Source organism: Tympanuchus pallidicinctus, unplaced genomic scaffold, assembly GCF_026119805.1.
Source record: "Tympanuchus pallidicinctus isolate F22 unplaced genomic scaffold, pur_lepc_1.0 scaffold10, whole genome shotgun sequence".
Taxonomy (NCBI): domain Eukaryota; kingdom Metazoa; phylum Chordata; class Aves; order Galliformes; family Phasianidae; genus Tympanuchus; species Tympanuchus pallidicinctus.
In genome coordinates, this window is record NW_026294619.1 from 18,932,554 (window position 1) to 18,985,939 (window position 53,386).

A 53,386-nucleotide genomic window follows, 5' to 3' on the forward strand; every position below is an offset into this window, starting at 1 on the left:
CTCACAGACCAGAAAGTCAACTGCTTCCTGAGCTGCACCAAAAAAAGCATAGCCAGAAGGTTGAAGGTAATGATCCTGCCCCTCTGCTCTGCTCTGGTGGGGTGCCACCTGGAGTACTATGGACAGATGTGGAGTCCTGAGAACAGGAGAGACATGCATCTATCTGTTGGAGGGTGTCTGGAGAACGACCACAAAACAGGATGGTTCTGAGGGATGAAATACCTCTCCTGTGAGGACAGGCTGAGAGAACTGGGGCTGTTCAGCCCAGAAAAGAGAAGGCTCTAGGGAGACCTGAGAGAGGCATTTCTGTATCTAAAGGCGGGGCTGTAAGAAAAAATGGGACAATCTCTTTGGCAGGAATAAGATATGATAAGACATGGGGAAATGGTTTCAAACTGAAACAAGGAATATTTAGACTGGAGTAAGGAAGAAGTTTTTTACAATACGGGTGGTAAGACGCTGGAGCAGATTGCCCTGACAGGTGGTGGTCTCCCATCTGTGGAGATGTCCAAGGTCAGGCTGGAAGCGCTCTGAACAACCTGATCCAGCTGTGGGTGTCCCTGCTCATTGCAGGGGAGTTGGACTAGATGACCTTTAAAGGTCCCTTCCAACTCGGATGATTCTGTGATTCTAGGTGACAGTGGGTCAGTGCAAGCCTGACAGTAAAACTGTCAGAGCGCTTTATCGTGTTGAGGACGAGATACTTGAGGGCTTCAAAGAGTTTCGGAGCATTTGCCCCTCAGTCCCAACGCAGCATTGCAGTACCCACCGACCCCACAAGAGGTCAGGAGGAGCATTTTAGCTCTATTTCTGCAGGGCGCTGATCCCGTTGCCTAGCGACGAGCTGCCGTGCAGCCCTTTACGGCAGCGGGGCCCTTTCTCCCGTTCCGCCCTAGGCGGCGCCCGGCGGCGGCAGTGGCGGCAGCAGCAGTGCCATGTCGGGGCCGGGGCGGGCGGGGGAGGCGGACCGGACGCTGTTCGTGGGGAACCTGGAGAGCCGCGTGCGGGAGGAGATCCTCTACGAACTCTTCCTGCAGGTGGCGGGCGGGCTGGCGGGGCGGGGCGGGGCAGTGGCTTGGAGGCGCCGCAGGGCAGCGGTCTCGGGCTGGGGAGCGGGCAGGGCAGGGCAGCGCCGGCTGGCATCAGCACTGCTGCCCACGGCCTGACAGCACCCAGCCTCGGTGAGAGCCGGCCGTGCCGTGGTACGGCGTACCCTGCAGTCCCTGAAAACCGAGAGTTAGGTTAGCTGTTAGGGGGAATTTTTTCACTCAGAGGGCGGTGAGGCGCTGGCCCAGCTGCCCAGAGAAGCAGTGGTGCCCCATTCCTTGAGGCCAGCTTGGATGGGGCCCTGAGCAGCTGAGCTGGTAGGGGCAGCGCTGCCCATGGCAAGGGTTGGGGCTGGGTGAGCTTTAAGGGCCCTTCCAACCCAAACCAAATGCAGTTCTGTGGCATCTTGTGCTCGTGATGTTCATGGCAGCTTCTGTTTGGCTTTGAAGGCTCGGTGTACTGCTAGGCTGAGTCATCTGCAAGAAGATTGCAAGTGTTAAGAGAGTAGGACAGGTGATAGGAATGTTTTTCAGATGGGATGTGGGACTTCCACTGCTATAACCTTTACAACAAAATGTCTTCTAATGCTTGAGACGATATTCTGCTGGTGGGATCCAAACTGTTCTCTCTGTTCTCTCCCAAAACCTGAAAGGCTTGCCTTAGCGGTGGCCTATTTTAAGACACCGACTTGGCTAAAGTTGTGATTTTCTATTAACAAAATGTTTGGTTAAGCCAGGCTTACTAATCTGAAAGTGGTAAGGAAAAGCAGGTGTGTGTGGAATGGAGAGCTGTGTCAAACTGTGGGATGGATTAACAGCAATGGATGATGATAAATTTCTGCTAGCCTGAAACAGTCTGTATCTAGCTTACACTAGGCAGCTCTGCCAGCAGTGTGATGATACGCTTGCTTCTGATAATACTGATTATTCCCAGTTGCAAAAAGAACTTTGCTGCCTTCTGGTGTATTTGAAAAATAAAGAGCATTAAAAAAGAAGGCGTCAGACTAATCTGCTCCATTGCTATTGCATTTAATAACCAGAACTATTTTTACCATTTTTATTCCATTAATTAATGTGATATTCATCATCTTAAGTAGGTGAGGTATCAGCAGACTACTCTATTTGCACTGGAAAGCCTTTTTTCTCGGTGTATTCCAGCCCTGTAGCCTTTTAGCTTCTTCAGTTTCTTAGTAACTCTAAGTTTGTAACTTTTCCCCAAAATTATGTAAGAGGTAGTCGTGGATGCTCCATCCCTGGAGGCATTCAAGGCCACGCTGGATGTGGCTCTGGGCAGTCTGGTCTAGTGGTTGGCAACTCTACACCCAGCAGGGGTTTGAAATTCAAATGATCATTGTGGTCTTTTTCAACCCTGGTCATTCTGTGATTCTGTGATTTTTGTGTGCAGTATCCCTGTTTCCAACAGTGAGCAGTATTCTGTCGTTTAGCTGTAAAAGCTAAGTTAAAAATGCTCAACTTACCAGGAGACATGAGTAATTTACCATACAAATCCTGTCACAAAAGCAATGAAAATAAACAGATGTCCTCAGAATGCAGTTTTACGCAAATCTTTGTGTAATCTGCTTCACTCAATGAAATGTTAATTTTTATCTGGGTCTTTAGATCGTGCCAATAACACCTACTTAACTTTTTTCTTCTCTTCATATTCTCACTCAAGTTTCTCTGCTTTTGCTGCAATAGCACATGCTTCTCCTTGAAGTATTGTCCTTTCTTGGAAAGTACACAGGTTATATTCTTGATGTAGTTCAGCCCTTAAAATGTACTCCTGAGCTGTAGCGTTCCCCTCATGAAATTAGGATTAAATATCTATTATTAATACTTCTAAACGATTAATATTTTTTCTATTATTAGTACTATTATTAGTACTTCTAAACTATTAATATTTTTTGTTTATGAACAGGAAGACTACATATTTAAGACTGATCTTCAAAGTGTTTGAGCCTGTTACTTCTAGAGCTGTTACTTCTAGTTCTTGAAGATCCAGACCTCCTCATTAGGCAAATAATGTGAAGACTGGATATATGCCATTTTTAGAAAAACTGCAGTGTAGTGCAGAACAACAGAAAAATGCTTTAGAACCAAATCAAGTAAAACCAAGCGTGTTCAGAATATCACTGAAATGCCCTCTTAAAAAACAAAGCAAAAAAAACTAACACATCAAATTTGAAGATACTTGGAAAGGTGAAATCGACGTATTGAAGACTCTCTGCGCAAGTCAACCTAGGTAGTATCCGTTGCTATATAACCTCATCCTCATTCCAATAATAAAAATGATACTTTATTTTTGATCCTTTGTCTGTATGGCTCTCTTGCTTTCATCAAGGTTGAGGTGAGAGGAGGAAGTGTTTTTCACGTTTCAGGAAGAACATTATATTTAAGTGATGAGTTGTTTATACTCAGATAGCAAAAGCATACAGCAATCAAACGTTATCACTGATGACAGTCCTTCATATCCTCAATCTAACATTACAGTGGCTAGAGTCAAGGAAGATGGCTCCAAATCATTGCCACTTAATTAATGTGTGTTTGCCTAAAGTTGTAGTTTACTTTTGAGTTCACTTAGGACTTACAGAATTTTGAGTTCTATAGAGTTCACTACCACTGCTGTTGCCAATGCTGAGTGCTAGTTTTTGATTCAGGACAATGAATTCTCCATCTATGATGGTAATTTAGACATTCAGAAATTTTGTTACTGTATCTGAAGGATGTTGGTATTTGCTATGAAAATAACAATTTATTTGAAAATGGAGCCAGTATTTAATTCTTTAATTAATTCTGCTTTAATTCTTCTAGAAGTATTGGGCAAGGATTTTAATGGTGCATGTAGGCAGAGATGGGACTTCTTTTCAATGAAGATATGTCATGGTATATCCTGAGCTGGAAGGAACACATGAGGATCATCGAGTCCAAACAGAGCATTCTTAAGGGGGAAGAGGGAGTGGTTTTGTTCCCTGGTTTATGTTGAGTTTTTGTTTGTTTTTCTTGGTCAGTAACAGTACACTATCTCTGGTTAGATGATGACAGATTCTCTTGATTCCTTGTCATGCATTTGTGATAGGACTAGGTAGTATAGAAAATTAGATTTTGTTGTGGTTCCAGAAGAACTATTCTCTATTTAAGCTTGTTTTCCAACAGTTTTGATGCTTCCCACTTTTATATTCCTTAAATTCCTAGAATCAGACTGATGGATTACTTTGGTTTTACACAGCTGGTATTATCAATCTGTATAGTTGTGGTAGCTGTGCAAAAACTGTTGTAATGGTTGTACATGCAACCTGTACCTGCATGAGTTGACTTTTGTTACAGAAACAAAGGAGCCCAATACTCCTTCTTGCAGCTATCATAAATATCTTTTAAAAATAATAAAAATAATCAGATTATTAAAGTAGAACCAATCGTCACCCATGGGCTGATGGTTGGTTCCAGTTTTAATATTTGTAGGGCTCCTTTTTGTTTTATAAATGCTCAGAATTTGAGAGATTTTTAAAATGAAATAATCTCATACTTGAGAAACACTGTTTCAACCTATGGCAATATATATAATCATGAAATGATTGTGATTTTTTAATTTTTTTTTTAAGTAAGTTCTGTGAAAAAATAACGCAGATTTCTTTCAGGCTGGACCGTTAACCAAAGTGACGATTTGTAAAGATAAGGATGGAAAACCTAAGTCTTTTGGATTTGTCTGCTTTAAGCACAAAGAATCAGTGCCTTATGCAATAGCTTTGCTGAATGGAATCCGTTTGTATGGAAGACCAATTAAAGTACGGTATCGGTTTGGTAGGTTTGCAGTCAGAGTGATTACTTAAGTCTTTTTCTAAAGCTGTTTTTTGAAGTATGTTTTTCTAAAATTACTCGTTTTTAATCCTACAAGTGACTTTCACTTGCAGTTCTGACTCAGTTAAGAGCAGCAACTATCAAGCTGTTTTGAAAGCTTTTGTACTAAAGCCATGAAGCTATCAGTTTTATTTTAATTGGAAGAGAGTGTAGTTAGGAAAATGCAGTCAAATCAAAGTCTTATTCTTCATTTTATGTTTATGAAAATAAACCTTCTGGAATGCTAATGATTAGGCAGTATTTGCAGTCCAAACATTGACTTGTTCCTGATCTGCACTGTGTCACTCCTCACCTAGAAGGCTGTAGAGAGCAATAATCGTTTAAGTAAAAATGGCTGAGGTTCCTGAAATCAGAAGCAGTGGGAACGATTCTGTTCATGATTATTGAACAGTCCTGATTTATGTTTCTGTAAGTGGCTGAGTGTAAATGATAAAGAAACATTTTGAAGCAGTTCACTGATGGTATAGATTGTCTGCCATAAAATGACACCTTTCCATTATATGCCAGACTTGATATACTAATACAGTACAGTGACAGAATACTTTCTGTGTTTTAACTTGTTAATCAAACAGTTAAAACTGAATAGTCATTACAGTCTTGTCTTATTTACAGGGAGTTCACACTCTTCAGAACTAAACAGTCCAACACATGGTTTTGAGAACTATGCTGACTTATATTCACCTTCATATAGGTAACAAAGACCTCCTGTGAATGAATTGTATGACTATAATTTAAAAATGCTAAAAGGGATGTGGTAGATACAGTAAGGCAATCTTTAGGCTCTTCATTAACATGGCAGTTGCACACTTTAATTGCATCTGTACTAATGACTTGCAATGGGTTTTAGTTAATGTTTGGTTGTTTAGCTTGCTAGAGGTTCCAATAGTTAGATTCCAAATCCTAATTATTTTTGCAAGATATAGGAATGTGGAAAAATATTGTAAGTATGGTGTTTGTACTAGGAATGTTTGCAGTTCTTAGGGGAAAAGAAAATCTGGCAATTGAGATAATCATTTTCTACCCTACTGAGTTTACTTGCTGTGTGTATATATACAAGCAAATGTGATGCACACGTGAGTGTACAGGTAGAACTTGTACACACTGTTATAACAGAATTCTGAACATCCCAATTTCAATGTTTCAGCATCTCAAATTCTATTTTTATTTTTTTGCAAGTATGCCAGAACTCTCTGTTAGGATTACTTGTTAAGTCTTTGGAAGTGTTTTCCTTGTTTTATTTATTTATTTGTTTGTTTGTTTTTGTGGAAGTCCAGTTGTTAATATCTGTATTATTCTTTCAAATACGCTCATAATAGCCCAACAGCTGAATATCATTACACTACAGGATAGTATTTGTTAGAAGCCTAGTCTTTATATTATAGTTTTCCTGTTTTTCCTAGGTATCAAGAGCCTTATGGAAATCCTCCATTTCCTGTTACTCCTTTTCCAATGAACAATTGCTTACCTCAGGAACACTCCATTTTTCAGAAGATGGTGAGTTTGTGATAAAAGCTGTAATGCATGTGAAATACAACTCTTCAAAAGTTTCTCTTACCAGTATTAACAACTCAAGTTTGTATTTCTTCAGATGAGCCATTTTTTAGAACAGCAGTACGCAGTTCACAGTCCAGTGAGTCAGCAATTTCCTTACTACCAGATGACTCTGCCACTGCCTTCAAGCTTATCCATTCCTCCCTATCAGAATCAAGCTGCAAATTTTAAGTGTGGGCAGAGTTCTTTTGAGTTGGCTGTGCCACATTCAAGCGATGGAAAAGTGTACCAGGTGGATGAAAGCACGTCTAAAAGAAAGAGGGAACAGCAAAGTTGTGACAGTGACACTAGTACTGAAGATGACAGAATGAGACAAAGAGATCATGACCAAAAATACAATAAGTGCAAAGCCAAGAAAAAAAGGCATTAATACTGTAAAAGTGGATTATTTTTACTTATATTTTCTATTTTTATTTGAGAGAAATTCACTCATTGTTGCACTTTATTACAAAAGGAATGTACAAGACTCATATTAATTTTGAAAGGCATTGTGCATAAATTATACTGATACTTTATTAACCTCAACCAAGTAAAAGAAGAAAGTACGTTAAGGTATAGGAAATATTTTAAAAGATACAGTTATCCTATAGAAGAACGTCGGTAATTATGCTTCTGTTTTCCAAGAATTACAAAAGTCTGTGAGTTTGCTAATTTAGACACTGTGAAAATGTATACTTTGAGCCACTCATAAAGCATACGTATCATACTTCAATGACTTGTGGAATTTACTATTGTGACTGCTTTAAGAATTCTCTGGAGCTGCTGAAGAACTGAGCGGACTAGAAATTGTAAGCGCCCTATTAAAGATTTGCTCATTGCTGAAGTATCAATGCCTACAACTTTTCCTCTTTACTGATCTATCTCTGCTCTTATGTTGCATTAGGATCAGTGTGTACACTTACTGTAACTTTTCTTTTTTCTAGTAATAAATGCAAGGTAAAAAAAAAAGCATTTGCACTTAACTACAAGGCTTACGTACTGTATCAGTTCTCAAAGTGATGTACTTTATGGTTATGCTCTGACTAGACCTGCATACACTGTGGATCTTTCAATATACTCACTGTGGATCTTTTGATAAACTTACTCTCCAGTGCTCAATTTGCTTATTTGAGACTCCAGTCATTAGTTATAACAAGTGGACGAAAAATAACTGAGCTTATGGCTACCAGGATGGTCAGAGGGCTGGAACACCTCCCTATGAAGACAGACTGAGGAAGCTGGGCTTTTTCAGCCTGAAGAAGAGATGGCTACGAGACCTCATTGCAGCCTTTCAGTCTAAAGGGAGCCTATGAACAGAAGCGGACCCAACTCTACTGGGATAGATAATGGCAGGACTGGGAGAAATGGTTTCAAATTGAGGAAGATTTAGGTTGGTTCTTAACCAAGAGGGTGGAGAGGAGCTGGAACAGACTGCCCAGAGAGGTTGTGGATGCCCTGTCCCTGAACGTGTTCAAGGCCAGGTGGGACAGGGCCCTGGGCAGCCTGGTCTGGTATTAGATATGAAGGTTGGTGGTCCTGCATGTTGCAGGGGGGTTGGAGCTTGATGATCCTTGAGGTCCCTTCCAACTCAAGCCATGCTAGGATTCTATGATTCTTAGGAGATTACTGCTATAGCACCATGATATGGCACCCTTAAAATTTCGCTAGCAATTGAATTTAACTCTTTCTAGAAGGAGCTTCTATCTAAAACTTAGAAGTTCAAGCCTTAGATTTATACCACATGTATTGAGAAACTTGTTAAGTGTCCAACCACTTCTGCTTCCTCCCACACCAACACCTGCCCCTTCATCTTCCTTTTCCCCACCAGTAACTAGGATTAAGCTATGCAGGTGTGATCTCACATCTGCTGCAAGATAGTGATGACATTATACCAGTAGGCCACTGATTTCAAAAACTGACACCATAAAGGAAAACCTTCACAAGTAGAGTACAGCAGATTGCTTTCAGAAGCAGAAATCGCACGCAGAGCCTCGCCGCAGCGGTGCGGGTCCCGCGACGGGGAGCGATCCGGGGGAGGCGGAGACCGTACCGCCCTCCCACGCCTCGGCCGCGTAGCACGCACGGGCGATGCGCGTCCCGTGGCAGCCATGGCCGGCTTCTACGAGCGCCTGAGCCCCGTCGGCGGCAAGGTAAAGCCGCAGGGGGTGAGCGGGAGGGAGGAGGCGTTATGAGGTGGGCAGGTCCGGTGGGTCGGCCGCGGGGGAGCTGTAGTGGAAGACGGCGGGGAGCGATTTTTATAGCAGGGGCAAGCGCGTTCTTCTTGTGTACTTATTTCTTAGGTTACCATTTAATCGTTTTGTGGTTGTTTTTTTTTTTTCTTCTTTTTTTTCCACTGAAAGTACGAGGAAATTTTTTTGGGGAAAAAAAAACAACAAACAATATATGAATATGTCAGAGCACCAGCGGCATCTAATAGGTGTTTTTTTTTCACACCACCTATCGAATGGAACCGTAACTGCATCTCTTGTTAGCGACGTTTTTTTAAGGTGATGCTGAATTCTTTAGCAACAGGAATCACACCCTGGGGCTGCTGAGTCCGGCCTGGCACGCATACAGGTTTCTCAAGAGGCGAGGGAGAGCCCATAGGTGTTTTCCTCCCATATGTGTTTCCCTACATCTACAGTGAGGTAGGAGTGGGCAGCAGTCTGCACAGTGCACTTGGAAGTACTCCATCCCTTATGGCCTGAAAGGAGGCTGCTGCTCTTCAGGTATTAGCAGTTGATCACTTTCAATAGCCAGGTTTTCAGTGGGGTGCGGGGGGAAATCCACAAATCCACAATCCACACTTTTAGCTGTCAGAATTTTGCGTCTTGGACATGCTTTCCTGTTGGTGTAGTACTCCAGAGTGTACATAAACAGTACAAAATCAAGCTAAGTTGACACAAGCTAACACAATCAAGCTAAATCCTTTCACAGTACTGTAAGTCCATACATTTGTCGTGTCTTGTGTGGGGAAAAAAAGAATAAATATATACTTGCAATTAAATATCTCCTGAAAACAATTAACAATTGTTAAAAAAAAAAAAAAAAAAAAAAAAAAAAAAAAAAAGCAGTCCTGATAAGGATTAAAGAATAAAATGAGGAGAAAAATTATTTAGTATTTCAAGTGACATTAATAATTTTCCCCTTTTTTATCACTTCTCTTTCTTCTCTTTTTTTTTTTTTTTCTAATAACAGAAATGCAGCCCTGAAGAAAATGTTTCTTTCTTCAATAAATTAACGTATTCCTGGTTTAGCAGGTAAGAATTCAATAAACAGCTCGTTGATTTTTACTGATGCTCTCTTAGTAAAAGGGTGCACATTTTCCATACCATCATTCAGACTGGATCTGTAGCCTGAACCCAAAATTGCTGTTTTCTTGTTGTATAAAAATCAAAGTTTACAATTTTAAGGGATCGTATTCAAATATTTTATAGAATACTGTTTTATGTATATATAGTATATGTAATGTATAAAGTTGATACTTACTTTATATGTTATTTAATATCTATTTAAAACATGATTTTTTGATAGTTGGAATCAGTGTTCTTTTCACAACAGAAGCTACTTTTAGAGAACAGGATTTAAACAGCCTAATTAGACTTTCCTTTTTGTTTTGTTACTTTTATTTTGTAAAAATTTGGTAATAGACAAAAATAAATAAATGAATAAATAATGGTTTTCTTTGTGCTTTATTTGCTAGATCTCCAGGAACAAATATTCAGTAGTTCATTTCAGTGCATTTATGAAGTAGCCAATGTCAGACTTATTTTCATCTCTCTTACATGTTAGGCCAAATGCCATTACCCTTGAACCCTTGTTCAGAAAAGCCAGTAGAGTCCCTCTGCTTCTTAGAAATTAATAGGAAAAGAAGAATAGAAAAAATAGGAACTGAAAGTTCAGCTATATCAAGCCATACAGCTTCCTGTCACTTAGTGTTTTGGATAGTAGTTGAAACGAGCTCATGTGTTACATCTTGTGACTGTAATGTTTTTCTTGTTCCTTTTAAATCATTTGGATCACACCCACATAAAAACTGTAATTGAAAAGAAAATATTTTGTGTCGTAACTATTTATTGCTTTATTCAATATTATTAGTTTAAACAAAAGCTGAAAATGTTATCTGTAATTTATAAGCCGAGACTGAAAGAATCAGACTGTATAATGCATCAAGTGTAACTCCAACAGTTTAGGAGTTTAGGAGTTCAGCCATCATTTTCTGAGTAACCATGCTTTTTATCAATCACAGAATCATTAAGGTTGGAAAAATACCTGAAAGATCATCTAGTCCAACTATCAACCTACCACCAATATTGCCTGCTAAATCATATCTTTAAATACCACATCTACATGTTGCTTTAAAGCCTCCAGGGACAAGTGACTCCACCACCTCCCTGGGCAACCCATTCCTGTGCTTGACTCTTTCTGAGAAGACATTTTTCCTAATACCCAGCCTGAACCTCCTCTGGTGCAAATTGAAGCCTTTACCTCTCATCACTGGTTACCTGGAAGAAGAGACTAGTCCTCATCTTGCTACAACCTCCTTTCAGGTCATTGTAGAGACCAATAATGTCTCCCTTGTTCCTCTTCCAGACTAAATAATCCCAGTTTGCTCAGCTGCTCCCCGTGAGACTTGAGCTCCAAACCACTTACACTGCCCTTCCCTGGACGTGCTCCTGGGCTTTGATGTCTTTTTTTGTAGTGAAGAGCCCAAAACTGAACACAGTACTTGAGATGCGGCCTCACCAGAGCTGGGTACAGGGAGATGATCACCTCCTTGCTCCTGCGGGCTGCATTATTTCTGATGCAAGCCAGAATGCCATTGGCCTTCTTGACCACCTCAGCACACTGGTGATGCGTTCAGCCAGCTGTCAGCAGATCCTTTTCCTCCTCGTAGACTTCCAGCCACTCTGCCCCAAGCCTGTAGCATTGCCTGAGGTTGTTGTGGCTGAAGTGCAAGACCCAGCACTTGGTCATGTTGAACTTCATCCCATTGGCCTCAGCTCAGCTATCCAGTCTGTCCAGATCTTTCTGTAGGGCCTTTCTCCTCCCATGTGGATGGATTCTTCCTCCTAACTTGGTACCACTTACAAACTTACTGAGGGTGCACTCGATTCCCTCATCCAGATTGTCTGTAAAGATATTAAACAGGACTAGCTGAGGGTACCAATAGTGAGGAACACCACCTGTAACTGGACACCAGCTGGATTTAACTCTGTTCACACCATTCAGCAGTTCTTGCATTCCATATATATGAAAGTATGTAGTATCCTGACTGCAACATGTTCAAATGATATTTGGTCATTATGTCACAGTGTTAACTAAGGTGTCCAAGCTGGGATATCTTGTGTGGTTTTTAACCACTTGTACAATGGTTAACGAAAGGAGAGATGTAGGGAAATATGATTTCAGTTCCAATCAGTGAAGGTGTGCTTCACTGTGAAGTAATTAATGGGATACAGTCAAACTAATAGTGTAAATGTTAGGTATGGTCATTTTTCCCAAACAGAAGCAAACACGAGCAATAAATTGTTAAGTATAAACTTGTACCTCTCTCTGGGGGACACATGGGGATAGTGAAGACCACTCCCACTCTAATTTTGTTACCAAAGTTTTTCTGAATCTTATTTTCCATCCTTTGCTAAGCACAATGGCACACACATCAGCATGAAGCCCAGCGCTGGCAGAGTGGCATACATTGGGAGTGCACTCTTGAGAAGATGGACTCTGCATCTGCATTTCAGCCCTCAGAGAGTGAAGTTCCCAGCAGTGCAAAGGCATTAGTGCTGCCACTCTCAGGTCACCCGCGCGTATCCAAGCATGAGTCTCTTGTTCCTTCTTAGCTGTTTAGGGCTTTCTCTGAGACGGATGACATTGTCAACATAAGTCTCTTTGCATTTTTTCCACCTCAGAAATGGGACATTGCTTTTCTTCGAGTTCTCTGAAATGTCTGCTCATCAGAAAATACACATCATCTATTACTCTTTAAAATGGAGTTCCTGTAGGTTCAGCATGTTCATCAGCCCTATTTTGCCATTTTCAAGAACAATTTCTCATCTGTTTTAACAAATAAGTGAACAACAGTACTTTGCTGAAACAAAATTATAACACATGAGGATCTGCTGTAAGGAAACTTCCATCATACTTGTGCTGAAACCCAGCACATTAAGGTTGTTACCTTGGTTAAAAATGAGTTGCGACATGATGCAGTCTGATGATTTATTGATTTATTAAAAAGGGGTATTTAATTTCCAGTTGTAAAAGTAACTGCATAGTGATGCTACACAAGTTTATTCATTAAATACTCTATTTTCATGTGGAAATATGTGACATCAGAAATGCAGACAGACTTTGAAAGTAGAAAGTTTCCTCAGTTGCTCTTCAAATGTGACAATGTGTTTGGGCTCTCCATATGTCAGGTCAATTTCAGTTGTCAGGATTACGTCAATTATTTTGAATATAGATTGTACTTAGATACCCTAAATGATATCATTACATATTGAATTGCTGTTTTGGTTTGCTTAGTTTGCTGTATTTCATGCTGTCTAAATTCATTTCTTTTTTTCAGACTAATATCTACAGGCTATAAAAAGCCTCTGGAAAGAGATGACCTGTTTGAACTGAATGAAAGTGATTCACCGTACAGTGTGGGTCCTAACTTTGAAAAGCAATGGAGAAAAGAAATCCAGAAGTCTTCTGCAGGATTGACGGTAGTGAGAATTCTGAAAATAAGCAAAATCCTTTTCTAAATTTAAAGAGACTAGAAGCTAGAGATGATTTTTTAAATTCCTATTTTTGTTGAAGAGACTACTTGCTGTAGATTGCAAAGACCAATCAGTGTCGTGATCTGTGATCTCTAATGTGGCAATAGGATTTTTCTTAGTTATACAAATCCAAGCATACCTCTTATAAAAAAAATCCAGTTACATTTTAACGTGTCAAGTGGTGTGGTGTGGAAATTACCACAACTTCTGCTTTGTTGATTAAGCACCATCTATTTTAAATGTCTTACACTTCCTGGTTTGTCTTTACTTCTGTATGTCTGGTGTTTCAAGAAATCCATTATCGGCTTGTTCACCAGTGGATGCTCTGACCTGGAAAACACACAAAGCAAGCTTCAGTTTCCTTTAATTTCATCAATATTGAATCTTACAAATATTTTGTTTGTTTTGCTCGAGTTTGCCTGTGTGATTTTCATATAAGAACTTGGGATTTTCAGTCAGGGTTGTTCTTTTGTTGTTGTTAAAATACGCTAACTGCTGCACAATGCCAGGATATTCACAGGAGAGAGAACTTAACCTGTAAATCCACCTGTAAATCCACTAAGAGTGTAACTTTTATTTTTGAATTACTGAGAAGAGGGCTGCTCTTGCAGTCTGGCTTTACTGCATCTCTTGAGTATTTTTCATTTATTTCTAGACTTGTTTTTTCTTCTACTGTTGAGATATCTATTGAAGAACTTTCTGCTGAAGGATTCAAAAGCACTTTTCATTACGGATTATTTTTAATTCATTCAGGATTATTTTTAATTCTGATATTAATATTATGTTGTTATCCATCTGTAAAAAATATTCTGTCCTTCATTACTGTGATAATTAAGAGCAGCTAAAGCTTTTTTTTTTGAGCCAGATTTAGTAAAACCAAAGTTCATTTCTTACCCCAAACCAGTTCTTCTGTTCTGACTGTTAGAAATGTCCTTCAGAACGTAAGTACAATAATGATTTTAAGTGGACACTTGTTTAATAATGTGATTTAGTGGGACAAAATAATTTCCTAATTCTGTACATATTCTTGTAATCTTTCAGAATTCTTATATTGAAAGAATGCTGTTTAAGTCAAGAAGTTTCTATAAACCATCTTTGATTTTTCCACTGTGGCAAACATTTAAGTTTTTGTTGCTCAAAGTTGCATTTTTAAAAGCTGCAGCTGACATCCTGGCTTTCATGAGTCCACAAATAATGAAGTAAGTTTTAGATGCATTTCACCTTAAGTTGAGAGAACAATAGTAGAAGTAAAGCTGAAGGATTACCAGTATCAAAGCTAAACTGAACAGCTTAGATGTAGTGATTAGGTGGGCTCTCTGGTGGGTTTTGTTTGTTTGTTTGTTTTTCAGTGATTATCTGTAAATTATCTAGTGAAGAAAAGCTCAAAGAGATCAGAAATTTCTTGGTCAAACAGTTGAGACAAAAGAAGTATAAGACTCACTTCCACGGCACTAAATATAATCAAATACAAAATCAGATATTAAAATATGTATATATATATAAATACATGTAACTTTTCTGCTTTTTGTCAAAATTTTTGGATCTCTATTTTTCAACAAAACATTTAAATATACATTCATACCTACAGTTTCAACATTTCAGGGGAAAGTGTGGCAACTCAGCTGTAACATTATTGGTAGCATGAGGCCGATGGAAGTCATTGTTAGGTATTAGCTTAGCATAGAGGGTTAAGAATTTTTCAAAGAAAAATGGTAATGAACAGAAATATTGTTAATCTTCATACTACATCCTGTGTCAGTGTAATTTGTTGTAACCTGGGATGTTAAGCAAAAGTATTGACCATAAGATCTGTTAGAAGACATTGTGGTTGCTGGTTATTTAAGACTATCTTTTACTAACACCAAAATAAGAATTAATTTTCCTTGAGATTTTTTTCTCTGTCTCACTTTGGAGGTTGGTATTAGAAGCTTTGGTTAATAAGCACATAATTAGAAGCTTTTTTGATAAGCATCTAATTAAAATGTCTTTTTTTTCTCTGCCATTCTTTATTTGTACTTTGTTCTCTGTGAAGTCAGCGGTAGCTGATTAATTTGTAGAATGGTGTTTGAGAATTGTTTCTAGGGTACCAAATAGGAAAGCACAGATAAGAACTACCGTTTTTAATGTGTTTTTTTTTTGTGACCTTCTACCATACCTGGACTTAAATCCACCATAAATTGACTTAATTAAACAAGTTGCCAATGTGTTCCTTTACTATTGTCAGATGTTGATTGTATGCACAGAATTCTAAAATTATTTTGCTTCCTTTTCAGATCAATGATAACTGTAAGTGAAAATCACGCGAGTTCACATGGGAGTGGATATGGCTATGCTATTGCCCTGTTTTTTGTAGTTCTCTCACAAACTCTCCTGCATCAGTTATACCAGCGTAACAACATGCTTACTGCTGTCAAAGTCAAGACTGCAGTTGTTGGCCTGATATACAAGAAGGTGATAAGATCTTCTGATTTTCTTTCACAACAAAAATTTAAAATAAGCACTTTAGTGTTTAAAGATAATGTATTTACCAGTATGATCAGAACCCAAGATATTACGAACACGTGACAGGCTAACAGATTGACTTTATATTTTGACAATTGTTTGTTTGTTGTGCCCAAGGCCCCATCCAATCTGATCTTGAACATCTCCAGGGATGGAGCATCCACAGCCTCTCCAGGCAGCCTGTTCTAGCACCTCACCACTCTCATAGTGAAGAATTTCCCCCTGACATCTGACCTAAACCTTCCCTCCTTGAGCTTAAAACTATTCCCCTTTATCACTGTCTACCCTTGTAAAAAACTGGTTGCCTGTTTTAAATACTGAAAGGCTGCAATAAGGTCTTATCGCAGTCTTCTCCAGGCTGAACAAGCTCCCTCAGCCTGTCTTCATGGGAGAGATGCTCCAGCCCTCTGATCGTCTTTGTGGCCCTTGTCTGGACCCTCTCCAACAGCTCCACATCTCTTCTGTACCGGGGCCCTAGACCTGGACACACTACTGTAGATGGGGCCCCATGGGCAGAGTAGAGAGAGACAATCACCTCCCTGTCCCTGCTGGCCACCCCTCTTCTTTTGGAGCCCAGGATACCAGTAGCTTTCCAAGCTGCAGGAGTACAATTGTGTTAGTTAAATGCTTTTATTTAATCATGCAGTTAAATACTTTTGTCAGCCACCTGTGCAGAGATGATGTTGGGCAGATAATGTGGAAACTGAACTCTTCCTGTTTTTGTTACATTTAGACTGGATATAAGGGAACAGTTTCTCACAGTGAGGATGGTGAGGTACTGGAAAAGGTTGCCTATGGAAGTTGTCTTGTGACCCATCACTGGAAATGTTCAGTGTTGGGTTGGACAGGGCTCTGAGCAGTCTTATCTAGTGAGTGCCCATAGCAGTGGGGTGGACTAGGTGATTTTTAAACATCTCAAACAGTTCTAGGATTCTGTGATCATGAGTTAATCTTCCCAAATTTACTGAATGAACTGGGAAAGCATGTTAGGCTGGATGTCCAGGGAAAAAACAAGGACATATACGATCACTGTTTTTACTATGTAAATTAAAATAGCATTAAAGCATTTATTATACTACTAATATATAGCACCTGAGATGAAGCTGATTTCTCAGGGCTGCACCTTAGCTTTTTTATGAATGTGACACATTGGAATTTGTACTGCAATATTTGTCTATGAAGCAAGAGTCAGGGAAGATGAGACACAATCCAGACCTGAAATAAATACAATCCAGATCTGAAATAAATAACATTTATTTGTCAATTTAAATTTAAATTTAAAATTGTCTCTTAAATTGCCTCTTTTTCTCAAATAGATTTAAACAAGTCTTTTGGTATAGACTTCTCAGGTGTTTTCTGAACCAGTATACAATGTTTTCTTGTTAGCTGCAACTCAGGAAAACAGGAAAATTCATTCTCTCATGTCTCATATGAGGGTATGTCAGTGCATCACATCATGATCAAGAGAATAGTATGAGGCTGCAGTTGGGGTAAACATGTATTCAGGCAAGTTTCCATAGCTACAGGGTGGAGAGTCAACTTGGTTCACTCTTTGAATGTAATCAGTCAGTGAATGCCAGATCGGGTTTTGCTTTGCTTCTGGAATGATGCAAAATGATGGCGGAGAGAGTTGCTGTGGCACTGTCTTCTTATATGCAGGAGTTGCAGGTGGCACAGTGATTAAATATGAGGTCCTCAGAGCAGATGTGAGTGTGTGTGGGTGGTCTGTCTGTGTATCTGTCCCCAGACACCATGTAATGTCAAATTGCCACACTGGGATTATACCTGTGCTTGCTATGAAGCTTGCTGTTCTTGCCTCCCACATCAGCCCAAAGCTGAGATCTTCTGAGCTCTCTATGAGCTGGTATCTGTTTATTTATCATTAAGTGTTACAAGTGTGTTTCACTAAATTCAGCTTTGTTTTACTGTTTGTCATCCTTTGCTTTTAGCTTCTCCTGGGAAAATAAACCCATCAAAATTCTTGATTTTTGCAACTTTTACCCTCTGTATTTTGCAGGCCTTAACTTTAGCCAGTTCCTCACGACAAAGGTATACAACTGGAGAGATGGTTAACCTGATGTCAGCAGATGCTCAGCAACTCATGGAGCTAATTGTAAACATCAACCTGTTGTGGTCAGCACCTTTTCAGATCATCATGGCTATCATCTTCCTCTGGAAAGAACTTGGCCCCTCAGTACTAGCCGGTGTGGCAGTGCTTCTTTTGGTCATACCTCTAAATGCACTTATTGCAGCCAAAGTAAAAACTCTGCAGGTGAGACATTTAATAGGCATGATAATGAGGATTTTAATTGTCATAATGCAGGACTGAAGAAGAGAGGAAGTGTTAAATTGTTTAATGGTATAGAAATACTATTGATATGACAAAGTTAAAAACATAGCAACCCAGAGCTGCAGATGTTTGTTACTGAGAGAATGGGAGCTCAACTTTGTAAAAACACCATCTATTTGATAGCTAAATTAGAATTTAGATGCACACTTGTATGGGAACTGCTGAGTCACAGCTGAACCTCTGATTGATCACCTGAGGTGAGCCATGAGTCAGCCAGAGGAGCACAGGTGAAGGCAATTCACCTGCACTGCCGGTGACCTCCTAGACCTATTTAAGAGCTGGCTACCAGTGGGGGAGGATCTCATCTGGAGATTGTCTCTACTGGTGTTTTTTGGGTGAGCCCAGGATAAGGGTAAGCCTTCCATTTATTCTCTTTTGTCATCATAGTCTACTTTGCCTGACTCTCTTGTTTGTTTTGTGATTATAACATCCTAATATTCTTTGATTATGTAATGCCTAACTTCTCATTATGCTAAAACAGTACTTTTGTATTAGTAACAATTACTATATGACTCACTGTAGGGAGCAGTTATGTTTTTTTCCATGTAAGTTAATTATTTTAAATAAAGGATTTTATATGAGATGGTGGCCCTCTTCCACCTCTTATTATGTGGGGTAAGCAGCTCTTTCAAACTTAGCACATTTTCCTGAGGTTATGGGAAATCCCCCAGAGGTGCTGCTATTTCTTTTCTACTTTTCTCATGCTACAGTTCTCTGCACTGCTTTTTTACTCTGCCTGATGACTTATGTGAAAAATTGAGAAAAAGTGTTATAACGCTAAGTGTTGTGTTGTTACCAAGACAAATACCAGTCTCGGTGTTATTTTTGCCTTTGGTAATGCAACATTCACTGAATACTCTTTTGTGGATCTGTATATTCTTTTGTAAAGCTGTGATACAGACATTGCAGTAAAAGCCCTCACCTCTTTTGCAGTCAGGGCAGGTACACTTGCACTTAGATCCCTACTGTGTTAACAGAGAAGGAAAAAATATAAAGGGCAACAAAATAACTGTTTAGAAGTTTGCAACTTGTATTTGCAAAGACTTGAAGGTGTAAAGGGCTTAATTAGTATTTTATAAATGTTTTATGCAGAACAGACTGTGTAGCACATGAGTGAGAATAATTTCTTCATTCCTTTGATTGGTTCTTTTCAATAACAAGGTATTAGTAATGGAGGGAATGGCTTCAAGTAATGAACTGTACGACTACACGTATATCTGAACATGGTGTAACTGCAGTGCTGGTGTGTTTTTCAGGCAAAACTAGCATGAAGTATATGTATTCACTAAATACACCACATATTTTACATGTTATTTTCCTCACTGAAAAATGGGAACGTTGTTATCTTTTAACCAGAAAAGCCAGATGAAACACTCAGATCAACGCGTCAAGTTACTGAGTGAAATGTTACATGGAATAAAGGTAATGCTACAACTAATGAATTGTGAAATTTGTTTTAGCTTTGTTTTGTTAGCTTTCGAACTTTGAAGATGAGTTATTTAAAAAAAAAAAAAAAAGAAAATAGGGCTCTTTGAGTAATCTTTCAGCAGATACTGAAATTAAAAAAGAAAGCATTTTAACATAGTGTACTTAAAGTGTTTTTTTGAAAAATATTTACTGATCTGACTTCAAAAACTGATTACCCGTTATGCATTAATTTTACTGTATAATTTTTTTTTTATTGAGAGTGTAAAATGTATTGATAGCTGTCTGAAAACCTGTACCAGAGTGAAATTTTGGTATGCAGGGAAAATACTTCTTAGAGTAGACTACTTGAATTTGTTATTTATACTGTTTGGAAGTAAACTTATTTATTGTTTATGATACATTGGGAATATATTGAAATGTGTAGGATAAGGGGAAACTGGAACACATTTTCCATAAGAACAGCCTAATTTTAAGTTATCTTGCTTCTAACTTTCTCTTATAAAACATTGAAGCTTTTACAGTTTGATGTTGCTGAATATTTGAAAATGGCATTTGGAGCTTAAGCTTATTTTGTGAAGCATGATCACTGCGTTTTCTTTCATTCAAATAGATCCTCAAACTTTATGCATGGGAACCTTCATATCAAAGGAAGGTCATGGACATCAGAGAACGTGAAGTGGATGTTCTGAAGTCATCAGGATATCTGAAGACTTACTCCATGTTAACCTTGACCTGTATTCCCTTTATGGTTTGTTTTATAAAAGTATTCTTTCAAGCAGAACTGTTGCTCATGTTGCCAGTTGCTGTAGTTGCTGAATAGATCAAAAATGTTGCCTCACAGTTTCACAAAAATACAGTATGTGATGAAAGTGGAATGAGACAAAGAGATTATGGATTAGCTTTTGGAGACCTCTGTTTAAAAGTGAGAAATCAAATCCGCATCTCATGAAGCTCATTTTGCTGTCTTAATCATGCGGTTGCTTTCTATGCAATAGAAACATTCTGCTTTATATTTCTTCTGTTTTAAGAAGATGCATTTTCAATCTGAAAATGTGACAGTCCCCTCCCAAATGCTCACCTGCTAAATAAATGAAAAAATAAAATGAATATGAGACAAATTCATCCCAGCCTTATTTCAGCGGGATTGGAAGGCATTTGTGTCTTTGGCATTCAGGAAAGCATTTGTGCCTTTGAATCTTTATGTCTCTCTGTTAAACTCCAATGGAAAGTAAAAGGATCAAACTGCAACTTTCTTTAGATATAAATGAACACTCTTCAGGTCAGCTACATCAACTGAAATCTTCAAGTGTTTAACTTGTAATATGTAACAGGTGAGGAAGAATATTCCTTAGGAATAGTGAAAGGGAGGGTTAAGGCTGTCCAGTCTGTTAATGTTGATAACTGAAATACTTTAAGCAGTGGGTCAGAAAAATTCGTGAAGTTAAAATTAACTATACTGAAATTATCAACTTATTGTTTAGCAATTTTGTGTGATTCCATCTTGTTTAGGGTTCCTAGTTGAGTTTAAGACTCCTCCTGTACTCAAGAAAAAGCGCAAGACATCTGTAGGACAGGTTCTTAACTTCAGGCTTTTCTGGGTGATTCTGAAGGCTTGAACATCTGTTGTGTAGGAGGCCAGTGTAATTTCTGATTATGACAGGCTATAATTTTGGGGGGAAAAAAAATTCCAAGTGGTAAAAATATCTGTTGTAAATAATTTTATTATGACTGGTATCATAGCAACAGGAAAAATTAAAAGCAAAGTAAATTTCCTGAAACATCATTTGAGTGTTTTTAAAGGGAAGAAATCAATTTCTGAGGTAGGAAAACTATTTCATACAGTTTTGTACAGATCCAGTTGGATCAACCAGAGTAGGCAGGTATTTTACTTGTTGAAATTGTAGTATTTCTGCACACAGCATTGCAGCCAAGAGCAGCAGGTGCAGACAAGTCCCTGCTTAACTATGAACAGAAACAGAAGTCTACATCTTTGAAATGCAAACAAAACAGAACAAAAACAAAATTATATGTGCATAAATTTTAGTTATACCATGAATTTGCTTTTTTTTTTTGTTTGTTTAAAAGGTTTCATTGTCTACATTTGGGGTCTACTTTTATCTGGATAAGGAACATGTTTTAACAGCTGCTAAAGTTTTTACATCTATTTCTTTGTTTAACATTTTGCGACTACCCTTGTTTGATTTACCATCTGTGATCTCTGCTGTAGCCCAGGTAAAGCAATTATGAGTAAGTGCTGTAAAGCTGATGTTTACTCTCCTTTTGATCTTGTCTTGCTTCATCTATAACTATGAATGATTAAATCATTTAATTATCTATAGTTATGTTTAGTTGAGATAAAACTGCACACTGTAGGAGAATCATGAAGGATGTTGAAAGAGTGCCTTGCAGACTTAATGAGTGATAGTGGGGTATCACAGCTGATTGGTACTAAGCTTTCCATTTCTGGTTTTAATTCTTTTAGTAGTCAAGACTAATCTTCTGCTCCTACTCTCTCAACTTCTCATCTTTGCAGTCCAATGAAAAGTGAAACCTATTTGGGCTGCACCTGTTTAAACAACCTGTTATATGTTGGAACCCTTTGTACCAAGTGGTGGAGGCCCAGTGTGGGAAGCATGTTTCTCCAGTCACCACTGAAAGAATTAGAGCAAAAAAGGAGTAAAGCTGCTGAGGGTACCCCATCAAGAAATTTCAGCTCTAATTGTATACCAGTAGGGATGCTGCTAGCTTTTAAGACTCTGTTAGGAACATACTATGAGCTGCCTATGAATGTACACTGTCACAGTCTTATACAGCCCAGCTTTTTGTAAGGATAGAGACCAATGAAAGCAGCTACCTATGCTGATTTGTTTTCTCTGTGGTCTGTATTGTGTTAGATCAAAAATAAATCTGCCTGAGATCTAATTCCATTAGCTTAAAAATTAGTGAAAGGTCATCTCATCCTATGTCACAGTCACGGACTGCTCGTGATGCGCTCACAGTAAAATACTTTCATCTTCATTGTTCTGTGAAGATAGTTACTGTACACTGTTGCATTAAAAATAATATATTTCATCATGTGTTTTTGAAAACAATCTAATTGAGTTGGAAGAACCAGCCATTCAAAGATTAACTATGTCTTCTACCATTGATAACTTGAGCATGTTTTGTTATTTTCTAATTACCATGCAGTCCATTCTCAGGGAAAAATAAAGCAACTTATGTCTTTAGTTTGTTTAGTACTTTAAACAAAATAAATTTTTCAACAGGTGAATACCCTCTTTTGAATGCCTGTAATTAAAACAAGGAATATATCTTTCCATATTGTCTAAAGTATTTTAATGTTTTAGTTAAGAATTCAGGTATCGCAGGCATGTTGTGATTATTATAAATTTTTGTATTCTTCTTGCAGACCAAGGTTTCTCTGAGCCGTTTAGAGGATTTTCTGTTTGCTGAGGATCTTAACCCTGAAGATGTTGATACAAACTACAGTGGAAGTAAGCAGGAGTTACTCATTTGTAATTGGACACTAGTTTACATGGCTTTCATTGAGAATCTCAGCTGATGGAATGGATTAGCAATTCTGCTCTTTTTTCCTTCCTATGACAGACCATGCTATTGAGCTTACTGCTGCTTCTTTCTGCTGGGAGAAAAATGGCCTGCCAGTCTTAAAAAAGTAAGATTTTTATTATTTTTTTTTTATGAGCTCTGTTAGCTAAATGTGAGATCTATGAAGATTTTTTTTTTCAGGATTAGTATATACTGATTAACACTAGTTCATGGATAGAAGGATATTATTATTTCCAGGGTATCCCATGTAATCTGCTTGGAAAGTCAGATCTGACCTGGTTTCCCTCATGCTTCAAGAGGAGTCTCATAGCATGTGATTTCCCAGCATCTTAGTGAGTCATTTCTTAGGTGTAAATTCAGCTGTGTTTAAACCGCTATACAATGCGGTCCTTGGAGTGTTAGTAAGGAAATGGAGTAAACAAGCTCAATTGAAGACTCTGTTTGATAACCTCTGTTAAATTTTGCTAGGGCAGATAAAGAGGTTGCAGCTTACCCAGTCTACCTCTCTTACTGTGCTGTCTGCCCTATTAATCTCAAGGTTAGAGGAGTAGACTTCCTGTGATACGGCATGGATGTCCACATCTCAGACAGCGTAGCCTGAAGTGTAATATCCAGGCATAAACTACCTTCATCAGCCTTAATTAAAGTCTGATATAGTCTCTGTGTAAAGTCTTTCTTAATCTCATTTGCTCTTTAGACTCCGATCTGAAGGAAATGTGTTTATCTTAGCATGGGATGTTCAAAGCAGTAGGTGCTAAAATCCACACAGCATGGAGTACAGATGCAGTAAGTGACCTCCTTGTACCAAATGTGAGAGATCAGATCGTACTTATTTTGCTAGCAAAGTATTCAGAGGATGAGGGCCAGACTTCCAATACTCAAATGTTTTTCACACATTGTCCATTGTCTATAGTAGATTCTACTTGAGAAGTCTAGCAGTTCATTGTCTGAGTAAGGTAGAAAGTCAGCTATAGGCCTAGGAAGAATAAATCCACTTACTGGTTACGCATTCTGCCATTTAATTGTGCTGTGATGAGACGAGAGCACAAGCTCTTAATCTGCAGACAGGTAAATTTATTCTCATTATTGCATATCAAAACATATGTAAACTGATGCACTGATTTCTCATTGTTCTGAGGGTAAAGCAGAATTTCTTTCTTACAGTGACCACATCCTAAACATATGATGCAGTATTTAAGAAGAGGGTGACTAATTTTTTCCTCAATATTTCCAGCTTGAGTGTCAGCATACCTGCAGGCTCTTTAGTTGCTGTTGTGGGACAGGTTGGATCTGGAAAATCATCTTTTCTTTCTGCTCTTCTTGGAGAAATGGAGAAACTTGAAGGAACAGTTCATAGAAGAGTAAGATTGTCTGTCTGTCCCTCCATCCTCCCACCCTCACCCCCTAGCCACTGACTAAATTAAGCAGAATTGCTTTTCGAAGTGCAGCTTTTACTTTTCATCTATTTGTGACTATAAAAATAATGGCAATAGAAGTTTTAGTACTACAATTGCTTTCAATCTAAGTAATTGCAAAGCTATTCTCATTTCTTACATCTTCTGTCTAAAATGGATGCCCCTAATTGTTACTGAGATCTTTTCCTAAAAGACTTTACTTAGGGTCTCAGCTCTGTCAGGCTTATTGAAAGTATGTGCACTTACAGTAATTGGAGGCAAGCTGTTGCATAATAATATTAAACAGATTGTTTTTATTGTCTTAGTAAATATTTTAAAACTTTAATGTTTGAGTTACGTAAGTAATGTCTAGTTACTTTGAGATAAAGCTAGAATAGCAAACATATTTTTAAATACTGATATTTTTTTTTTGTATGTGTGTGTTCAGAAAGCCCAAATAAAATTAATTTTCAATTCTCTTTATTTAGGGTTCAGTGGCTTATGTTGCTCAGCAAGCTTGGATTCAAAATAGCAGTTTACAGGAAAACATTCTCTTTGGCACGGATCTAAATAGATCATACTATGAGCTTGTTTTAGAGTCTTGTGCTTTGCTGCCAGATTTGGAACAACTACCCAATGGAGATCAAACAGAGATTGGAGAAAGGGTGAGAGTTTGACATGTCAGAAATTATTTGATAATTCAAGTTATGGCTTCTATGTTTTTATCTGTGATCCATTTGATAATTTATACTGATGACTTCAGTGCTCAAACAAGTACATACGGCTCAACTCCTTACTTAGCTTTCAACTTCTGTTCAAGTACTGATTTCTCACTAGTTTTTAAAATGGCTCTTTTCTATGCAGAATTTGAGTCGCTCTTTATTTTCCAAGGGTTTCTCTGTATACTGTAAATAATGCCTGTAAATAGCAGTTAACAAGGTACGTTACATTTGTCCATTTTGGAATGGTAAGTTAATCAACAAAGGACAAACTTTCATAAGTTGGATTTTCAAGTAATTACTTTTCTATTTTACAAAATTTACTTTAGGTATCTGAAAAAATACAACAAATTGCCTGTAATGAACTGGTCTTCATAGTATTTTGTATTAAAAAGTGAATTGTTTCAGCTTCAATTTTTTTTTTTTTAGGGTGTCAACATAAGTGGAGGGCAGAAACAGAGAGTGAGTCTTGCTAGGGCTGTGTACAGCAATGCTGATTTGTATCTTCTGGATGACCCTCTGTCTGCTGCAGATGTACATGTTGGAAAACACCTTTTTGAGAAGCTCATTGGGCCTTCAGGTCTCTTAAAAAGCAAGGTAAAGCAGGGTGGCTGCTTCTTAAGTTGGAGATTAAGTGTTTTGTATAATTCAACTGACATAACTGCATTCTCTCAGTCATTCTGAGGAAGTTTCTCTCTTATCTATTGTATTGAAAATTATTCTGAGTTACAGGAATAAACAGCACAGATGAATCCATAGCTCTGAAGCCTTTCAAGTGGCCATAGCACAGACTGGAAAAAAAAAATATAGCTGAGAGCCGGTATGACCTGGTGTATGGTCAATAAATACACAGATGTTGTAAAGTATTAATGATCAATAAGTATACAGAGAAGTTAATTAGTAAGATTATCACGTTAGAAAAAATAATCGGAGATAAATGGAGAGTGCTCACTGGTGTTGTAGGCTCACAAGAAATTTCATGAGAAGCAATCTCCAGAGAAAGATCCTTCCTCAGTGGCAGTCAGCCTTTAAATGGGGTCTAGGAGAGCTGCAGCCAGGCTCCACCCTTTTTGGTCACACAGCTGAATTGCCTTCACCTGTGTTCCTACAGCTGACTCGGTGCTCGCCTCAGGTGATCAGTCAGGGGTTCAGGCTGTGATTCAACAGTTCCAATACACCTGGAAATTTGAGTTTTATGACATTTGGTCATTTCTACTTTGCTGACGATTGTTGACAAGTGCAGTAATGTGTGTGGCATGGCAAATCAAGATGAAACCCTTTGTGGTTACTCTTGATGCCTTGTTGCTGTGAAGAAGTTATAGCCAGCATAGGTTATAAAAAGAAGGGCTTGTTGACTAAGAAATTCCATAAGAGAAAGTGAAATCAGAGGAAATAAGTTTTTTCATGTAAGAACTGTTAACGTGGGAAGGTAAGATGGTTGTATGAATTAGTGCAGATTAGTCCTGCTGATTCAAGCTTATTCCTGCAAAACACATGTATCATTGTGAAATGCTTGCTTATTATGAATACTTTACTTATTATAAAGTATGTCTTTCACTTCCCCGCTCTACCTTTCCTCTTTTCTTACTTTGCCTGCTTCATGGCTGATAATATCTGACAGAAGAAAGAACTCTAGTAATGATAGGCTTCTTGGCAGATATAACAGTAAGACTGTCAAACTATATCTAGTATGTTAAAAGCTGTAGTATCTACTTGTTCTCTTTATGATTGAATCTAAACCATTCCTGAACATAGGATACAGAGTAAGAAACAGGTAAGTACAAGTAATAAGAAATAGGTATAAGCATAAACTATTTGACATTACACTTGGCAATTTAAGGAGAAATGTAGTAAAGCTGGCAAAAAGAATGACTGTAGTAATAAGGTAGATAAATAACCAAAATCCAAGAAAAATTCAACTTCTATGTTAATAAAATGCCTACTTTTAATACTTGCTTTGTTTTTATATGGTGAAATGGAAAACACTGTGTTTCAGACTCGTGTTTTGGTGACACATAACTTAACACTCCTGCCTCATGCTGATCTTATAATAGTAATGGAAGAGGGGAAAATAAGTGAAATGGGCAGCTACCAACAACTCATTTCAAAGAGAGCTAAATTTGTTGAGCTTATTGAAGTCTTCAGTGTAGAGAACAGAAGTGAAAAGACAACTCCAAATGAAGGTGAGAACATTCATTATAGTATGATGTATTTATTTTGTATTTTTCCTTTTCATTAAGCTTCCTAAAATATTCCTCTTCCCCTTCTTTGTAACAAACTGAATAATTTCTGGAAAATGTAAAATATTTTCATATGTGTTTTGATATAAAATTATTGGTTGAAATTAAAATAGAATTCAGGCTTTAGTTCTCTGAGATCAGATGACTGACTTTTTTCAATTAAAAGATGTATGATCAAGCTGCCTTAAGCAAATATTTTTGCTATTATATACTAAGTATTTTGCTAGATTACCTGATTCTCTTACGAAGGTTATGTTATTCAGTAAATATCCAGAGGACACTTCAAATTTGTCTTCAAGTGTCAATGACTTACACTGGACACTTCCGATTTCTTTCATCTTAGACTGCTGTAATAATGTAGAAGGCATAGGAAAATATTATCCATTTGTAGAAAAATAAATGAAGCTTTTTGTACTCTTAAGAGATACTTCAGCCAACAAGTGGGCAGCATAAACAACAACTTAATACCTTGAAAAAGCATGTTTACAAACCATTTGTGTGGTTTTATATTCAGTTCTGTACCCTGGTTGTTCAGTATGTGATCCTCAGGCCTTATACTGGAGCCAGCACTCCCAAATATTTGCTGAGATTTGATAGGGAGGAGGGGGAAGACAGAACAGCAAACTTGCAAGAGGCAGCAGGAAGCAGTCTTGGGCTGACTGTAGAGATGGTGGTGTGAGAAAACATGAACTAGCCATGAAGAGTGAGTAAAGATACTATGTTTAACTGTTGTTAATTCTAAGTTGCTCCTTTCAGACATTCAAGCAAACTACAATGTTGCAATTTTTTTTTCAATATGCTTTTTAACTTTATATTGGGAGGGAAATTTCCTTGCTGCCATAGTTCTAGTATCTTGTTAAAATCATAGAATTGTTTGAGTTCTAAGAAGTTGGAAGTCATCTAGTCCAGCTCCCCTGGAATGAACAGGGAGGGACACTGACAGCTGCCTCAGGCTGCTCAGAGCCCTGTCCAGCCTAAACCTTGGATGCTTCCAGGGACAGGGCACTTCTCTGGTCTACCTGTTCCCGTGTTTCACTACCATTATTGTAATAAATAAATAAATAAAAAATAAAAAAAAATTATATCCAGTCTAAATCTCCCCTCTTTTAGTTTGAAACACTTCCTCTTGTCCTACCACAACAGACCCTACCAAAGAGTCTGTCCCCTTCTGATAGCCCTCCTTTATATAGTGAAAGGACTCTGTGATTTCTCTGGGGCCTTCTCTTCTCCAGGCTGAACAGCCCCAGCTCTCTGAGCCTGTCCATGTAAGAGAGGTGTTCCATCTTTTGGAACATTTTTGTGGCCTTCCTCTGGATGTGCTCCAACAGATCCATGTCTCTTCTGTCCTCAGGACTCCACATCTGCATGCAAGCGCTCCCAGTGAGGTCTCAGCAGAGCAGAGGGGCAGGATCACCTCCCTTATTCTGCTGGTCTTGCTTCTTCTGATGCAGCCCAGGAAACAGTTGTTTTCTGGGCTGTGAGGGCTCCTTGTTGCCTCATGTCTATCTTGTCTTAAGACCAGGTGAATAAGCAGCCACAGTCAGCCACATCCATTGCCAGTCAAAGGCTTGAAGGTATTTTAAAACAAGACTTACAGGATTCATAACTTGAAGTACACCCACCCACTCATCACTGTGTTTCCTTTTTATTTCTAGATCCTTACACTGTTCCCATCTACTCAATGTATAATGATTGAAACGATTTTACTATTTTTCGCTTTTGCAGCAAGTTCTTCAGATGAAGAGTGCCAACTAGGGAGGAGTCTGCAGCAAAGAGAGTTGTTGAAACCCAGGCAGTAAGTATTAAAAAACAATAGCCATTGCCCATCTGGTGCAATGCTAGAGCAACCCTAAGTTCTGTAGGCTGTGTCGTTATCCTCTGCTTTGAAAACACAGGTTAAGACTGAATGTCCCATTAGCAGTTGGCTGCAGAGTATGTACTTAGAGCTTATCTTCTGGTTTAGTTTTGTAGGAAAGAAGTGCATTTGATGTGCTGCATGAGTTCAGGGGGTCTAGTTCATCGGCTGCTTCCCTGTCTAAAGTATGTTGAGTGAGAGTGAAGGGCACTTTCAGCCTTGGCAGGAGTTGGAGTTTCTAGTATATTAAAAGGTTGTTTATGTTGTTTCTTTCATGTTGATTTTTTTTCATTTTCCGTCTTTTAAAAAAAACTTACGGTCTTTGAAGTAGTGAGATGAGCTCCTTGATGAATTTGTAGTGCACTTTAATGGGGTATCTATAGGGGAGGAGATAGTGCAGAGCTCCACCAAACAAAGAGACAATGCAGGACACTTGAGCTTAATCACCTTGGATCAGATGTAGTAGAAACAGTCATAGCAAATAATTAGCCCTATTCTTTGGCTCAGACAAGGCCTGAGATCCAAGTTTCAGCATACTTGCATGCCTCAAAAAAGAGTGGTATTATGTTTCTAGCTGCAGAGTCAGTCAGTGCAGGGCAAGCTGTTTTATCTGTATGTGACAATACAAGAAATGAAAAGTATATACCTAGTGTGGTTCTCTGAAGTTTTTTAAACAAAAAATTAGAACAGCTAACAGCTAAGAGTGGATTGTTTGTAAGAAAGAAAAATTTACAAGATTTCGTAGTATACATTTTTATACTTGAATAAAAATGAATATAATTTAGTAGTTTACAAGGAAATTTGAAAGTGTGTTTCTTACTTTCAGTTCTTCAGGTCAGTGGAAAATACTCAGAAATAATAAAGAAAAAGTTGCCACTGGTGGTGTAAGTATCAGTAATAGAAAAAACTCCAGTATTTGTCCAGTTTTTTTTTTTTTTTTTTTTTTTTTTTTTTTTTTTTACACTTAAGAAAAAATATATTATTTTTGCAATTCACTTTCCTCTTCCATGTTAGGACTTCCTGGCATTTAATTGCTGCATTTAAAATAAATCTTACAATTTTTTTATTCATCTTTAACAATTTACCCTGATATTTTCTATTTGTTTAATCTCTAGGCTGTGTCTGTTTTGCATATTTCAGAAAGAAGATATTTAAAAGATCTTACTTTGGAAAAAAATCTGTCTCATCTGTAGGTTTAAATACCTGTGTGCTGGAGCAGAGACTAGAAATCTTGCATGTTATTAGTTCTTCAGTATTGTTTTGTGTTAGAAATGTACTTTATGCAGTCCTCAAAAAAAGAAAAAAAAAAAGTCTCCCACCTGCTAGGGAGATGGAAAAGAACAAATGAAGTAGAATGTGAAGAAGATCAGAATTTCTTGGGGAAATAAAATAAGAACAGAGATGTGGACGAGAACTGAGTTTCCAGCAAGAGAAGGCAGACATAGGCACAGAACCTATATTACTGCTATCACTTCTGCCTTCCTGTTGGCCCGAGTTTCTCCCTGATAACTTCATTTACAGGGATGATGGAAACTCTATTCTGCTATGCCAAGTTCCCTTGGCTTCGATAGCCCATAGAAGCAGTTTTAAAGTTTCTAACTACAGTGATGAACAGGAGTAATATTTGCTTTAAATAAACTGCATGCTGAGGTGTTTGTTTCTTTTTTTCCTGTTTTGTTTTTGGTAGCAGTGGTGGTGTGTTTTTTGATTGCTTATCTGTTTAATAATCTGCGTATCTAAGATTATTGAAGTCTGTTGCTGCAAAGTGTCACAAGCAAGGTTGCCTAGGATACATATGATCTAAAAACAGAATGTAGTCGATGGTGAAACCTTTTAGCACTATAATTTTATATACCTTAGTTAGCAGATTTAAGAAATAAAGAAATTCTGTGGATTTATTTATTTAAATATGGATATATTTAATATATTCAGTTTCCATTGTATAATATCTATTTGTCTTCAACAATGATACTGTTTTTATGAGTAATTCTTATCGTTATTATTATTAACAATTATTTTTATAATTCAGATGAAAATATCAGTTGTTTTAAAATACCTTCAAGCCTTTGACTGGCGATGGCTGTGGCTGACCGTGGCTGCTTATTTAGGACAAAATGCACTAGCCATTGGGCAGAATCTGTGGCTTAGCACCTGGACTGCAGAGACAGCAAAAATGAGTGATTTCACAGAATGGCAACAGTCACGAAATTACAAACTTGGTATTTATGGGCTTTTGGGATTCTTACAAGGTAAGCATGAGCATTTATAACTGGTTTCCTACCATTTGCCAACTTTGGTCTACTGAAATTTTTATTACTAGAGAAATAATACAAGTTGTTCCATAAACAGATTTATGTGCATTATGATGCAGTTGTTTAACCTGGGAGAGGAGCAGTAGAATAGATATACAGCTGTGTAGAAAACTCTTTAACTTTTATACTTCTGAGTTCTAGAACATCTGAATGTAACCAAATGAAGTTAGGTATGTTAGCATGTTAGGGAAGGAAGTGTGCTAGCTTGAGACTTAACTGCAGGGAGGACATGCTTACAAAGTAGTAAAATTTATCAACAAAATGCCAATACAAAAACTTGTTAAAACCAAGGTATGAAGTTAAATCCTCTCCCTCCCCTACCATTCAGACTCTTTTACTTCATCTGTTCCCAAGGTCTGCTTGTTTGCTGCGGTGCCTACATGCTCACCCGGGGCTCCCTTGCTGCTTCTAGGACATTACATCATCAGCTGTTGGACAGTGTATTGCACCTTCCTCTTCAGCATTTTGAAACTAACCCAGTAGGTCAGATCCTCAATAGATTCACAAAGGTAAATGGAAAACTCATGAGTATTTTCTCTTTTAAGAAAATGAAGCTTGAGTGGTTACAGATTTAATCCTGTTTAGTACTATAGAAAAATAAAAGATATCAGAGTAAATGAACACAATATCTAAAGATTGAAAGCTGCTTCACTGCGTAAGAACTTACAGAAAGGTTTGTAGCTGCTTTCATGCGAAATTCCAAAAATATATTATTGACAAAAGCTGTATAGACCCTATTTATGATCATTAGGATGCCATTTGTCAAATTTTATTCCCACAGTACAGTGAGTTTACTAGACCTAAATCTAATCCACTTCTAATAAGTAGCTCTGTGATCTTCATTTGCATATCAGAATCAGATGTCGTTGCCAAAACCAATGAATACGTTCTCTATGAATTCGCATTCTCTAGTATATATAGACTTACAGTGAATGTTATTTTCTGGTGTTTTTTGCTTGGTTTTTGGAGTACTTTGACTATTGGGAGTTCTTATTATACAGACAAATGTTATTTGCTATGATTTAATACTTCCTGGACTTGTCAAAAATAGTTTGTTCAGACTGTTGCGATGCATAGCAGATTAATCCAAATGCAGTAAATGGTGAGGGCTGTGTATTTTAGAATAGAGCTGATCCTATCTGTGTAATACACTAAGTCAGTTCATAAAGGTTTCATTAAAGCCTCTGTTTTTTTAATAGCATTAGATTATAAACAAGACTTGAAACTGTTACTGTGTACAGTAGGAGATTATTTCAGTACATTTCAGAGTTATTAACTGGCTTACATAGAAGAGCCTGTTCTCTGACATATCGTGAGTTTTCTAAAAGACACTGGATCTACTTCACCTTCAGAAAAATAATATTCATATATGAAAATATTTCATTAGGATGTCATCAGGTGGGGGGCATACCTACTAACTTACATTGAGGGTGTTATAGTTTGATGTAGTTGCAAAATTTATTCAAAAGTCTTGATTCTTCTGTGCACTGTTACAGGACTTATTTATAGTGGACATACGTTTTCATTACTACTTGCGAAGTTGGCTGAACTGTACACTAGATGTTATTGGAACCATTCTAGTTATCACGTTTTCCTCACCACTGTTCATAGTGGTAGTTATTCCCTTGGGATACTTGTATTTTATTATCCAGGTAAGTTCATTAGGCTTTATAATGTTTTCTAGTTGTATGTACAGAGGATTTCAAAAAAACAAAAACAAAACAAAAAACCCCACAATGTTACAGGCTTAAATTATTACTCACAGTGGGGGGAAAAAAAAAAGTCTACAGAATGCATCTAAATTTACTTGCACAAAAAAAATCTTCCAACTTCTTTGGGAATTAGAACAGTCCTTGAATATATCCTGTAGTGCTTAGGAACTTTTAACAATTTGTATTTTTCTCCTTACGTTTTCTTTTCTTAGACAGATACAATATTGATGTAAAAATAGGCTGATGCCTTGTTACCTTTGCTGGGATATTTTTTTTGCTAAAGTGTCAGTTATGCTATGGAGAAACTGAAAGATAATGTTTCAGAAAGACTAACAGTTGCATTCCTATTTCTTGAGGCTCAAAGTACATGTGTAATTAACACCTTCAGTGTTCTTAAAATAAGAACGTATATGAAGGAAAAGAGAGCCTGGATTCAGTCTTTACTAATGAATGTAAATGCAGGCATTACTACATTAAGGAAGTAAAAGACAGTTTTTATGTGAATGAGAAACAGAGCATTTTGTTTTTCAAGTTTACGTGGAAATTTTAGTTGGTTGCTATGTGCCTCTTGTAGTATAGCACATTTGTTAGATAATTTGGGAATGATTTGCTTTTAATTCAACCTTCCCAGTAATACATATAACATTTTTCAGCATTAAAATGTTGGTGTAATTTTTTCCAACTTCTTCATATGCAACACTTACAGGAATTATTTAACAGCTTTGTTCCAGAATTGGAAAAAAAATATATAAAATAATATTAAATAATTTAAAATAATGTAAAGGAAACTGTAACAAGTTGTCAGTTATTTTTCCTGTACTGTTTGATTAGCGATACTACATAGCAAGCTCACGACAGATTTGACGGCTAGCAGGAGCATCACATTCTCCTGTCATCTCCCACTTCACGGAGACTATCCTAGGAGGGTCAACAATCCGAGCATTTGGCCACCAGGAGAGATTCATTAGAAAAAATAATGATGTTGTATATGAGAACTTAGTTTATTTCTACAACAATGTCATCTCAAACAGGTACTTTATAGCATCTCTGAGACCTTTGCCTGTAGAATTCTACAAGGATTTTGTTTCCTTTAGTCAGAGCAAAGCTACTTGAGAAACAGGATAAGAACAATTTATCTAGTGTTCTCTGTAATGAGTGCACAGGTGATGTCTGAGCACTAGGATGATTTCTTCTTTGTGTACCAGAAACTAGCAGGTTAATAGAAAGTATGCATGTGCTGTTTAGGATGAGAATACCAACAACAAAAGTATACAGATGGATTATAAACATGGGCTATATACTGTATTGCAATTAATACTTCCTCTAACAAGCTTATAAATGAATTACAAATGAATTTTATATTTTATATTTTTATATAAAATATATTTTATATATTTTATATATCATCATATTCCCTCCCCAGACCATCTGTGAAATTGAATGCTGGTACATACCTTCTCTGAAAGGAAAGTTGAGACACAGCTCTAGAAGAGCCACTATATTAGCAGTATGTTCACTGCACTCAAAGAAGAAAATTTGTGGTAACTCACTTTCTTTGACTTGTTTACTGCAGGTGGCTATCTGTCAGGCTTGAATTTCTAGGGAATTTAATGGTGTTCTTTGCTGCACTGTTTGTAGTACTGGCTGGAAATACAGTGAGTTCTTCTACAGTGGGTTTATCAATATCATACGCTCTAAATGTAAGTCATGGAATTTTTTTGCTGCTATCACATTCCCTATGAAAAGGGAGGAATAGGCACAGTGAAGTTGAGTAGATAATGCATACAGTGAGGGTAGTTACTAAATCCCCAAACAAGGAAAACTTTATTCTGTAAGTTCCTTTAATTCTGGGAAGCCTCACAGTAATTATTTTTTACCCTGAAATTAGATGAAATAAGAACTATTAGAATATACTTTAAAATCAAGTTAATCACACTATGTATGGCTCACTTTTAACTGTTATGTTAAATCAAGAGTAAGAAACCAGGTCGTATTTGAATATATTTCATATTTGATTTCTTGTTCTTCTTCACTTACTGAATACTATGTGGGGATACTTACTTTAAAAGTTAATTAAAATCGTGTACTTCTTGCATTCTGCTTGTAAAAAAAAAATAAATAAATAAAATAAAAAAATAAAAAAAAATTGAGAGCTATGTTAGCAAACTGTCTTGTAGTAAGATGAACTGTATTGATAGGTTTCTAATTTAGGTAAGTCTTAAGTATCACATGTAGACTCAGACTAAAGCATCCAGAATATCTTTAATGTGTGGTGCTTAAGAGCCTAGCAATGTCCAGATTCTCACCATGGAAAATGCTTCAGAAATAATTGAAACTGGGAAGGGAAACATGCAGGGGGGAGCCTGGGGAGCAAAAGTAAGAGAGGAAAAAAAAAGGGAGAAAGAGAAAAAGAATTGCCAATCCTGTTATACCTACATTACCCCCAACTTAGAAGAATTCCATTCCTTACTGTTCTCTCTGAATAACTGTCATTTATATTATGTACTCAGTGATGACAGTGGCAGGTACTGCATGGCGTTCCACCTTCATCTGACATGAAATTCACACCAGTCTTTATTTAGCTACATAGAAAATCTCAAAACAGTTGAATCATACAAAAAAAAAAAAAAAAAAAAAAAAAAAAACCTCTTTGGGCTCACTTTTTTTCCCCTGTATTTAGTGACAGAATTGTTACTTACTCGATTACACAAAAATCGTACTGATTCTGTCTGCAGAAACATTCCACGTGTTTGAAGAATTTGGCAGGCACAACAGATCAGATGATTATTTCCAATATAGATTATTTTGTGTGTGGTGTTAGTGTACTTTATCTAGGAAGTAGTGTAGTGATATGCCCACAGTATGAGCCACACGTTGTAGCTTCCTTTCACATGTTATACCATTACTGTGTGCTTGTGAAGTTATTCAGTTTGGGTACTTTTTGAAATCATCAAGCTATGTTCCAGTACAGTTGAATTGTTACATTCTACAATGCATCTTTCTTCTCCAGATAATTCAGAGTCTAAATTTTTGGGTGCGTAAAGCATGTGAAATCGAGACCAATGCGGTTTCAATTGAAAGAGTTTGCGAATATGCAAACATGGATAAAGAGGTGAGCATTCTTTTTGGAATAGTAAATGGATGTTTAATTTGTGAACAAAGAAAGCTCAGGTTGAGTTTCCATGCTTTGTGCAACCAAGAGGAGCATTTTAAGAGTGGCAAACAGGGAAGAGAGGCATTGTTATCCACATGTCTGAGGAGGCATTTATTTCAAAGTTCTTGGCCTTGGTTATTGTGCTTTTCTGAAAGTAGTACCCAGAGAAGTAAAAGACTGTCTCAGAAACAAGTCCCTCTTCTGTGTTTTTTTTCTTTTACTCACCCCCATGTTTTTGTTTCTTTATGTTAACATCTTGCTTTTCTTTCATACTCCTTAAAACAAAATGTTTCTCATAGAATGTGTGTTGGAAATACCTGGAAGATTAGACTATGGATAAAATTCAGTTCCTTGCCAGTCAAATAAGGGAACTACTAGCAACTATACAGTTCAGCTTCTTGAATGACTATATAATCTTCTTAAAACAAAGAAACATAGAAGTTGGAATGTTGTTGCAAAATACATCATTTGAAGAAATTTCTCCTTCCCTTATATCACAATGGAATTATCCTAAACTACTGGGAGTTCTAGATGTATATAATTTTCCTTTTTTTTTTTTTTTTTTTTTTAAATGAGTTGGGATTATTTCCTGGTATATACTAAAATAACAGTGCTTTCAATTCTAGGAACCATGGATTACATCAAAAAGGCCACCAGTAGGGTGGCCTGATAGAGGAATAATAGAGTTTGTTAACTACAAAGCTCAGTACAGGAAAGATCTTGGTTTGGCCCTGAATGACATCTCCTTTCAGACACGGAATAAAGAGAAGGTATTGTATATAATAAGAAATAAGTCAGATGTATAAACTTCTGTTTTTGGACTTTTTATTTCAAAAATATCTCATATGAAGAGACTCCAATACTAAATATACCAAGATTATGTTGAACAGAAAATAAGTGATTAAGATATTAAAGAAAAAACAAATGAAAAAAGGAAAAGTATTTTCTCCTACTCTGTAAAAGTTCTTATCCCTTTCAGAAGTGGAGGTAATGTTTTACTTCCCACCCTTCCCCACATACTATCATAGGCAAGTATCTCCTTGAATCTGAGATAAAGCTTTATTTAACTTTAGGGGAAAAAAAAAAGCATAGGGAAAAATATTACAGTTAAAATACTTCTAGCATTTATACTAATTATTTTAATGTTATTTGTTATAAAGATTACATTGAAACTGTTCTAGATTTTTCAACCAAGTAGGACACTTCTGAGATCCAAATTTAAAATAAAACCTCTTTCCACTGTGCTGAATATTTCTATTGAAAACTATATTAAAATCATATATATGATTGGAGTTAAGCAGCTTTGGGTTTGGGATCAAGGAACACTGAACAGGACCTCGTTTTGAGTAGTTCAACTGAGGAGTGCTAGACAAAAGGAAGGCTTAAGTAAAGGCTTCCCATTGAACGAGGCATAGGCTGGAGGCAGAGCTGTGATTGTAAGCATGTCAAGAGTGAGTTTTGAACAATTTTATCCACCTATAATGTTGGTGAAATAAACTGAAGATTTGAACTGAGAGTTAAAACTGAATTTATTAGTCACTTTATATGTACAGCACTCAGCATAGAAAGTCATAGTCTTTACCAGAAAACTTTCTGTTTCAGGTTGGAATTGTAGGGAGAACAGGAGCTGGTAAATCAACGCTCACAAATTGCTTATTTAGAGTTCTGGAGGGATCTGGAGGCAAAATAGTTATAGATGGAGTTGATATATCAACTATTGGACTCCACGACCTGCGTGGGAATCTTAACATTATTCCACAGGTGAGATGTTTTTGAGATGACTTTTTGGGGTGTGTGTGTGTGTGTGCGCGCTTCTAGCACAAAACATTTAAGCTTTGTGGAGTATTTTTTTTTTTTTTTTTTTTACTTTGTTGACTTGAGAATTTTTTTTTTTTTTGAGAAACTACAAGCCAGAAGTCTATAGACTGCCAAAAGACAGAGGCATAAAACTCCAATAGAATGTTACTGCTTTGCATACAGGTTCTGTAATGGCACGTCAGGTTTTATAGCCAAATTTTTACTAGTCTTGGCTTTTCAACTGAACACTAATCTTTAGTAATGCTTGCTTAGTGCTCTCTTGAAAAAATGTCATGATTATTGCATGTTGGCATTTATGTGGAAGAAACCTCAAAACAGGTCAGACCAAAAGAGTGACGTTAGGTTTTATTGTGCTAGATTTAGTTTAACAATCTTAGCCAGAATATCTCGTGTTGTCCAGGATCTGTAAGTCTATGCATGCTGTTTTCAAGACTTAACTGCATCACTAATTCATAGGGAATTAAATAATATGTAATCATGAATCATGTATGTACGTAAGTTGCCCTGAAAGTAATGCTTCCTGTCCATTTCCATGGAAATGATCAGATCCAAAATCATTGATTTCATTTTCCTACGCTAATAAAATGTTGTGTACTCTTTAAGTCTGTGTTGGAACTTTGTACTCAACCTCTGCTATTATTTTAGGATCCCGTCTTGTTTTCTGGGACGCTGCAGTCAAACTTGGATCCACTTGGAAAACACTCTGATCATGAACTGTGGGAGGCACTGGAACTGTGTGACTTGAAGAGTTTTGTCCAGTCACTTCCAAAAAAGCTCCTTCATGAGATTTCAGAAGGTGGTGAAAATCTTAGGTATATAAATAGCAAGTGCTATTGTAGTAATTTTCTGATACTGTAAAACTGTGTTTTCTTTCCACGTAACTTATTACAGAAATTGTCAATATAAAAATTACCCTTCTCCAATCTGAATAGAATTATTGGTAGTAGGTTTCTTCACGGTTTTCTTTGAGCTTGTAACTATATGAAGTCCTGTAGCGTGTGTTGTATGGGAAACAAAGGAAGTGGAGTAGTTTCAGCTCAAGTGTATAAATGAATGGGGGCTTCGTATACCACCCAATTAGATCTGGAAGAAAAATGCTTGTTTACTCACTTATTTTAAAAAAAAAAAAAAAAAAGGGCAAAACAACAGTGAACTTTTTTGCTCTATGTAGTTAGGCAAAGCAACTCATCTTTAATTTGTAGAATGTTACCCCATAGAAATGTAGGGAGAGTGACACGTGAAATATAATGACTCATGCAAACAGTGAAGCTTTCAGCAGCAAAGATACAAGCAGTAATTTAAATGGAGCATATTGAAAAATAACTTGAGTTTTTTAGGACAGATTATTTTCAGAAATATCTGCAAGGCATTCACCAGAAGTAACATACAGGAATATCCAGACTTTTATCTTGAACATTATTATATTCAGTCTGGCTTATTCAGATTCCCCATAATAATATGAATACCGAAGTTGAGGGCAAAGCTAGGTTTAAAAGTCACTCCATATTTACTGTTGGTACACAGTGTGAGAAGGAATAAGGACTTTCAAAATTAGGTGAATATATTTTTTCAGAGTTTTGAGAAGTACAAAATGTTGTTGAAGAAGTTGGAATAGATAAGCTCCATACTAGTCCCAGCTTTATGTCAACAACATCTGTTCCAGTGTCTAGGTCTAAGTAGTGAAGAAACAAGATCATTCCGCCCTTCCTCAAAGTGCCTAACCTGACTTTCTTGATGTATTTTTAACAGTGTTGGCCAGAGACAACTGGTCTGTCTGGCCCGTGTTTTGCTACGAAAGAAAAAAGTCCTAGTTCTTGATGAAGCAACAGCTTCCGTTGACATGGAAACTGATAACATAGTGCAGTCCACCATCAAAAGAGAGTTTTACAACTGCACAGTATTAACAATAGCCCACAGATTACATACAGTCATGGATTCAGAAAGGTAAGTTAAGTTTTGATATGCCATTTAAAAATTAATGGCTTCTTTTAGATGCATGAGTTTGCAGACCTATGATATTTACTCTGATTTTTTCCGTAGTAGCTTTGTATCTGCACAACCCAGTGTATCACAGAAGACTTGGGTATCAGTCTTAATTAAAGGTTGATAACCTTGTGTTCTGTTTCCATGTTCTAATTACATTTTTTTCCTGCTTGGTTGCACTGGTATTAGCTACTGTTATGAACACTTAATTTTCTAGAACAAAGGGACACACTGCAGAATTTTTACCAGCTGAACAAACGTTCCATTTCCAAAAGGCTTTATTAATATGGGTATAACTAGTTTTAAGTTTTAGAAAGCAATGATAGATCTTCTAAGTAAGATTTCCAGTTAGTAGGTATCTGTAGAAGGATTGGAAAATATGGTTTTTTGTTTTTTGTTTTTTACCTTCTGTAATCTTTATGCTTTTGTGTTGTAGAGTGCTTGTTCTGGATGCAGGAAGGATTCTGGAGTATGATACACCACATAATTTGTTACAACGAAAAGGTGCCTTCTCTAAAATGGTTGCAGAGGCGGGTATAAAAAGATAAAGAAAACTAATGAATAAATTCTTATGAAGATGAGAATTCCTTGAACTGATACACTCTCCAAAGATATGCAGCATTCCTGATGTTATGAACTTCCTTGAAAGTTCCTGACAACACTGCTGTTTACTGCGACTACAGTCCATACATAATGATTAGGTTTCTTAAATCAACTTCCTTTTTTTTTTTTTTTTTTTTTTTTTTTAATACAAATCACTGATTTTTATTATATTGGTACTGGACCAACACAATGAAGGAATGATTTTCATGATATATTTTAAATTTTTAAATATTGCACTAGTGAAGATGGATGCCCAGGGCCCCATCCAGCCTGGCCTTGAACACCTCCAGGGATGAGGCATCCACAGCCTGTGGATCCACTTCCCCCTGACATCCAACCTAAATCTTCCCTCCCTCAACTTGAAACCATTTCCCCTTGTCCTGCAGTTATCTACCCTTTCGAAGAGCTGACTCTCTTCCTGTTCTATAGTCTCCCTATAGGCACTAAAGGGCTGTAATGAGGTCACTCTGTAGTCTTTTCTCCAGGCTGATCAAGCCCAGCTCCCTCAGCCTGTCTTTGTAGGAGAGATGCTCCCAGTACCTGATCACCTTTGTGGCCCTCCTCTGGACCCTCTCCAACAGTTCTCTCCTTTTCTTGTATTGTTTTTACAAAATCACATTGTGAAAGGATACTACAAAATGGGTACAGCTATTTGCTAGCAGATTTTAATGCAAAACTCTACTATTTAGAGCTACTCAAAAGAATATGTGTATTATTGAAAGTTTCAGTTAAACATTCCTGTGCTGCTTAAGCCATCTAAATATTGCCATTTTTACTATACATCCTTAAACTCTTCAATACTAGCTGTGGTTGGAATAGGTTAAAAGATTGGTGAGGAGAATAAGAACTGAAGACTAGTGAAAAGCACTGTAAACATGCTCAAGTGACCTTGCAGCATGGAGGGAAAAATATATTGTACCTGTTGTTTATTCTGTGTATTTGACAAGTAGAACATCTGTATATAGATCACACAGGTGTGTGGTAGACTGGGAAGCACCTGTTGAATAACTTGAGCCTCCTGCCTTTACAGAGAAGATCAGACCACAATGAAGGTCATGGCATAGTGGTAAACAATGTCTGCAGAAACCCTTGATCAGCAGGTGAAAACAACAGGTTCCAATAGCATGGACTGAGGTTAGCAATGCCTGCAGCTGCACTTGCGAGCCTCTACGCAGGTGCTGCTTTGTGAATCCCTTGCTTGGTGAAGTAACAAAAATATTTTTTCTTTGTATTTCAGCAGTGAGTCTGTGGTTGTTTCTGCTGCCTGTGTGGACTTGACATATTGGGTGTAGTTGGTAGGATCACAGAACTGCCAGAGGTGACTTTCCACATTTTGGAATGGCCCAGCACTGAGCACTGGTGCTGTGTGGCTACTTTCCTGGCTACCACGATTCTGATGGAACCATGGCCTGAAACAGATGTCAAGGTAGTGGTTACTCCAGATGATTGAGACAGCTGTGTATGGAATACCATGAAGATTAGGATGGTTGTTTGTTGCCAGTCTTAGAGCTCATGACTGTGAAGTTGTCGCATTATGGAGTAAAATGAGAGAATGGGAAAGGGTAGTCAAGACTTGATAAGATGTGATGGCCATCATACAAGAACTAATTACTACTGAAGCAGAGCAGTGCTGTGGACTGCAAGGCATTGCAGAAGGCACAGGTATAGAAAATGGTTTTGATTTCCATGAAACCTTCATGGGATCCCAAAGAACAGTATAGAAGTTTCTGAGTGAGTCCTTGGATTCTGAGACTGAGTATGAGTCAGAATTAGATCAGGATGTGGTAGTAGCACAGCAGATGCTTTGGCAGCAAATGTCAAAACAGCAGAAATTAAAGTTTGGCAGGTCCCCTGCACTACTGTTACTGTAGCCTCTTACCATGAGGGAGAGCAATGATCCCATGTTCTTTTAGCTATCAGGTGGTGATCTGGAGGAATTTTAAAAGTGTTAGCTCTAGTAGGCACTGGAGATGAAAATTCTGTATCATGTAGCAGTGTTAATGATAAAGAAACCACACACAGATCCATGATCTAGAAGCAAATTCAATCCCTGCCCTACAAAATGAGATTGCCTTAACAATAGTAAATACTATTCTATTTACCACAACAGTATTAATTGCCCCAATTATCTTTGGGGTATCAGTGCATTGGCAGGATGGACAGCTGAAACATTAAACAATTACTTCTGCTTTGGGTGTTTGCAAGTGGGATATATTATATATCATTTGATCTGTATATATTTTGCATGAGTTCCCAAAGGATCCTACTGTGCTGCCCATGACTGCCAAGGTGGTGTCCGTAAAACAATATTACGTCTTGGGGAGAAGAGGAAGTTACTCAAACCATCCAGATGCTTCAACAAGTGGGAATAGTTAAAGAAGCCACAACTTCTTGTAATAATCCTATTCGACTTGTTCAGAAGTCAGACAGTACTTAAGGAATGGCTGTAGATTATAGAGAATCAAATAGTCACCCAACACTTGCAGTTATTGTATTAGACATAGTTATTCTCGTAGAAAAAATTAACAAAAATGTATAATGCTGAAAGGTGATAACAGATCTTGCTAATGCTTTCTTTTGAACAGTGATTGGTTTAGAAAGCTAAGGCCAGTTTGCCTTTATCAGGCAAGAAAAGCAATATTCTTTTCAAGAACTATCTCAGGGACATAAAAAGTCTCTCCATTTGCCACCAAATGATAGTGGCTAATGTTTGGTTGTTTACCTTTCTATTGATTATCTGTTGATTACAGTGGAGTTGCAACAAGAAATTTAAGTAGCTGCTGAAAGGCTGAAACTGCACTTACAGGACTAAGGCTGGGCAATTAATCCAAGCAAAATACAGGAAGCTACTCTTTGATGAATACATGTTTTACCTAGGAGCCGTAGTATTGGAACAATAGTATTGGTGTCATGAACCAACATCAACTTGAAGTTCATTGTGAAAAAGCACAGGCTCTAGCACTTCAGTTTGTGTGAATCTCAAAGTTACCAAACCCAGAATAATATCAGCAGGAGTTGGTATAACAGACTATGTATTACTGAAAGGAGATGACATTCCTATTTTCCTCCTGTATTACAGGCTGGTTCATCATGCTTCGTAATCTTGTACTACAAGCATATGCCCTAGATATATTTCTGCAAGATCAATATGTAAATACTCAAGTTTGGTTAGCCTCTATTCTTATTCTTTCAGGTAGCAAATACAGAACACCTGACACAGGCTCCCATGAAATATGTGAAATGAATTGAAATGAAATATTTACACTGGACATTGAAAGTAATTGCTGCCTTAAATTTGGAAATAATGGCTGTATGCCAAAGAACCTTACAGCATCAATTTGTAGTGGTCTGCCACTCACTTCAACAACATACAATGCTGTTCTGAGTTTGGAGGCATGCATGGGTCCAACATTACTGATGGAGTAGCTAGCATGGAGGATGACTTTCAGCATCTCTAGGACTTAATACATCAAGTGAAACAATCTACCAGTGGTGCCTGGTGAGCTGAGCAGTTCAATGCCTTCAATGAGACATTTAATTCAAAACAGTATTGTAGGGATATATTTATTCCTTTTCCTATATGTTACACACCTCTGTAAATTACCCTCTCCCATAGTGCCACCCTTAGCAGTAGTGGTCTCTCAAACGAAAGGGGTCAAATGGAGGAAGAAATGGATTAAAAGTAGAAGAGTGACCATGAGGATTGTAAACATGCTCCAGCTGGCAATACACAGTTTGGATAGTAGTCATAAAGAAAAATATATAAATGATATTTATTCTTTTGAGTGTTTGACAAGTAGAACATCTATGTATAGATAACAGAGGTAGGGGAGCTCTATTAAACATGGTTCAGATCCCTGCTTTACTAAGGAGATCAAAACACAGAGCTAAACTACATCTCAACAAGCATAAATAGTAGGCTTGTAATTCTTCAGCACGGGCCAAGCATGGACACGGTGCCTGTGTCTCTACCTATGTACTTTGGTCTGAGTGCCTGCTGTAGGGAGCACCAGCTGGCAATGAAAATACACATACCCTACCTTTTAGCTGTGGGGCTGTGGTGGTTCCTGCTGCCTGCACTGCTAGCTCACACATCAGTGCAAGCAAAGTTTGCAGTTTTAGGAAGAGGGTGAGAAACAACATCTCTTCCCCTCTTCTTGTCCCCCACCTGAGGGCAGCAGTGGCTTCCCTGTAGAGCAGAAACTACCATACTAACATTTCAAATGGGGAAAGAAGTCAGGTGCCCAGGAAAAGCTCTTCTTGGGTCCCATCTCTTACTTACCTTCACACTACCCCCAAAACCCACCCTTTCCTAGAAGTAGCACAGAAGAAACTGGAAAAACACAAATTGGGTTCTATTTCCTAAACAAATGTTTTAGGATTAATACTAGGATAGGTAATGACTCCAGTACCAACAGCGACCAACATCTCTTGCAAGGTACAGAGAAAGTCATGTATGGTAATTTTATTTATTTAGGGGGAGAAAAAGGTTTTTTGTGCTTACTACTGGACTGACACAATTCAAAGAATAAACAGGGAAATAGTGCTGTTAAAATAGTTCCCTGGGAAACTGAAACAAGGCAGGGCTGAAGGACAGAAATTCTTTTTATTAAAAACATTCTAAAAGGTTATTTATAAAATGCATTTCATCATCTGCATTTGGAAACAATTCAGGAACATACTGCTGGTGAGGCAGCTTAGGCATTTCGAATTTCAATTTGCAACACAAGCTTTAACTGTATGAACTTCTCATACACTTAACACCACAGGTAACCGTACTCAAGATTTCCAGGAGAGTTTGAAGAAAGAGTTCAGCCTTCGAATACCAATTTATTTAAACAAAGGCTTCTGCTAAGCAGTACATCTGCATACCTAGAAACATCCACTTAGTGCAGTGTCCTACTCATCTTTCAAATATGAAATATATTTTAATATAGTAGCATATATTTTAATACAGTAGTAAGATCAAAGACAAAACAGATAATTTGATTGCAGAATTCAGAAAATAAATAAGGGTGCATTGGGAGATATCAGATGTACAGTAGCTTTTTTACTTCAATGTGCATAGAAAACTGAAAGAATAAATACCCTTTTGTGATTTTTTAAATTATTTTTCTTAATAAACAACTCACCCTACCCTTACCCAGATTAAAACTGGAGATTTTGTTTTTAATCTCCTCTAGACTGAAGGAATATGCTAAAGTACTTCCTTTATTTGCATTGTTTAAACAGTTTAAAGTTACACCCTCACTTCTGCCTAACTTGTCCTAAAACTGCAAAAAAGCTTTTAATAGTTTAGCCCAACTGCAACGTGGTTTCATTTTAATCTATTTTATTACACTGTGTAAAATAAGCAGACCTGCATTAAACAAATAAAAAAACCTGAAGTCCTACAAAAATTCCACAGTATTTTGAGATGAATTTACAGCAGGGCAGCAGAAAGGCCACAATGACTCCAAATACGCTGGAAAAAAATATAGTGAATGTACACAAATATATCTGCAAGGCAACTGCATATGAGAACTGTACTGCATACTGGCATCGACTTCACTAAAAGACTTCTTTCAACTCAGGAGTTTTAGTTCTATTCACGTTGGTCCCTTACCTCACTCCCTTTTATTTTATAAACATGCAGTATTTTATTTTAATACATTATCAGATTTTACTAGAATTCCCATATAGATGTAAAGACAGGTGATTTCCAAAGGTATAAAGGCAGGGAAAAAAGCATCCAAAAAGTTCCTTTAGTTTTCAACTCAGTGAAATTAAATGTTATCCGTATTTTGGGAATCTTTGTGAAGTTAAACACCACCCATGGAATGGCTAAACAAAACTAAAACTCAAGAGGTTTTTAATAGGATTACTTCAAAGGTATGTTTAGACCACAGCTATGCAAACAGCTGCATCAGCAGAATTGGGAAGGCAGTGCCATAGATCTGGTCTATGCCAGGAGAATAATAGGCCTATTTTAACGTGGTCAGAGGTTAAACCATAGCTCTAAGCCCACACCTGATGCCTTGGCATGCTTATCAAAAGTTATTTTTTGGAGCATACAAGAAAATGCTTAAAATCACCTATTACTAAAGCTTACCTGATACTGCGCTGATGAATAAAGACAATCCTGAGTTGAATGCCTTCACTTGATAGTTCTAAACAGATAGAAAATCCCTTGGCCCATTAAGTAATGTTTTAATTTTCCAAAAAAAAAAAAACAACAAAAAAGCTTCACAATTTTTCTTTTTAATTTTATCATCCTTTTCTCCTCTTTCATTTGCTAGATAGGTGAATGGCAAAGTATTTGCTTAAAATACAGGCTGAAGAAACTTTACCTCTAATCCTTAGTTACAGGCACTGCTTCTTTCCCACATAAACAGCTACCACCTGTTATCTATGCTGAGTTTAGAGTAGGAATATGACACAACTTAAAGATACTAGATACTAACAGAGATACTAGCTAAAATGTATAAACAAAGCTGGATGAGTTTCCATCAACGAGAGGAACTAGATTTCATCTAAGCAGTTCATTTGGTCCCACACTTCTTCCCCTGAAAACAGTAGAGCTGGGGGAGCGGGGGGGCAGTGGGAAGATGTCATACACTTGTAATTGTGCGACAATTTAATTCATGTTGGTAAAATTCAAAGGAAAATATACACATGTAGCTTCAAGATACATAAAATTAATATGGTTTTCAAATAATGTGGAGAGAGGTATAAACAGTTGGTGATACGCACTTGTTCTTAAGTGTAAGACAGCAGCACCTCTATATTAACCATCCAGAATGTTTCAGGAATTTAGCCATTGTAGACACACTAAGCAACTCCACATTACCAAGAGCTAAATTTCTTAATATGTTTTGACTCAAACATGAGACAGTAATTTGCCACGTGGTCTTCATAAAACTAGTATGCTGTTATGAACAGCAGAAGATTCAAGTGAATGTATAAATCTCATTCAAGCTGCAGTATGCCTTTTAGAAAGGTTTTTAAATGCTCAAATGACTCATTTTAATAAATAAATTTTAGCTCAACACTGCTAGTGCTATGTGCGTTAACACTGCTTCACATTCTTCTAAATAAAATATACTTGACACAGGAACATCCATACTACAATGCTGCATTATTTCTAAACTTTGGTCACACCCTCTTTAATTTTTAAACAAACACCTCTTCCAGATTTGCTAATAAAATTTAGCAAAAGAATATGAGTGTGTCATCTTTAGGATTTTCACTCTGTATCCAATCTAGAGGCAAATACGACTTCAAAGACTTCAGAGCTTTAAAAATCACTTGTACCTTTAAGATAACATTTAGCTCAAACAGATTACAAAAAAAAAAAATAATAGAATATTATATGGCTAAGGTTAGGCTCCACTGACAGTCAGATAAATATGCACCATCCAAGTATGCTTTCGGAGAAATGGGATGCAATGGGAAAGAGTTTATCTTTAATTAAAATTAGTCTTTCGTAAATGCTTATTGGGAATTTCTATTGCGCTTACTTGGAGAGGCCAGGACCCACCAACAATTCCTGCTTGGATTGCTACACCCATTACAACTGCTAGATCAGGGTCTACGGAGGTGTTGGGCTCCTTTCCAAAGAAATCCCGAATAACTTCACGTATTTTAGGAATCCGGGTGGAGCCCCCAACTAACACAATTTCATCCACTTCCTCTTCGTGTAGGTGGCCTTCCTTCAACACCTGTTCAATGGGAACAAGAATTTTCTTAAAAAGGTCCTCGTTCAACATCTCAAATAGTTTCCTAGAAATTTCTCTTTCAAACACAACTTTGACAAAGTTGTTTTCTCCATCTGAAGCATCTCCAAGATTTTGCAAGTCTTTTGTTTTCTGTGAAGGCTTGCTGTTAGGAACAGTATTTGGCTTTACATCACTTTCAGGCAGTTCTTTTGTAAGCTTCCTTTCTGGCACAGTCAATGACACCCTTAATGTAGATGCCTCATGAATAGTCAAATTTAGCTTAACTGCTTCCACAGCCTGTCTGAGGCGATGTATTTCTTCTTTTCTTGATGGCAGAGAACCATATACTTGATTGAGTTGATCATATAAATGCTGCATCAACCTCTGATTAAAATCTTGTCCTCCAAGTTTGTTGTTACCTAAAACATCAATAGAATAGAGTGCATCAGATATCACCTCCGAAAATTCAGAAAGCAGGTCACATCTCCTCTGGCAAATATACTCCAATATATATATATATATATATATATATATATATATATATATATATATTTGCCATACTACTGGCAAATAGAACTCCAGGGCCAGAACAACAATACTAGGACCGTAAGCACCGAACAAGAGCTAACAGAACTACGAAAACAGATTAACAAATTATCATCCACTGAAGAGTACATGATTGACTGTAACTTCCAGATTTTTTTAATTTTTTTTTTTTTCCTACAGACAAAAATGAATTACAAGAAAAATCTGTAGCTGGTAGCATGCCACTGAAGTGCAGTATCTCAGAGCAAATTATTTTCCCAGCTAAGATTCCCAGAAAATTTACATCTCTCCTTCTGCCCAGATGGATTTTTCTGTTAGTACTACCACAGTGCAGCTTTATAGGAGTTACTGTTCTAACATTTTCAAGTTATCCAATGGTTTCATCCATTCACATGAAAAAGCTGCATACCATTGAAGCATATGGAAATATCCTAAAAAAAGCAAAAGAAAGTGAGTAAATGCAAGTAGTGGGGTTCAAGTTCTATTAAGTGAATATATAAATCTCATTCAAGCTGCAGTATGCCTTTTAGAAAGGTTTTTAAATGCTCAAATGTTTGTCTTACCTTGTCAAAGGTTTGTCTTACGTTAGCCTTCAGAGAAGGTATTCTCTATTACTTCTACAAGATTATTCTTGCACCTTATTTCCAAAACCTTTCAAAGAGTTGTTCATGCTTTACATTAAACAGATTTAAAAGTGGCCTGGCAGTTTTCATCTATGTTGAATAGTACTCTCAAAGTTTCTACCTGTCTGCTATGAGTGAAAACGGGAATTCACTTAACAGACATCCATCCAAATAAGTCACAATGAAGCAGTTAAGTACTGTTATTCCACTCTTACTGGACATCAAACATTGTTTATTCAAGGCAATGCTAAGAGCATCTCAGATCTGTCCAAATTTGGGTCATCTGCAAAGCAGTTGTGCATTCACTCCAGTTTTACTAAATGTTGCTGCCCAAACTCTTTCCCAAGTGATGAATCACTGTGGCATATATGTATTAAAAAAAAAAAAACCAAAAAAAAAACTTCTGGGTTAACTTCTGGGTCATCAAGTCCTACGCAACTGCACTGGAGCCAAATGCAAGGCAATGATGTTGTAAAGCACTCAGCTTTAGTAAACTGACTTGGTAAATACTCAGCTCAAACAAAGGTAATAGAATGCTTTAGAACAAAGTATTTTCCGTAAGCAGCAGCACTTACACCAGTAAATATCAACAGCCTCGGATAAAATTAAACCACAGTTTATAACTTGGAGTCACTTTAAAACTGAATTTCTCTTAACTGGTGAAACCAATTGCAGACCTGGTTGCATATGAAAGGCAATTACCAGCACTTTGTTGTGAGACTGGTATGTTTTAAATAACCTCCCTAAAGGTGATGTGAGGTGTTATCTTTCCTTTCCTACTACTCCTTCAGAAAAGTAAAGCATTTTTCTCACCTGCCATGGCTCGTGTGAGGAACATCCCTCCCTGCTTGTTCAGCAGAGACACATCCAAAGTTCCTCCACCCAAATCTACCACCAGGACATTAAACACATCAGCTTTGTGGAGTCCATAAGCCATAGCCGCAGCTGTGGGTTCATTGATTACTCGCAAGATTTCTAGCCCTAAAAAGAGCAAAGCAATAGTCACATACAATTCCAAAAACTGTATTTCTCACTGTCACAACATTTACTATTAGTTATTTAGAACTAACCTTAAGTGAAATGTCAGCTATGTGGAAATAGTTAATCAAGTATTACTGCTTAGAAAATTATTTTCCTTATTTCAGCCAGAAGTAATACTATTTCACTGTCAGGATGAAGACATCTACACAAATATGTTTCCTTGAGAGACCCTTTGGCTAAGTAGATTCCACATCCTATTTGTATTTTAATTATTGTCCAATAATGCTCTGTATGTTCTTTCTATTTGGAGATGACAAAAAAAAATAACATCCTTAGATGAAGGGTCAATTCTCCTAGCCACCTATGCTTGCATTAGTCTGTTGCATCTGTTGGCACCCAAGAGTTCTGTCTTGTTCTTCGTAATTGTTAGCAGTCTTAAAGAAAAAAAACAAATCCATTCTAAGGCTTTCTATTCTCCCTAGACTTTACCACTAGTGAAATAAACATAATGTAAGGCTCCACAAAACAATTCCGGAATAAAAAGACAATACCTGCAAGGTTAGCAGCCTTAACAGTGGCATTCCGTTGCCTTTCATCAAACTCTGCTGGCACAGAGATGACTGCCTTTGAAATGGGCACACCAAGATGGTCTTCTGCCATTCTCTTCAATTTCAGTAGCAGCTGAGAGCCGATATGCTCCGGAGTGACACGAAAGGTTTCATTAGTTGTCACAGAAAATTCAGCTGATCCATCGTTGTTGAAAATCTATGAGGAAAAGCAACACAACTCATATGTAAGACATCTTTTTCTTACATTCCCTCCTCTGCTACCACCAAATATTAGGTTCGCATATTGCTCGTTTATTCAGGGAAAGATATGGATGTATCTATCCAGTGAGGCTTTGGACACCCCCTCCCTGGAAGCATTCAAGGCCAGGCTGGATGGGGCTTTGAGCAACATGGATGAGTGGTAAGTGTCCCTGCCTGTAGAAGGGAGTTTGGAACTTGATGATCTTAAAGGTCCTTTTCAACCCAGACCATTCTACATCTCTGATTCTATGTACTTTCTTCACTTCATTAATTACTTTTTTATTCCTTGATTGTAAACAACTGCTTAATCATCTTTAATGCTACATGATACAACCACACATTTGAAGATGACAGTAATGCTTCTTAATCATTACACCTTTTTTTTTAGTACGTATCTCAAAGTAAAATAAGGTACTGTTAAAATTTTGAGTTGGAGCTTATGCTGGAACATAACCTAGAAATACATTTCACAGTGGATGACAGGGTTCCCTGGAAATCATCAGCTGTCATGCTGAAGTACACCACTTCCACCAGCATTTCCTCCTCTTCTCTCTGGGTGCATCTTATGGTTTCCAGGCGTATCAGATTTAGCCGAATGACTCAGAGTCAGAAAAACTGGTTCTGCATTACATATTTCAAGCTTCCTATATATCACTGGTCTGGAGAGAAGCAAAGATGATGTTTGCTCACCTTAAATGGGTACCTGCTACTTTCACTCTTCAGTTCTTCTGAAGTGAAGATTTTCCCAATGAATCTTTTTGCATCATATATAGTATTCTGAGGATTTGCATCAGCAAGTTCTAGGCCATCATATCCGACGTATACATCTCTGTCCGTGAAAGACACTATACTTGGAATGCTGTTGTGCCCGTTTTCATCTGCAATAACCTTCACCTGCCCTGTTCCAGGAAGAAAGACACCTACAGAGCAGTAAGTTGTGCCAAGATCAATCCCAATTACTTTTGGTGTGGGCATTGGTAAATACTGTTGAGCTAGATAGCCAGCTAGCAGAAGAGCCAGAATTGCAGAGCCTGAAAGACAAATTAATAGGTCAACTACTATTTTGGGAGAAAATGCTTATGAACAATTCTCATAGGAGACCTAGTTAATGAGGCTGTACAAAAATCACACACATGCTCACTGCTGCTTCAGCCCCAGCTCCCTAAGAGCACCCTCCCACAGCCCTCAGTCTTTCCTACGCCTCGAAACAAACAGGTAACCTAGTTTAGGAACACTGAATGATTTCTCCATTTTACACGTAACCGACATACAAAAAAAAAAAAAAATAAATAAAAAGAAAGAAAGAAAGAAAGAAAGAAAAAAGAAATCCAACGTGGCTAGGACGGTCACGGCTGTCTTTCAACAGAGCAGAGAGTGCGGGTTTCTGTCAGCTACTTCCCCGCACAACGCCTATCTCCACAAGAAGCAAGGGAACACCCCGAAACCACAACGGAGCCATCACGAAAAGCCGCTCCATCCCGGCAACGCCCCCAGCAACCCTGCACAGCCCCAGAGACGAGACCCGCCAAGCTCAGGCCAGGCCACTCTTCCGCACCCGCCCGCCTTCCTGCCGACCCCAGCACTGCTCCGGCCCCCAGCCGGCTGCCTGCACGTACCCAGCACCGCCATCTGCCCGGCCATCGCTGCTCGCCGGCTGCCGCAGCACCGGCCAACTCCGACTGCTGACGGGTCTTTCCGGGCCGCGCCGCGCGGAACGCCGGGAATTGTAGTACACGCTGCCCACCCGCCCCGCCGGTGTTCGCGGGCTGTCTGTAGGGAAAACACTACACTTCCCAGGAAGCACGTGGGGACGTGGCCCTTTCCTGCTGGTGCTGGCCAATGGGCTGAGAGAAGGGGTCACAAACCAAAGGGTCGGTAGGGAGGATGCGTGGTAAATA

General features: G+C 37.7%; 3 protein-coding genes across 4 annotated transcripts; 2 read left to right on the top strand and 1 right to left on the bottom strand.

Moving 5' to 3' along the window:
• The first annotated feature begins 915 nt into the window (after positions 1-915).
• RBM11 (RNA binding motif protein 11) lies at positions 916-7,550 on the top strand. 2 transcript variants are annotated; one of them, XM_052667118.1, is made up of 5 exons: positions 916-1,037; positions 4,682-4,844; positions 5,514-5,592; positions 6,302-6,403; positions 6,495-7,550. In XM_052667118.1, the coding sequence occupies exons 1-5, from the start codon at positions 936-938 to the stop codon at positions 6,820-6,822; spliced, it is 774 nt and encodes a 257-aa protein (XP_052523078.1). In that variant the 5' UTR covers positions 916-935; the 3' UTR covers positions 6,823-7,550. The 2 variants fall into 2 exon arrangements, with proteins under 2 accessions (XP_052523078.1, XP_052523079.1); XM_052667119.1 differs by having other exon boundaries at positions 919-1,037; positions 6,302-6,395; positions 6,490-7,550.
• A 912-nt stretch (positions 7,551-8,462) lies between these two features.
• On the top strand, positions 8,463-40,965 carry LOC128072687 (multidrug resistance-associated protein 1-like). The gene is given in 28 exon segments (XM_052666759.1): positions 8,463-8,581; positions 9,630-9,691; positions 13,000-13,141; positions 14,237-14,394; positions 15,469-15,646; positions 17,715-17,969; positions 19,404-19,469; positions 20,086-20,223; positions 21,561-21,707; positions 22,885-22,969; positions 23,082-23,148; positions 24,277-24,403; positions 24,925-25,101; positions 25,585-25,752; positions 27,152-27,338; positions 29,121-29,190; positions 30,077-30,134; positions 31,280-31,499; positions 31,917-32,071; positions 33,059-33,214; positions 34,106-34,305; positions 34,848-34,974; positions 36,285-36,386; positions 37,055-37,198; positions 38,031-38,189; positions 38,892-39,058; positions 39,996-40,190; positions 40,666-40,965. Coding segments are annotated over 28 exon segments (3,864 nt in total). The 5' UTR covers positions 8,463-8,539; the 3' UTR covers positions 40,778-40,965.
• Positions 40,966-45,419: 4,454 nt separating this feature from the next.
• Positions 45,420-53,186, bottom strand: HSPA13 (heat shock protein family A (Hsp70) member 13). Its single transcript, XM_052666998.1, has 5 exons — positions 53,105-53,186; positions 52,179-52,519; positions 51,231-51,444; positions 50,512-50,679; positions 45,420-48,948 (listed from the first exon to the last, which is right to left on the bottom strand). Exons 1-5 carry the CDS (start codon positions 53,127-53,129, stop codon positions 48,278-48,280), a joined length of 1,419 nt encoding a protein of 472 aa, XP_052522958.1. The 5' UTR covers positions 53,130-53,186; the 3' UTR covers positions 45,420-48,277.
• Between the last annotated feature and the right edge of the window lie 200 nt (positions 53,187-53,386).

Bases quoted from the DNA above. Each gene is read 5' to 3' on its own strand.
- RBM11 (XM_052667118.1), top strand. From the start codon at position 936: ATGTCGGGGCCGGGGCGGGCGGGGGAGGCGGACCGGACGCTGTTCGTG. The intron at 1,038-4,681 runs GTGGCGGGCGGG...GATTTCTTTCAG, and splicing joins TCTACGAACTCTTCCTGCAG to GCTGGACCGTTAACCAAAGT. The intron at 4,845-5,513 runs GTAGGTTTGCAG...TCTTATTTACAG, and splicing joins TAAAGTACGGTATCGGTTTG to GGAGTTCACACTCTTCAGAA.
- HSPA13 (XM_052666998.1), bottom strand. From the start codon at position 53,129: ATGGCCGGGCAGATGGCGGTGCTGG. The intron at 52,520-53,104 runs GTACGTGCAGGC...TTTGTCTTTCAG, and splicing joins CGGGCAGATGGCGGTGCTGG to GCTCTGCAATTCTGGCTCTT. The intron at 50,680-51,230 runs GTATTGTCTTTT...TGCTCTTTTTAG, and splicing joins TAAGGCTGCTAACCTTGCAG to GGCTAGAAATCTTGCGAGTA.